Here is a 72,089-nt window from a genome sequence, read left to right as displayed (position 1 = left end):
AAAAAAGCCATGAAATCTTGTCGTTGCAGCTCGCCTCTTGTCTTGTGTCATTCGCTTCATCATCACCCAGTCTTCTCGCTAGCTAGAGGCAATGGGACCTTGTTTGCTTCTATGAGGTCTTGAATGAGATTTTGAAACCAGTAGCATTCATCAGTGGTATGACCGTTTCCTCGATGGTACTTGCAATAGGAATTTGGATTCCATCTCGAAGATCGATTTTCTGGTGTAGGATTCTCGGTAGGGCCAATATGTTTGATTAATCCTCGATCATAGAGAAGATCGAAAGCAGCATCGTAGGTCATTCCAACGGGTGTGAACTCTCGCCTGGGTTTCTTTTTAGATCCTTGATTGTGAAGACAGTCGAAAGCTTCATTGTAAGTCATTCTTATTGGTGTGTATTCTTCAATGGTCCGTTTTGCTTGTGGCTTAGGAGCATTGAGTTCTTCATTAAACTCTTGGCGAGAATTTTGTTCGATGGCCATCACCCGATTTGCTAATCCTTCTACCACATTCAAGACCATGGCAATGACATCTTGCAGTTTTCGAATTTCCTCTTTTAGGCTTGACGAGTCTTCCTTGGTATTATCTAAGAAAAGACTTTCATCCTCCTCGATTATGGCCACTTCATCGAGAGAGTTCATATAAGTTGTCTCGATCATAGGCTCTCCTACAGGTATGATAAGAAGTGATGGATCAAAGGATGCTTGGTCATCTTCGATGGCTAGAATCTCGGAAGTTTCATTGTTATCGATCAGATCTTGAATAGCTTCTTTGAGTTTCCAACACTCCTCGGTGTCGTGACCCTTTCCTTGATGATATTTGCAATGCTTATTAGGGTCCCACTTAGATGGCCTAACTTCTGGAACCGGATCTTTGATGGGCCTTATGGGCATGACTAGTCCTTTGTGATGTAGCTTCTCGAAAGCCGTTTCATAACTTATACCAAGTGGAGTGAACACCCTTTTTGATCTTTGGATTCGTGGTTTAGAGGTGTTTGTAGCATGTACTTCATTAATGGGAGAGGAAGAAGAAGGATGGTCATTCTTCTTTCCTCTCGCACTATTATCTTTCAGAAGGTCATCTTCAATGTCAATGCCTATATTATAGACAACTTTGAAAGTATTCAAGTTGTGTTGGTACTTTAAGTGCTTTGAATACTTCCCTTGGAGATTCTTGATAAACATCGTCACAGATTCTTTTTTGGTAGGAGCCTTGACCATATTAGCAGAAGTTTCCCTCCATTTAGTGAAGAAAGAAGTGAACCCTTCGTTTTCCTTTTGTTTTAACATCTCAAGTTGTCTGTAGTCTGTTTCGTCTTGGATGTTGCACTTATATCTATCTATGAAAGCGTTTGTTATCGACTCCCAAGAAGAATTTTTTTCTTTCTCGAGAGAAAAGAACCATTGTTGACAAACGGTTTCGAGAGATAGTGGGAATAGAGAGGGGAAAACCTTCTTATCGATACCCTTAATGTTCATTATAGTTTCGAAAGCTCTTAGATGGAAGTAAGGGTTATCTGTTGCCTTGAATTTAGGGATGTCAGTGGCGTTGAACTTATGCGGAAGAAGTTCTTTGTCCAGCGAGACCCCTTGTGAACTCATGCCCTGAAATTTATAGTCACTAGATAGCTTGCTTAGAATCTCTTGCATGAGGTCCATCTGTTGTTGCTTCACGGGGTCATCGACCCTAAGTGCGAGAAGTTTCAGTGTCTCAGTCACAGTAGCCAGTTGGTTCTTAAGATCATTGACTTCTTCTTGAGTTGCCATTATCTTATTAGCCTTCCTCTTTTGACGAATCGGTTTATCAAAAAGTAAGACTTGAACAAAGGTGTTGTCCTTGATTAATCGCCCTTCTCTCCTCGACCAAGTATTGTGGAAAAGGAATTTGGGGATACTTATTGTTAATTATTTGACTCAAACTTTATTCAACATGCAATGGATGGAGGAAGTGAAGAAAGGTGGTATAGGATGTGAAAGAAGAATGATGGAGGTGGAGGGATATAAAGAATTAGGAATAGAATGTACCCCCAACTTAAACGACGGAAAGACCTACTCATGCATGAACCTAAGACATGGTCATGGTGATGTGTACTCAAAGTGTGTGCTAAGACTAGTGAGTGTAGGTGACATGTTGAGACTCGTGTCATGACCATGTGGCTAGACTATGTGACCAAGACTCGATTAATGACTTGAGAAGGTGTTATTGACAGCGAAAATTAACCGAATTAATTCGTAAACTAGTTAATTAGACTTTAGGTGATGATTCGACAAATAATCCGAACTTTCGGCCAAGCGACAGGACTGGCGTCACACTATGGTGGTTGGCGCCAGACAATTTAGTAAATGTCTGGCGCTACACACTATAATGTGGCGCTACAGCTCAGACTTTGGCGCCAATATTGGAGCGTCGGTCAGGGACTGTATTCGGTATTATTAGTCAACTGGGGTATACCTAAAGTCGTACTAAGTCAATTCCGATTAAAAAAAAACTTTGTTGACTTAAATTAATTAATTAATTAGGCAAAGTTCTTTAAGTCATTAATTTTAGTCTCAACATAAATCAACAAACGGTTAAGAGAAACATAGAATATATATGCACAACAAATAATGCACAATTAGTCAAGTAGGCACAATATGATGCAATGAGTTCGCAACCTAACCATGGCTCTAGTTCTCTAAAGTTCGGGATATGGTTTAGTCAATAGAGGGTCCATGGTTAATTGTCCGGATGCACCGCGCAGAAGCCTAACCGTGAAGGGTTAGCGCGTGTGGATGGGACACCGCGAGTTTTAGAAAAAACTCACTTCCATGGTTTGGTGAATTCAACATCTCAGATGTACCCTTTGTTGCCAGGAGCGTTCAATCGGGTAGATAGAGCATGAATTCCCAGAGGGTTATGTCCATATGTAGAACACATATGGGTTTCAGAAAATGGAGAAAAATTCAATCAGGAAGTAGGATCAAGCAAACAATACGAAAAACCGGTCGAAATTAGAACGCATATTTCTGGCTCGGTATTGGGGGAAATTGGCGCCAGCAATCAGAGACTGGCACCAACTTTTACCTGTAGCGCCTGGCGCCAATACTGGCGTCTGGCGCTACGGTTAAAAGTGTGGCGCCAAGCTCTGGCCCCTGACGCTACTTCCCACATGCCTCGGCAGCTTTCTGTGCTCGATAAAATCTTCCAGTTTCGCGCGGTGTTATTTCAGTCCTAGTTGTGAAAGACATTTCTCAAATTTCCTACGTGTAAAATCCTATATTTTTTACTCATTACGGATGGTCTTTCCAATGAGAACCTTTTTATGCATATGACAATAATGTTAATCAAAATTACGCACATGAAATATTTAGAACTTTTCGAGTCTCATACACTCATTCTAGATCATTGCCGAAACAAATTCAGGAATTAAAATAGAAATCCTCCCCAGTGGAGTCGCCAAAAACTGTAGGGAATAGTTTCAAGCCTTTAAAATCCCACTAGTTTGAACCCCACTGTGATCATACACTAAAGTACGATGGCATCCAAAAGGGAAGAAGATAGAGCAAAAGAGTCGCCAACTAGTTTTTAAGGAACTTGTAAACCGTTCACGAGGTGAAGGTTACACCCCTTAACGATCCAAGAGATTGTCAACTCCATAAGGTCATGAACCAAAATAGGGTTTAGGGATGATGGTACAAATTTAACCTAAAAGAGATTGAACCTGCCCTAATAATAGGCCTCTACTTTATTCTGCTCGTATTCATGTGCGCTTTCTGATTAACATGCAATCAATAGGATTAACCCTAAACCTGTTTAATCTATGTTGGTTGAATTTAATGCACAAATAAACTATTATTGGCGATCACTTGAATCATAATCACAATTAACCCTAAACAAGATTATTAAATATCTTATTAAGCGTGATTGCAAATACCAATTCCCTTTAACATGCAATAAAAGTGATCAAGCAATAAATAATATAAAATAATACATATCAAGAAACATAATAAATAATCAATATCATGAATAATAATTATAATCATCATAATAATCATGTTAAAGCATAGCAAGATCCTAGGCATGATACTAACAAGATTAATAACAAACCCTAGCATGTCACTAAGCAATAAAAATCAAATCTTTAACCCTAACATGATACTAACATGAATAAATATTAGGAAGAACATAGGAAGCATCATAACAAATATTTAATATTAAAGTTACCCTAGACATGGTACTAGGAATCAAAATAACAATCTAAGCATGATTTCTACATTATAATATCAATTAAACCATTAAAGTACTTACTTGGATGCCTCGTACCTCTTTCTAATTACAAAATACACGCGTCAGTAACTTCAAGGAAAATAATAATCAAACAAAGCAATTAAATTAAATAATTGAAAGAGAGATTTGGGACCAAACCCTCAGAAATTAAAACCTTTCACGTCTAGGGCGAAGGCAACCTCGAATATGGCTAGGTTTATCTAGATCTTGTGAATGCGGAATTTTGTGTTAAAAAGCAAAGTTTAGAAAAGAATACTAAAGAATTAATATTATTGAGAATTGATGAAAGAAAGATGATGAATGAATGAATTGCGAAGAATTAGATGAATGGTAATTGGTGAATAAAGAGAGTTGATGATTGAAAACAGAGTTTTTGATACGATATTTATAGAGAAAATCATCCAAAAAAAGATAATTTAACAAAACAGAGTCTGAAGATCGGAAAACAACCTTGGCGCCAGCCCTGGCTAGTTGGCGCCAGCACCAGTGGCTCAATGCCAATCCTAGTTCCAGGCGCCAAGGCCTGGGGTTGGACGCCAAACTGATTTTCTACGTGTTTTTGAAAATCTGATAAATTTCCTGTACTGGAAGATAAAATAATATAATTCCATCGAAAATGCTATTTGTTCTTGATTAAAACTCTGAAGAGTCCTAATTGAATTAGAAATGATGAGAACCTTCTAGAATGTTCTAGAAGACTAAAACCATTCATAATTGCATTAGGAATGATAAATCATATTAGGCCCTCCCTAGATCATTGGGCCGTACATAAAGCTCAAACCGGACCCAGTTTAGTAAATTGGCCATAATTTCCTCAATATTCATCGGATTTGGGCTTATAATATATCGTTGGAAAGGTCTTTGCAAGCCCCAACCAACTACACCACTATTGGACCCATATCATGGACCAACCAAACTGGATTGGCTGTTTTCTTAAAATAAAGTTTTCAAAAATAGGGAGAAGAGAAAAGAAATAAAACTTTCCGCAACACTAGACCTTTCCACACTTTCGTTTCATTCGATTATGATTTGACGTGAAAGGCACTCATCACCGGATTTGGTTTTGGGGAGACACAAATGGGTGTCTACAAGTAGTAATTTACAAAGTGGTATTAACTTACGGTAGTAATTGGTAAATTATCCTTAATTCTATCACATTTTGTACATCAATTGGTGCGTACACTATCAATGACTCATATTGTCCCGTTATGACTTCTTGAAAGATCATTAGATTGCTCTCATTAGGATTCAGGGGCTGCATGACACATCAAGATAACTTGTTGCAATTAATCACTAGAATGATAAAATAAATAACAATAATAAAACATTAGGATTCAGGGGCTGCATGACACATCAAGATAACTTGTTGCAATTAATCACTAGAATGATAAAATAAATAACAATAATAAAAAAAAAATAGTCATACAGGTAAAAATTGTAACTTTGTAAGTAAATTATTATTTTCAAAGGTCATTATAGTCTAGTTAAAATATGATTATAGTTATTTTGTTCATAATTTCATCACATCAACATAATTAAGCATATAATTTTTATAAATATAAACTAATATATGTTTTTTGTAACCGAGAAAACATACGTACATCAGTAACGTATGTATCGATTCCTCACATTGCTAGTTATAATTAAGGGTATGTTCATATTTACTGAACTGAGCTGAACTGAACTTAACTGAACTGAACTGAACTGATTGGAGCTGAACTGAACTGAACTGAACTGAAAAATTAAAATGCATAAAACTGTACTGAACTGATTAGAGCTGAACTGAACTGAATTGAACTGAACTGATTGGAGCTGAACTGAACTGAACTGAAAATAAGTAAATATGAACAGGCCCTAAGAAATTATTATAAGATGTGAAATTCTAATTACTAAATGATGTGTCGGTTAAGAAAATGCAAATTTGTGGTAAAAAAAAAAAAGTATACCCAAATTGGATACCGTAGACACCTGATTGTATCTCCCCACCCAGTGATGACTATCTTTCACGTCACTAATTATCGAATAAGGTGAAGTGTAAAAGAGTATCGTGAATTTCCCCTTTTCTAAAATATTTTTGATTCAAAAATAATTTATTTCGTATTTTCAAAATCACTTATTTTGTGTCCTATATATAAAAAAAGTGAAATTCAAATTGTTTTGGTCCATAATCTGGATTCAATAATTATGTAGTTGAATGAAATTTGAAAAGATCTTTCCAACGATATATTATAAGCCCAATTCCGAATTATAACGAGGAAGTTATGGCCAAAATACTAAACTGAACCCAAAATGAGCTTTATGTGTGGATCCAATGATCATGTGGAGGGTTCATTAATATTAATTACGTACTCCCTCCGTTTTTAAATACTTGCTCCATTTCTCCATGCGCGGAGTTTTAGGAGAAATTGGAGAAAGTAATTAAATATGGAGGTAGTGGGGTAGTTGAGAAAATAAAAAATTGTAAAAAAACAAAAAGTAGTGGAAGAATAGGAGGAGAGCGAGTATTATGTTGGGTCCAATAAGTGTGAGAAATGAATTAAATATTGTAAAAGTTTTCCATAAAAGGAAATGGAGCAAGTATTTTAAAACGGCCGGAAAAGGAAAGTGGAGCAAGTATTTAAAAACGGAGGGAGTATTATATTTCTAAAACCATTAGAATTTATCTTAAACTTCTAGAATTATCTAGAAGGTTGTTTTAAGTTCTAAAGGCATTATGACTGATTATTATATTCTAGAAGCTTCTAAATTATCCTATTTTTGAAAAGATAATGATTAAGAATTTTATGTCGGATAAAACAAGTGTTTTTAATAGATTTAATTCTATTGTTTTAACAAGAATTTTATGTATGGATATTCGACTAACCCAATTTGTTTGGAATCGGATTCCGTACGAATCATATCTTTTGAAAATCATCGCACATCGATGGATCTACCGCACAACAAAGGAAATATCGTGACGCGATGAATCATCCCCCCACGACGAAACTTGATTTACTCCGAATAGGATTCAGATCGTTTTCTGATTATTTTCGATCATTTCTCCTATAAATAGAGGACGATTTCCTCCGTTTTCGGGAACGAACAACCAACAATCATCATATCTTTCTCTCTTTAAGCTAAAACTTATTCTTTTTCTCTCTATCCCCCCTGATTTTCTAAACCTTTTAACAAACACACACCATTCCTCGTTCAAGAGTGTCGAATACACCTAGCCAAGCTCGAAATTGTCTTAGATCTCGACGTGAAAGGTAGATTGTTCTCAGGTTTTAGTCCCAAATATATATTTCAATTATTATTTTATTATTGTCTCATTAAATAGTTTATTTAAGTTTATCAACGTGTGTATTCTTTTTATAGAAACATGTACGGGACTTCACAATGAGTAATTTTATTGTTCTATTCCTTTAGAAATCATGCTTATAATATTTTATTGTTTTCTAGTATCAGGTTCGGATGCTTTTAATGTTTTCTAGTGTCATGTTCAGGATAAAGCTTTGATTTTTATTATTTAGTGACATGCTAGTAGGATCTTGCTAATATTATTATATTTTGAGGATATTATGCTGATGATTTGATGTGTCAATAATAATTGTTGTTTGATTTATTATTATTGTTACTACTTGATCAAGCCCTCTTTTTGTAGGTTTAAAGGGAATTTGTACTTGAAATCACGCTTAATAAGATAATTAATAATTTGATATAGGTAAATTTGATTATAATTCAAGTGATCGAAAATAATAGATTTATTTGTGCATAAAAAGTCAACCAACATAGATTAAAAATGTTTAGGATTAATTTATTGATTGTATGTTGATCGAAAAGCGCACATGAATATGAGAAATAAAGTATAGGCCTATTTAGGGCGGGTTCAATCTCTTTTAGGTTGGATTCGTGCCATCATCCCTGAATATACAGTCATGGTTTAGGACCACTATGGAGTTAGCGATCTCTGTGATCATAAATGAGGTAGGTGTAACCTTCACACCCGTGGGCGGTTTACAAGTATTTAAAACTTGTTAACGAATTTTTTGCTCTATCGTCCTTCCCTTTAAACGCCACCATGCTTAAATACATGATCATAGTGGGGGTCAAAGTTTATCTTTAAAATATTCCCTAGAGATACTAATCTTGGTGGTTGCCTATTATTCCCTTCATCTCAATAATGTAATTTTCACACTTTTCTTTTAGATTCATTTTAATTATCTAATTTCCACACTTTCTTCTATGATATGAACCTAATAATATGTAATCACTTTTTTTTTTCCTACTACCAAAAAGTTATGATGTCACACCCTTACTCATTCAATTGAATTTCTTTATACAATGTCCTATCACATGTAAGGGTGTTCGCGGTGCGGTTTATAGATTTTTCAAACCGCACCTCTAACCAAACCGCACCAAATCGCTCCGTAAAATGCGGTTTGGGTGGTATGGTTTGCGGTTTAGCCATATTTTTCGAAATTATAAGTATTTTATATAAAAACAAGACTTTTATTTAATTTTGTGATTATTAAATTATAATTAACATTTAAACTATTTTTTTAACCTTTAATTAGCTAATATCTATTCAAAGATTAGCTCATATTTTTTTTAGTTCTTTTATATGATTTTTATTTAAAATAGAGTATAAAAACCACAAACCACATTAAAGTGCGATTTGCGGTGCAATTTGGTCTAAATTTTTTTGAAAACCACATCAAACTGCGATTTGGTCATTTTCAAACCACAAAATTGCGGTCTTGTTTGGTCTAGACCGCACTCTGAATAACCTTAATCACATGCACTTTTCTATTAAAATAACATGTACCTACAAAAATTGCATTATCATTATAATTTGGAGAACAGTTGTGTGACCGTCAAATTGGGATAGAAGAATTGACAGTTGATGACATATGAATACTATTAAATACGTATTACTCCCTCTGTTTTTCTTGATGTTGCATGCACTTGAGATTTTGCACTATTCATATGTTACCTTTAACTTTATTGTTTTAGAAAAAATTGTCATGAATATTACGACCTTTCATTACCAGTCTTTCAAAAATTCATAACCTTTTGATTAGTCCGAAATTAAACGATATTTGATATGCATCTTCTGTAAATAACATTTTCGGTTGGTAACCTGTTTTATAAGTTAATACCCCCCGCAACAATTCTTCACCCCCTTGAACAATCCCCACCCCATATACAACTAAGACCATCTCATCTCCCATGTCACCCTCAACCCCATCAGTCACTAAACCCCCACCTAATCCCCCCCCCCCCCCACGCCCTACCATTGTCGAAAACCCCGACCATAGCCTCACCATAACCAAAAATCCCTACACTAGCCCCCACCATTGCCGAAGCCTCCACCCCATCCTATCTATGAGCCCGAAATCCCCACTATAATAGCCCCACTGTCACTAAAAACCCCCATCCTCTGGCCGCCTAGCCACGGTTGGTTTTTTATTGGAGAATTCGAGGGGGGGGGGGAGCAATAGCAGAATTGAATGGTGGTTGGATCGCGCTGTGGGAATGAAGGGGAGTGGGCTGGGTAGTGTAGAGGGAAAGGAAAGGTTGGAGGGGTCTAGAATTCTGGATGTTGCTGCGGGAAGGAGGGGAGAAAGCTGGTGGCAATGCTAGGGGCTGAAAAATTTTGAGTTCTTATAAATTGTAAATTGCAATCTTATTTAACTTTTTCATTGGTTTGCGTGTTGAAAAATACTGGGTAAATTGAATTCCTAGTATTGTGTGTTGAATTGAGCTCAAAATTAGCAAAAAAAAAAAAAATTAACGTAAGTGCCTTGTTTTGAGTAACTAAAATGTATCGCTTTGTGGGCAACTACTTTTTTCATGTAAAAACTAGGCACTTACGTTAATTTTTTGCCAATTCGAGCTCAATTTGGTTCCTTGAGAATTAGAATGACCACTAAAACCTTAACCGACCAACACACAAACCAGTGAAACAATTGAATTAGGTTGCAATTTACAATTTATAACAACTTGAAATGGCTGCAATTTGCAAAATACTAACTTTAAATGGTTGCTATTTGCAAATTTTCCTATTTTTTATCATTCAACTATTCATGTTAGAGAATTCAAAGCCCTTTACCTTTATTTTTCTTTCTTCTACAGTGGGATGTCCTTTGCAATGTAAACCCAGTGCATGAGATAATTCGTATACCAACTCAAAATCATTCAGCAAATGCCATCTCCATTTTACAGGTAGCACATAAAGGACTCAAAATTCTTTCGCTCATATACTTTCTCAATCCTAAATTCAATAAAAATAAGTGTGCAAACTTTTAATTCAAGTAAAATGAATAGCATGCCATTGTCCAAAAAGTAGCCTTTTTATTTAACATCATACGTGCAAGATAACATGTACACACCGCAAATATTTTCTTATTAGATAAACTATCTATAACAATCTGAGCTACAAATCCATTTTATTTGATGAAGCATACAACAATAATCAATTAATAAGCTTGTAAAAGAAATACAAAGTTGTTAAATTAATTTCCACAAAGGAAGAATATAATCAATAATGAAAAAGCTAAGGAAAAAAGTATAAAATTGCACCTGAGGTCGAGTAGTGTTATTACACAAGTAGTCGAAGACCTTGTTAGCAGAATCAGGAACCCAAAATGAGCTAGCAGCACAGATAATTATTCCAATTGGAAGATCACCGAATGTATTCCTTATGATAGTGAATTTAACAGCGTTTCTTTCAAGTTCATGTAGTTGATGAATATTTGCATTTTTAAACAAGGAGAATGTAGAACAATAATTCTTCATCATCCTACAAGAGAGAATCACCATACTTCTCCTTCCTGTAGACAATAAATTTACTCGAATAAGAAAATAGGGAGATAAAAAAAATAAAATTAATAAAGATATTGAAATGAAAAGGTGAATGAAGGGAATTAAAATAACCTTTTGTAATTGCATTTGGTAGGTTTGAGAGATTCAGTCAAATAAGAAAAATGTTCGCATGTTCTCTGAAGTGCCATCTTTTTGCACCAAATCCTAATGTGCTTTTCACAGAATTTTTATAAATAGGATGAACTTGGAAATCATCATCAACTTCTACATGTTCTATACATGTTACCTGTAAAATTGAGATGTCTTGATGATTGGTTAAGATACAATGAAAAATCATCCAACAAACAGAAAGCACCAATAATCATGTGCCTCTTAGATTATATGTATGCACACTTGAAATATCTTTTAACATTGCCAAGTAATAAATGAATTCATTTAGGTTATCAACTTCATTATAATTCAGAGTACACTATCATGAAAGCTAGGTTAGATCTTATTAATTTGTGATTGGGAAAGAAAGATAATAGTTTCTGTAGGGAATATTTCAAGCGTTAATCCCCTAACTTGAACCCCACTGTGGTCATACACTAAAGTACGGTGGCGTCCAAAGGGAAATAAGATAGAGCAAAAGAGTCGCCAACAAGTTTTTTAGGAACTTGTAAACCGTTCACGAGGTGAAGGTTACACCCCTTAACGATCCAAGAGATCGTCAACTCCAATAGGTCTTGAACCATGATTGGTGCTCGGGGATGAAGGTACAAATCCAACCTAAAAGAGATTGAACCTGCCCTAATAATAGGCCTCTACTTTATTCTGATCGTACTCATGTGCGCTTTCTGACTAACATGCAATCAATAGGATTAACCCTAAACCTGTTTATCTATATTGGTTGAATATTAATGCACAAATAAAACTATTATTGGCGATCACTTGAATTATAATCAAATTAACCCTAAACAAGTTTATTAATTATCTTATTAAGCGTGATTACAAGTACAAATTCCCTTTAAACATGCATAAAAGGTGTGATCAAGCAATAGAAATAAATATATCAAGCAACATAATAAATTAAAATAATATTTAAATAATCATGATATTCATGTTAAAGCATAATAATAGCAAGATCCTAGGCATGATACTAACAAGATTAATAACAAACCCTAGTATGTCACTAAACATCAAAGATAAAATATTTAGCCCTAACATGATACTAACAATCATAAATATTAGGAAGAACATAAAAGGCATAATACTTTTAATCATACTTGGTATTAAAGTTACCCTAGACATGATACTAGGAATTTAATATTGTCACCCTAAACATCAAATTAAGGAAAACATCCTAACATGATACTAGAGATTAAAATAACAATCTAAGCATGATTTCTATATCATAATATCAGTTAAACCATTAAAGTACTTACTTGGATGCCTCGTACCTCTTTCTAATAACAAAATATACACGTTAGTAACTTCAAGGAAAATATAATAATTAAAACAAATAAATCAAATAATTGAAATAGAGATTTGGGACCAAACCCTCAGAAATTAAACCATTCACGTCTAAGGAAAAGGCAACTTCGAACTTGGCTAGATGTTTCTAAATCTAATGAATGCGAAATTTTTATATTTGAGAGAAGGCTAGTTTAGAAAAAAGAGAGAGAGTAATCAAGAAAATCTTGATGAGAGTTGGTGAATCAAAACGGAGTTTTTAGGAGACTATTTATAGAAAAAATCACCCAAAAAGATAAAACATAAAAAACAGAGTTCTGACGCGTAAAACCAGATTAGCTCCAAACGCTGACCTTAGCGCCAGGCGCTAAGGCTAGCGCCAGGCGCTAAGGCTAGCGCCAGGCGCCAAGCGTAGCGTCAGGCGCTACAGCTGGCGTTTGGCGTTGACTAAGAAATTGACGCATTTTCTTAAAATCGGATAGAAATTGCCGTACAGGAGGATAAAATCGTATTTTCTTCAAAAACGTTCTTTTATTCTAATTAAAACTCTAAAAAGTCAATTTATCAATGCTAATTGAATTAGGAATGAAAAGAACCTTCTAGAAGAATCTAGAAGACTAAAACCATTTCTAATTGCATTAGGAATGATAAATCCATATTAGGCCCTCCTCTTGATCATTGGGCCGCATATAGGGCTCAAACCGGGCCCGGTTCAGTAATTTGGCCATAACTTCCTCAATATTCATCGGAATTGGGTTTATAATATATCGTTGGATAGCTCTTTTCAAGCCCCATCCAACTACACTACTATTGGACCCATATCATGGACCAACTAAACTGTATTGGCTGTTTTCTTAAAATAGGTTTTCAAAAACAGAGAGAAGAGAAAAGAAATTAAAACTATCCGCAACACTAAACTTTCCACACTTTCACTTCATTCGATTATGATTCGACGTGAAAGGTACTCATCACCGGGTTTGGTTTTGGGGAGACACAAATGGGTGTCTACAGAAGCCCCCACTTTGACTGAGTTTGGAGAAACGCAAGTTTCGAAAACAAAATTCAAAGTAGCGATAATGTCGATACTTGCAAACTAGCGTTAGTTAAAACAGATAAACGAGTTAAGAAACGCGTATCTTGCACCGTCGAGCACACGTCTCTGAAAATAACCGATTTGCTGCCGCTTTGCTGTTTTGATGACCTCCTGCCAAGAGAATGCCATCCCCCCTGAAAACCTCTACGCTTGTAACTGCTTCCAATATAGAAGATTTCTTCGCTTGAAACGACCTTCTTTCGCTTTGATAATATTTCACAAACCAGGGAACACTATCGAAGATTGCTTCTCTTGAAACAATCCTCTTCCGCTTTGTGACCATCTTCCACGTCTAAGGGAACATGATCGAAGACAACTTCGCTTGAAATCACCTTCAGTTGTTCTTGACAACTCTCCACAATCTAGGGAACGCTGTCGAAGATATCCTCACTTGAAGCTATCCTCATTTGTTACGATAATTTTCCAAAGGAAATTACTGAAGATCTCCGCTTGTCGATCCTTAAAAGTTCGCTTGAACTTTGCTTCCGCTATGCCTGTACTTCGGCGCTTTTGCTACTTTTGAACCTGTATGTCGGTTCCTTTTTCTGAATGAATGAACCAATATGTCGGTGTCTTTTGCGAATGAGCCAATGTTTAGGCGCTTTAAGCTAAGTGAGATGATCTTTCATCAGGTCGATCACTTTGTGTGATCAAGCCGATTACTAAAAATCGTGTCAAATTGCTTATAGGGGCTAATTGGCGTACCAAGGAACCCAAAATATATTGCAAAAGGTTAGAACAACCATACTAAGTGGCTGACTGTTCTGGCGCCGCTGAAATAACATCAGCGCCAATAATCTGGCTGTAGCGCCAGACGCTGCGCCTATCAACTGACGCCAAAGTCTGGCGCTTGGCGCCAGAGTCGGGTATTCCTTAAATACCCTTCTCTTCCTCATTTTCGCTGTTGCTCGTCGCGTTTTTTGCTCGAAAATTCTCAGAAATTCATTTGCTTCGTTCTTGCTCGTTTCTCAACCAAATTCGCTTAAATTTGTTGCAAATCAAAGCTTATTCCATCCATTTTCACGATCTATGTAAGTTTTCTTCAAACTCACACCGATTTTAATGAATTTTGCATGTGTTTATTCTCGAATTTCATGAAAATTCGAAATTTAGAATGCTTAATTCTCTTTGTTTGTCAAATTTTATGGCATGAAATTGCTTGATTATGTTTATATATTTCCCTGGGAGTAATTTGACTTGTTTGACTCAATTTGGTGAAGAAATGAACAAATTGCCATTGTTGACCCTCTTAAGGTCGGGAATACAATGTGGCTCGTTCTTGATGTTTTTGCTAGAAATTCTTGTCCAATTTGTCACAATAATTATTATAGTATTGCAAGAAATTATTTGATTGCTTGAAAAATGCCGTTATGTTCAATTTGAATTTGTGCTCTATTTTTAAGTACTACGTACTCTGTTTTTTGCGAACATAGTATCATGCGGCTAGGCGAACCTTAGATACTATAGAACCTTAATTTATGAAAATTCTGCACAATGTAGCATGGCTAGACAGCGAGGTTTTGGTTCACGGTCCCGATACGTTCGACGGGAGCACGAGCCCGTAGAGGACGATGCCGAGCCGTCCACTTCGCTTGGTCGACTCCCTGAGTGGGATGAGCGGACCCTATACTTTTCTCCCATCCACCACATTTCTGAGAGGGTGATACGGGGCATCACTGTTGGGAGGACGCGTTGTCATGGTTCCGGCTGTGACGGCTTGGGCGATCTGTACAAGATGTACATCGCCAGAGATGATCAGACAAGAATTCTATGGGAGTCTTGCGGTCTTACTACGCTGTACAAGACCTCCGAGGCCATGGTCGCCTCTAGCTGGGGTCATCATGTAGTTTGTGCTCTGGGTGAGTTCTTTTGGGATACCACCAACACTTTCCACTTTCCTTGGGGTGAGATGATGGTCACTCTTACCGACTTCAGTCTCATCACAGGACTGGAGTTTAGTTCCGTGCCACTGTCGTTCGACAGTGGGGTCGACGTCTTTCCCCTGAGGTCGAGGAGCTGTTGGGTCCGATTGCTATTCGGGCTCGAGCTGAGGTTGAGTCGACTCAGTTCAGTGCGAGGGGGATTCACCGCTCGACTTTTAGCATCGGCTTTGGACGATGGTGCGACTACCCGAGAGCAGCGGGTACGCATCTTTGCACTCATTTTGCTTTCAGGGATGTTCTCCCCTGACAAGGGTAGTAGGGCGCTGCTTTACTACCTTCCTGCCATCCGCGATCTACACCGGATCGGGACTTATGACTGGGCCAGCTTGCCTATGCTGATTTCATTCTAGCGTTGAGGGACTCGTGTCGACATCGGTCCTTTGGGACGATTGTTTCTTTGTCCAGCTTTTGGAGGGTCGTAGAGGTAAACCTTATTCCCTATAAAGTTTAGCTCTACGTTTTAGTTAGCATTTACTGATAACTTTAGCTTCTTATAGATCTAGTTCTACGAGTACTTCCCCTCAGCTGCGCCGACAAGACCGTCGCCGCGCAGGTTTCCAGTTAGTGCTTCCTGGGGCAGCCGCCGTGTGGGGATGTCCACTGCATATGTCCGAGATTGGATCATCTCGGTATGATTCTTTTCTTATTTGACATTTTACGATGCCTTATATAGATTCTTGCCTGATTGACGCTCTTTGCAGGAGCCTGAGGTGTTGTACCGACCATGGGTTGACCTGGCAGTCCCTGGGTTAGCCGCACAATATTTTGTTGAGCGTCGCTATTTCTTAGGGACCTATGGAGCGACTGCATATCTTGGAGAGAGGTTTGGTGTTCAGCATTCCTCCGATACCTTTGTCGTTCCTGCTCCTCCACCACTTCACATGTTAAACGCCACGAGGTTGTTGAGCATGTCAGAGGGAGCTAGTACTCCTTGGTGATCTTACACGATCCCTGGGCGATGCTATGCGGAGGAGCTTCTGCCGTTGTTAGCTCCAGTTCCTGTACCTGCTGAGGATGTGGCGGTACGATTCTTCAAATTTTACCTTAAGTGAAGTATCCCCCCAATAATGCTTTACTGATTTTGTTTTGTTTTGTCAGGACGATACTGCTGAGTTCGAGCCACCCCGTATGTCTATCCATTATCAAGGGACATATGGGCCGATTAAGGAGATGATTCCTCCGGCTCTCAAGGATGAGCGCTTCGTGGAGCGGTCGATTCCTCGCCACCAGACTCGGGTAAGCTTGTTTATTTGCAACTTTTGTCCATATATGTTATGCATGTTTACTGACTTATTTCTTTGACAGTTCTCACACGAGGTGGTTTCGGCGATGGCACGATGCATAGATGCCTTCCGGAGCCAGCTTGTCCGGATGAGGAATGTGGCTACCTGCCGTCGAGACGACACTGTTCAAGAGGTGGTGTTCCCTTCATATGTTTTTGTATTACCGCTTCTATATTGTTTGTTTCTGATTTTAATTTCCTTTGCAGGGTCAGCCCATTCCTTCTCGTACCCGCACGAGACTTGAGATACGGAGGGATACGGCGAGGTCTAGCTCGAGACATCGCCGTACTACTTCGGGAGGTAGGGGCGGTCGTTCTGAGGCTGCTCGGGTAGAGGGCTCAGGTTCTTCCTCTGAGGGTGCACATGTTGCGCCGGTAGGCCAGGGAGATGCTACCTCGGCTCTTAGAGGTGGTGGGATGTACGAGGTTGGCTCGTCATCGCAGCAGCCTTCGCAGCCTCAGCCTCAGGTTGATCTCGGGTGGACTGGTCCTACGTTGAGCTTTCCTCCTCCTGCGGAGACTGGAGCTGATGCTGAAGCTGGAGCCGGAGCTGGTTGAGAGGTTACTCCCCGTACAGCGGAGTTTTATGCGATGATGGGTTTACATCCCCCGGCGCCGTAGCTTATACCTGTGCTTTTTTATTATTTATTTGACTTTTTATAGAACTTTGCCTTCTAGTTAGACTCATTTTTTTAGACATATTTGTATATATATACTATTATGAGTTTATTTTATTTATCATGGTTTTTTATTTTTTATTATTGTTATGTGCATGTTTGTGTGTGCAAGGAAATGTGAAAAATAAATTTTGCGCAAAAAAATTCCGTCATTTTTATTATTGATGGAGGGTATCCGACTTTCTCCCCCAAAAAGAAAAAAATGAAAAGAAGGAAAAAATCAAATAAAATATTGGATTTATAAAAACTTGGAAATTAGTCTAAATAAAATCCAAAAAAATAATATAATTAATATAATAGTAATATTAATTAAAAGAGAGGAATCAAAGAATATTTAGAAAAAGATAAGGAACCCGTAAAGTCGTTAGCAGACTCGAATTAAGTTAAAAACGCGGTGTTTAGAAAGCGCGTACGATGAGGCAAATTGGCGCCAGCTGGCGCCACGCGTTTTGGTGTAGCGCCAGGCGCTACGCTTAGCGTTTGGCGCCAGGATCTGGCGTCAGGCCCCAAGAGTTGGCGTCTGGCGCTAAAAAGCGATGATCTCGAATCCTTCCCAGATTAAAACTGCTCCGATTTTGTGCATAAATAGCCCCCTGCCCAGCCAATTCTCTTCATAATTTCAGCAGATAAAATATTTCTTAGCTTTTAGAAAAATAATATTATGTCTCTAGTCACCAAAACTTTTACCAATTACACCCATGAATGGTGTCGGTCTCTTAATGCCAAAGAAAGAAAAGAATTAGATGTGTTTCACTTGGGGGGGTATTTATGGTATCAAAGGGGTAGATCTTGACTCATATTTTATTCATACCGCTCTAGAATATTGGGATGTAGATACCCATTGCTTTAGAATAGGGTATGATGAAATTAGCCCTTTGTCGGAAGAATTTGGTGCTATTTTAGGTTTCCCTGCAATAAATCTTGTAGAAATCCCTAGAATAGATGCATATTATTATAAAGATTTTGAATGCTTCTTCAATTTAAAAAGACAGGGAGTTATCAAAAATAGTAGATGGTAACATACTTAATTTAAAAGAACTTGCTCGCCATTATTTTGATAAACCTTACTCCGAATCTTTTCATGTTTATAGAAGAAGGGCTTTCTTGTTTTGTATGCTTAATCAATTTTTTCTTACTAGTGGAAAAAATAATGAGGGTCAATCAATTATAACCACTGTATTAGAACAAATTGAATCAGGGAGAAATCCAATGCCTTTAATAGTTGGAGAGACTATGATTAGTCTTGATGAATTAAAGAGGAATCCAAAAGCACCTTTTCGAGGCTCTCCAATTTTATTACAGGTAAAAAAAATAATATTTTTAATTACAGAAATCAAAAATATATTTTTGTATAGTAATAATAATTTATTTGCATTGCTATTTTTTACAGATGTGGCTAATGGAAAGGCTGGAATTAATTAGCCCTCCAGACAATATTGAGAAGTACACTCCAAATTGCTTCGTGAGGAGGAAGAAACGCTTCTCTAAGATGAGGCGCCATGAATGGAAGAAGGTCTTCGACTCCTGCAATTTTGCCATCAAGTGGGTCATCCCTTTGTGGAAAATAGAAAAGATGGTTGGTGTCAACAAGCAACCTTTTTTCCGTCTTCCAAGCTTGTCCCGTATGACTTTTTATTATCCCTGCAGGGTAAAAAGACAATACGGTCTACTTCAGACTATTCCTTCCGGAGATCTCCGTCCTCCCTACGAGTTCCCTGTCTCCCAGGAAGTAGACAAATTTGATGATTATTGGAGTGTTAGAACTTTATGGGAAGTAATTACCCAAAAGGTTCCTCCTTCCTTGCCCAATGATGTGAAAAAGTGGCTTCTAAAGAAACCCTCAAAGGACGTGAAGAAAAATCAGGGTAAAACTGATGTGAAGAGTCGTCTAGGTGACAAGGTGATTCCTGCTAAGGAACGCTTAGGTGGAAGAGTTGAGTTCAAAACACCTACAATGCCTAGGAAGAAGAGTACTGCAAAAGATAAAGGAAAAAGGAAAGCTGACACCACAGAAAAGAAAGCTTGGGTAAAAAAGAAGCATGGAGTCCTAGCTGAAGGGGAAACTATCTACTCCAAAATTGAGTGTAGGTCCTCTAAAGGGTGCCTACTAGCTAAGGTTATGGATGAGGAGGAGGAAGCAGACAAAAATTGGAAAAGAGCTAAGAAAGAAAAAGAAGATTAAGAGCATTGCTTAATTTCCAATTATTAGACTTAGATTTTTTTTTTAAGTTAATTTATTTAAGCTTTATTTAAATTCCATCAATAATGTAATTTATTTTATTAATGAAATTCCAGCTTTTAAATTATATTATTTACTTTAAATTTATTTTTATTAAAGCAATGAAAACCGAAAAATTAATTTTCCAGAAATTTTTTCGAGTACGGAAGTCGAAAATTTTTCAAAAACACCGAAATATTCCCAGACTTTTAACTGTAAATTGGCGCCACACTTTTGCGACCGGCGCCGGCTGCGGCAGTCTGGCGTCAGGCGACGGTGCCGTCGGCTGGCGCTAACGTTCAACGGCTGGCGCTGGAACGTTTTCCGTGACGCCGATATTTCATCGATATTCTGTCGAATTTTTTATTAATTCTGGGATGCGAGATTTTTGAAAAAATAAAGTGGCTGCACCCGTAAAGGATTGCCTACGTATCCTTTCTTAAGAAATCAGGCCAAACGTAGCTCTCTTGAGTATCCTACTCAAGAAATTATGGGTAGTATTTCTTAAGTTGGTCAAGATTTGTCATGTTCGAGAACTCATTGCCATCCATATCAGTTAATTTTGCTGCACCTCCTGACAGGATTGTTTTGACAATGTAGGGTCCAGACCAGTTAGGTCTAAATTTTCCCCTTGGATCTAAAACATTTTTCCTCAATGCTTTTAACACCAAGTCTCCTACTTTGATGTTTCTTGTCTTGACCTTCTTATTAAAATGTCTAGCCATACGAGTTTAATAACACTGAGTGTGATGTAGAGCTTCTAGTCGTTTTTCATCAAGTAGAATTAGCTCTTCATATCTTGCCCTAGTCCATTTAACTTCATTGAGTTTGCTCTCTAACGCGATGCGTAGAGATGGAATCTCTAGTTCTACAGGTTGTACAACATTCATTCCATAAAACAAGGAAAATGGCGTATTTCCTGTTGATGTGCGAATTGACGAGCGGTAACCCCACAGTGCGAAGTGAAGTTTGTTAGGCCAATCCTTATAATTTTCCGTTATTTTCTCAATGATAGTTTTTAGATTCTTATTAGCTGCCTCGACCGCTCCATTTACTTGAGGCCTATAAGGGGAAGAATGAATATGTTGAATGCCATATTTTTGTAGCAATTCTTCACATTCGGCTTGAAAGTGAGTTCCATTGTCACTTATCATTTCATGTGGGACTCTGTATCGACAAATAATATTTCTCTCGATAAAGAGTGCTACATATTTTGCAGTGAGTTTAGTGTATGATTGCGCTTCGACCCACTTTGTGAAGTAATCAATTGCTACTAGGATATATTCGTGGCCTCCTTTTCCTGGGGGGTGATTTTACCGATGATGTCAATTCCCCATGTAGAGAATGGCCATGGCGACGTGTAGGTATAGAGCAAGGACGGAGGAACATGTTGTAAATTGGCATAGATTTGGCACTTAGGGCATCTTTTTACGTATTGATGGCAATCCCTATTCATTGTAGTCCAATAATATCCTTCTCGCATTATCTTTTGGACTAACATTTTGCCATTTATGTGAGTGCCACAAATTCCTTCGTGGACTATCCTCATTGCTCTTTGGGCATCCTTTTTTCCTACACATAAGAGAGCTCGACCCTTAGGTACCCGTTTATGTAGCTCGTTGTCTATGAGTATTTATTGGGAAGCCAAGAGTCTTAAGGCTCGTTTTGCTTTTTTGTCAACATGGGGAGGGTATTCTCCTTTGGTGACATAATTGAGTATATCCGTGTACCATGGTTCTTCTTCTTCTTCTTCTTCTTCTTCTTCTTCTTCTTCTTCTTCTTCTTCTTCTTCTTCGTCTTGGACTACTTCATCATCTTCTATAGCCAGGATGTATGCCGGTTTATGCCTTTTTTCTATAGTTAGAGGCATTTGCTCGATTTTCGTGGGAATCCTAACCATCGAGACTAGTCTTGCTAGGGCATCAAAACTTATGACATAACCCAAAAGCTTGCCTGAGGTGACTCCAAAAGCACACTTAGATGGGTTCAACCTCATGTTGTATTTTCTTAGCCTTTCGAAAAATTTCCTTAAGGCTACTTGATGGCCTGGGCGGTCTTTTGATTTTACAATCATGTCGTCGACATATACTTCGACTTCTTTGTGCATCATGTCATGGAGTAAGGTAGTCGCTGCACGTTGGTAAGTAGCACCCGCGTTTTTCAACCCGAATGGCATTACAGTGTAGTAGTAAGTGCCCCATGGCGTTATGAATGTTGTTTTCTCCATATCTTCTTCTGCCATGAGAATCTGATTATAACCTGCATATCCGTCCATGAACGAGAGAAGTGCGTGATTTGCCGTGTTATCCACTAGAATATCGATGTGTGGTAAAGGGAAGTCGTCCTTTGGACTTGCCTTATTTAGATCTCGATAGTCGACACACATTCTTACCCTTCCATCTTTTTTCGGAACTGGGACGACGTTGGCGACCCATTCAGAGTATTTAGATACCTTGATGAAACCTGCAATTATTTGTTTTTAGACCTCTTCTTTTATTTTAAGAGCTACGTCGGGTTTCATTCGACGTAACTTTTGTTTTACAGGTTTCATTCCTGGAATTAGTGGTGTAGTGTGTTGAGTTATTTCTCTATTAATGCCTGGCATATCTTCGTATGACCAAGCAAATACATCGATAAATTCTATAAGTAAGTTAATTAAATTGGTTCTTTCTTGTTTATTAAGTGTTAGTCCGATTTTAACTTCTCTTTTATTGGTTGAATCATTTGAGATATCAACCGTTTCAGTTTCTTCAATTACCAGTGTTTTCTTTTCGAGTGTTTCCATTGCTTTAATAAGTTCTTTGTCTTTTTCATTGTTAGTTAAGCAATGCTCATCATCTTGGGTTAGAGAAGAACACGAGAAATAAGGAGAAGAAGATATATTATTGTACTCTGAGATCATTACATCAAAGAGTGATATGTCCTCAAGGACTTGATCGCTAACTATTCTAGGAGAAGAGATAGAGGGGGAAGGTGCTACTACTAATGACCTAAATGAATCTATAGGGAGAGACTCCGACTTAGACTCTGACTCAGACGACTCTTCAAACATCGGTCCTTGCCCTGTCGTGATGGATATCTTTCTTCCACTTGGAGTAGTCACCTTGACGGTCTTGCGCCACCCTTGTAGTGATCCTTCCGCTGGAGTAATTAGCTTCGAGGGATCGAAGCTTTCTCTTTGTAGGACTGTTTGAATGAGCGAGGAGTTATCCTCTTTGTAAGTTGGCTCATTCTTTTCTCGCCCAAATAATAATCCCATGACGTTAAAGTCAAAGCATGGGGGTGCTTTCTCCTTGTGGACGGAAGTTGGGATTTCATCTGTGAAATTACAATCCAAGAAAATTTCAAATCCCGGTTGCCTTATGCCGTTTACGATAAATGGTTCGGGAAATTCATGGCATGGATAGTCCTCTCCTTCTTTTATGAATTAACCGTTAAGTGTGAGAGGGTACTGATCCATCGGGATTGCTTTCTTTTGAATGCGAGCGTCTCTACGTGCCTTTGATTTTTCCTGGGCTTGCTTGAGATATTTCCGAGTCGGTTCAAAACCAAGCCCGAAAGTGTCTAACTTAGGGAGGCCAGGTGACTCTAGCGGTTTTTCTATTCCCTTCTTCTTTCCTACGGTCATCCCAGGAAAATGTCCTTGTTTCTTCAGAATAGCATTTACAATCATGTTGGAATGGGGGTCATGGCAAAGAGGGGTCCTTTCACCCTCATGGATTAAGGAGACCTCTTCATTAAAGCCCCATAAGTCTTCATCATCCTCATCGTGCTCCACATTAATTATGGGATTTTCTATAGACTTGATTCTCATGGGTGAAGCATCGATGGTGATAGGAATTCCCCAAACTATGGCTTTTACTTGTTGGTGGAGAGATGAGGGGACGACCTTTAGTTCATGAAGCCAAGGGCTTCCCAACAGTAGATTGAATGAAGCTTTAATGTCTACTACTTGGAAAGTAGTAGCATGTTCTGTTGCTCCTGTCGTTACATTCATGGTAATTTTACCAAGAGCTTGATGACGAGTGTTGTCGTAGGCCCTTATTCCTTGTGTAGACGGAGTTAAATCTTCATCCCTTATGCCTAGCATCCTCGCAGTTCTAAGTAGACAGACGTTGATGGCTGATCCATTGTCTACAAGAGTCATAGGGATGTTCATTCTCTTGCAAACTACCGTGAGGTTTAATGCCTTGTAATGCTTGTCACCTTCTGGAGGTAAATCCTTGTCAGAAAAGGTGATCAAATTAATTGGACTAGGAAGATCACTCGTGAGGAAGTTAGCCAACCCCTCAGGAGTGGTGTCAGAATCTATCCCTATTTTGTCCAAGGCATTCATTACAGCCAACCTATGCTCTCGGGATGTCGCCAGAAGTTTCCACACTTTCATTTCAACTTTTGTCTTCTTGAACTGCTTGACGATATCATTATCTTCAATGATAGGTATGGGAATTTTCTGTGTGGTTGGCATGGGTTGTGTTGAGACGGGAGGTTGCATTCTCCCGGATCTTGTGAGGACGTCTATCGATGAGTCTTCTTCAGCCCAAAAGTCATCCATTGCGTATGACACCGAAGGTCGAGGTCCTACCATGTCTTTTAAGTAGATGTCTTCTTCATCACTATCCCAAACTCCATTAATATTTGCATCCTCTTCTTGTGGAACTTGGATAGTTTCCTTTCATCAATCATTTTCTAAATTAAATCCTAAAATTTAAAACAGTTTTTGATAGTGTGACCCCCTGATTGATGATACTGACAGTAATATCTATCTGTCCTTTTCAATGATTCGAATGGTCTTGGTTCGAGAAGTTTGATCTCGCCACTCTCGAAGAGCATTTCGAACATTTCTATATATGGGATCCCAATTGGAGTATAAAGTCTATTACTCTTCTTGGGTTTTTCGGTGACTTGTAAAGGAAAACGCTTTGCCTCACAAGTCGTTCCCATGGGTGTGAATTCTCTCTTGGGTTCATCTTTCGGGAGTGGAACCTCGTCATATTTCTTCTGAAGTTCCTTTATAGCCTTGAGAGTTTCACGTAGCAAATGCGATCCTTCCATCATAAACAGTGTGAGCGATTGTATGTCCTCTTTACTTGCTGGTTCAGGAAGGTTATCCATGGCGTCGAAAAAGATCTCCTCCTCTTCTTTGATGGCATGGATTTCTTTGACAGGTTTAATGAGAGACGAGAAGTCAACCTCGTTTTCCTCATCAGAGATAGCCAAGGCATGAGCGAGAGGTGCATTATCAATACTTGGCTTCTTACTGGCAGGGGGCAATGGCAGCTTGTTATTGTCGATTAAGTCTTGGATAGCTTCCTTAAGCTTCCAACAGTTGGAGTTATTGTTGGCAGCTTTCAACTTAGCCAGGTCGTCTTTAATATTGATTCCAATGTCGTAGACGGCCTTGAAGGTATGGAGATTATTTTGATACTTGAGATGCTTGGAGTATTTTTCTTGAAGGGTGTTAATGAATAACCTTACAGACTCTTTTTCACTTGGCACCTCAATCATCTTAGCTGAGGTTTCTCTCCATTTGTTAAATAAGGAGGTGAAGCCTTTGTTCTCCTTCTGCTTGAGGATTTCAAGCTCCCTATGGTCAGACTCAACTTGAATGTTGCATTTGTATCTATCAACGAAAGTGTTTTCTATGGACTCCCAGGTGGAGGTCTTTTCTTTCTCGAGAGAAAAGAACCATTGTTGGAAAACGGTTTCGAGATATAGTGAGAACAGAGAGGGGAACACCTTTTTGTCGATACCCTTAATACTCATTATTGTCTCGAAGGCTCTTAAATGAAAATAAGGGTTATCGGTTGCTTTGAATTTCGGGATGTCATTGGCATTGAACTTCTGCGGAAGAAGATCTTTGTCCACCGAGACCCCTTGTGAACTAATCCCTTGAAACTTGTAGTCGCTAGATAGCTTGCTTAGACTCTCTTGCATGAGATCCATCTGTTGTTGTTTCACGGGATCATCGATCTTGAGTGTTAGGAGCTTCAGTGCCTCAGTCACGGTAACCAGTTGGTTCCTATGCTCATTAACTTCTTCTTGTGTTGCCATTACTTTCCTAGCTTTCCTCTTACGAGCTATGGGTTTGTCGAAAAGTTGGACTTGTATGAAAAGGTTGTCTTTGATTAACCGTCCTTCCTTTCTTGACCACGCACTGTAATTTAAACCATTTTGCATTTTAATTACTTAACTCAAATCGACCTTGACTTTACGGTTTTAAAGAGGGAAAATGAAAAAATAGGTGCATATTTTTGGCAAAAATAATGTATATATTTTTAAGGAACCAAGTAGGGTGTTTAAATTGGAGGATTAATATCCGACTTACCCCCCTAAAAAAATGACGGAAAAAACGCGCATACAAGACTCTTTAGACATGGTCAAAGTGTGTATTGGTGTGTGCGTTGAGTGTAAGAGACATGCTTGGACTCTTGTGTAAGACCATGGGACTTAGTGCCTAGACTCAATTAATGACTTAACAAGGTATTATTGACACCGAAATTTAACCGAATTAATTAGAAAACTGGTTAATTAGACACTAGGTGATGACTCGATCAATAATCCGAACTGTCGTCAAAACGACAGGACTGGCGCCTCTCTTTGTAGTGTAGCGCCAGACGACAGAGTTGTCGCCAAGTGCCACACTCCACAGAGTGGCGCTACAGTTCAGACTTTGGCGCAATTGCTGGAGCTTCGATCTGAAACTGTTTTCGGTGTTATTAATCAACAGGGGTACGCCTAAAGTCGTACTAAGTCAACTTTGGTTAAGAGATTAGACTTTATTTACTCAAATTAATTAATTAATTAATTAGGCAAAGTTCTTTTAGTCATTAATTTATTTAATCTCAACACAAGTCAACAAACGGTTAAGGAAACATAGTATATGCACAACAAATAATGCATAATTAGTCAAGTAGGCACGATATGATGCAATGAGTTTGCAACCTAACCATGACTCTAGTTCTCTAAAGTTCGAGATATAGGTTAGTCAATAGAGGGTCCATGGTTAATTGTTCGGATGCACCGCGCAGAAGCCTAACCGTGAAGGGTTGGCGCGAGTGGATGGGACACCACGAATTTAGAAAAACTCACTTCCATGGTTTGGTGAATTCAACATTCTCGGATGTACCCTTTGTTGCTCAGAGCGTTCAATCAGGTAGATGGAGCATGAATTCCCAGAGGGTTATGTCCATATGTAGAACACATACGGGTTTCAGAAAAGTGAGAAAAACTCAATGAGGAAGTAGGATCGAGCAAACAATGCGAAAAATTGGTCGAAATTAGAACGCATATTTCTGGCTCGGTATTGGAAGAATTTGGCGCCAGCAAAAGAGATTAGCGCCAGGTTTTAGCTGTAGCGCCTAGCGACAGAACTGTCGTATGGCGCTACAGTTAAAATTCTGGCGCTAATATTCTGTTCGCTGACGCTAATTCCTACATGCCTCAGCAGCTTTCTGTGCTCGATAAAATTTTCCAGTTTCGCGCAGTGTTATTTTGGTCCTATGTGAAAGATATTTCTCAAATTTCCTACGTGTAAAATCCTATGTTTTAACTCATTACGGATGGTCTTTCCAATGAGATATTTTTTCTGCATATGACAATAATGTTAATCAAAATTACGCACATGAAATACTTAGAACGTTTCGAGTCTCATCCACTCAATCTAAATCATTGTCGAAACAAATTCAGGAATTAAAATAGAAATCCTCCCCAGTAGAGTCGCCAAAAACTGTAGGGAATATTTCAAGCGTTAATCCCCAAGCTTGAACCCCACTGTGGTCATACACTAAAGTACGGTGGCGTCCAAAGGGAAAGAAGATAGAGCAAAAGAGTCGCCAATAAGTTTTTTAGAAACTTGTAAACCGTTCACGAGGTGAAGGTTACACCCCTTAACGATCCAAGAGATCGTCAACTCCAATAGGTCTTGAACCATGACTGGTGCTCGGGGATGAAGGTACAAATCCAACCTAAAAGAGATTGAACCTGCCTAATAATAGGCCTCTACTTTATTCTGATCGTACTCATGCGCGCTTTCTGACTAACATGCAATCAATAGGATTAACCCTAAACCTGTTTATCTATATTGGTTGAATATTAATGCACAAATAAAACTATTATTGGCGATCACTTGAATTATAATCAAATTAACCCTAAACAAGTTTATTAATTATCTTATTAAGCGTGATTACAAGTACAAATTCCCTTTAAACATGCATAAAAGGTGTGATCAAGCAATAGAAATAAATATATCAAGCAACATAATAAATTAAAATAATAATTAAAATAATCATGATATTCATGTTAAAGCATAATAATAGCAAGATCCTAGGCATGATACTAACAAGATTAATAACAAACCCTAGCATGTCACTAAACATCAAAGATCAAATATTTAGCCCTAACATGATATTAACAATCATAAATATTAGGAAGAACATAAAAGGCATCATACTTTTAATCATACTTGGTATTAAAGTTACCCTAGACATGATATTAGGAATTTATTGTTGTCACCCTAAACATCAAATTAAGGAAAACATCCTAACATGATACTAGGAATTAAAATAACAATCTAAGCATGATTTCTATATCATAATATCAATTAAACCATTAAAGTACTTACTTGGATGCCTCGTACCTCTTTCTAACAACAAAATACATACGTTAGTAACTTCAAGGATAATATAATAATTAAAACAAATAAATCAAATAATTGAAATAAAGATTTGGGACCAAACCCTCAGAAATTAAACCTTTCACGTCTAGGGAAAAGGCAACTTCGAACTTGGCTAGGTGTTTCTAAATCTAATGAATGCGGAATTTTTATATTTGAGAGAAGGCTAGTTTAGAAAAAGAGAGAGAGTAATCAAGAAAATCTTGATGAGAGTTGGTGAATCAAAACGGAGTTTTTAGGAGACTATTTATAGAAAAAATCAGCCAAAAATATAAAACATCAAAAACAGAGTTCTGACGCGTAAAACCAGGTTAATTAGCGCCAAACGCTGACCTTAGCGCTAGGTGCTAAGGCTAGCGCCAAGCGTAGCGTCAGGCGCTACAGCTGGCGTTTGGCGCTGACTAAGAAATTGACGCGTTTTCTTAAAATCAGATAGAAATTGTCGTAAAGGAGGATAAAATCATATTTTCCTCAAAAACTTTCTTTTATTCTGATTAAAACTCTAAAAAGTCAACAGAAGTCAATTTATCAATGCTAATTGAATTAGGAATGAAAAGAATTCTAGAAGAATCTAGAAGACTAAAACCATTCCTAATTGCATTAGGAATGATAAATCCATATTAGGCCCTCCTCTAGATCATTGGGCCGCATATAGGGCTCAAACCGGGCCCAGTTTAATAATTTGGCCATAACTTCCTCAATATTTATCGGAATTGGGCTTATAATATATCGTTGGAAAGCTCTTTTCAAACCCCATCCAACTACACTACTATTGGACCTATATCATGGACCAACCAAACTGGATTGACTGTTTTATTAAAATAGGTTTTCAAAAACAGAGAGAAGAGAAAAGGAATTAAAACTATCCGCAACACTAAACTTTCCACACTTTCACTTCATTTGATTATGATTCGACGTAAAAGGTACTCATCACCGGGTTTGGTTTTTGGGAGACACAAATGGGTGTCTACAGTTTCACATTTGCAAATCATATAAAATATCCACAAACTTGGATATGAAGATACTTTAGGCTTACATAAATGGGTAATCAACAATAGCTCTACCTTGCAAGTTTAATTTTAGGATATTACGAATTAATATATATATATATATATATATATATATATAACGAAAAATTGTCAAAAATCATACATGCTTTGAGCGATCCGCTAAAAACAAGTTAATCTTTTGATTATTATTTCTAAATAATACAAATTTTGAGTAATATCCGCTTTAAACGAGATATTTTACCTACAACCTAAATAACCGGTAAACATTTTAAATACTTTTGAAAAACTCATTTAAGAATTTAATTAAATCCTAATCAAAGCTTTAATCATAGTTAGTTGATGATTAAAATAAATAACAATAATAATAATAATAATAATAAATCCCCTCCTTCACCACAAGCCACTCCCTCTTCCCCCACCCCTCGGCAGCGCCAGCACAACTGCCCCGCCGGTCTGTCACCTACCTACCATCAGCGTCGCCCTCCCCCGAACCACCAATACACCATCACAGAAACTCCATTCCCCTCACCCTCAACCACCAATAACGAATCTCTCTCCTTCCCCACGAAACCCCTTCCTCCACCGGTGATAGCTTCAATTGCGAGATGGTGTTGCGATGAAATGCTTTTTAAGGAGCTGATGGAAGCGTTGTGGGAGAGTGATGGCTAATTGGCCAGTGGAGTTAGACAGGGAAATGGTTGATGCGCGTAATAGTTGTGAGATCGAGAGTGAATTAATGTTGCACTGGTTGATTGGTGATGGTAGGTGCATATGCTGCTCAATAGGCGCAGGGAACATGTCTGATTTTGTGGGGTTTTGCGGCAGTTTGGGCATGGGTGTCGGGGCCATTTCGCAGTAAGGGGAAGGGATAGGGCTAGGTCGGGAGCGGGTTAGGGTATTGGGTTGGTGGTCACCGGATTTCAGGGGTGGTGATCGGCGATCGCCGGCAGTCAAAGGTGGCTGTCGGTGATCGATCTTGGCAGGGTTGGGGTTGGTTAAGTTGGTGGCTGAGATTTTTTTTAATCTAAAATAATATTATAATAATAAATGTTATTTTATGGTTTCAAAATATAAATAATGTTATTTTGTATTTTTGTAAAAATTAAAAACATTAAAAAAAAAAACCAAATTAAATTGTTAAACCAATAGAATGATGACACGTGTCCCATATACCTTCTAATCAAGTCACCAACCGATTATAACCTGTTTAAAACAGATACTCATCAAAGTTTGTATTATTTAGAAATAGTCAAAAGATTGACTTGTTTTTGGCGGATCAATTGATTTTTGTATTATTTTTGACAATTTTTCCTATATAAAAATTAAACATAAGTTTAATACAATGAATTTTATGATGATAACAAAATAGTCTTGTTTATAAAATTATCATCTATACTAAAATACGTTCGCTATAACATGTTCATATTTCATAAGACAAGACTCACTTAAATCAAGGAACAATATAAACCTAGATTTTTAAATTCTTTAAGTATATATGTAATGGGAGTAGTTAGGATTTCAATTTTTTATTTTTTTTTAGTTTTTTTGGAGAAAAACGAATTAGTGCCTTTTATAAATCAATGTTAATTTGTCCATGAGAGCATACGGAGAAACTTGTACAGGGCAATGATTTTCCCAAACTTATTCTAACCCGAAAGGCACTAATCTAGTAAGATAATGAGCAACAGAATTCTCATCCCTTCTAACATGAGACCACGAGACATATTCGAGGTCTTTACCCAAAAAGAAAACATAATCTAAAATAATGCCTAAGTCATTGAAATAAGTAGCACACTTCGAGAGGCGATCAATAACAAATTAACAATCATACTATCTGATCCCACTATATGATCCTTTTGAAGCCATAACGCTTAGCACTATGCAATTTCAGGTGGCCATCTCCCCCAAGTCCGCATGGACCAGCCTACAACACCTCACCAGCAGCGTTCCTAATCACATCCCCTAGCCCCACCCAACCCTCATCTTTCAAACATGCATCACAATTCACTTTTATAAAGTCTGTGGGAGGGAGAATAGAGGATGTCAATTTCAGCCCAATAATATATTGACATTGTTAGTTGCACAATCACTAAATATTTAAAAATTAAAAACTAAAGTATTACCTTAGAGAATCCATTAGGTAGTTCCTCAATCATCCAACCAGATGGATGATTCCAATAATAAGTCGAAGAATAACTACGATCAGAACCTTCAAACTTATTATAGGAAACGTTTACAATCACCCACATACCTATCTTAATCTGTTGGCAATGTTGAAGCAAAATATACTCTCTTGGCGAGATTATTGGTGATAGAATATGCATCTTCTGGTATATCTACATTAATTCCTCATATATAGTTATAAAGAAATTTAATCATACATTAATTTTCTTAGAATTAATGTTACTATAAGGGGACATTATGTTACCAGCTGCAATGAGCCACTTCGACTTTCCAATAAACCAGCTTCTAGTACACGTAAAATTTCTGCTTTTGAAATAATCGTTGGAAAGTTATCAGCCCACTTATTCTACAAAATTACAATGATAACTAAAATTAGTTCTACAATAATACGATTAATTTGATTTTCATGTACTCCTTCCCTTCGTGAAAGTTCGACTCACTTTGTATTTGTGCGGTCTCTAATGAACATCTTTAACCATGAATATATTCGGCTATGTATAAGTGAAATTATAAAAAATTGATATTTGAAAAATTTATAATAAGGGAAATCTAATAAGATCCCTCGTGCTAATTTAAAGCTATTATATAAATCATAACATGAGATCAAAGTTATTTTATTTTGACCAAATGAACAGTAAGTGAGTCGAACTATCGGGAACATGTAGTATATACAGCACAAGGCAGGAAAGGTTTTCGAATTTACTGCATCTAAGATGAGATCCACTAACGATTTCGAATTCAAAGCAATTATGTCTGTATACTTTGAGGATTCCATTCTCGAGTTTTGAAATCTATGTTTCTTAAGCCCATCATAAAACTTTTCAAAACTGTCAAAATCAAGATTATAATGCCCATTTATTGGACACTTTATCCAAAAGGAATTATCATCTCTTAAATGATAATTTAACACATCCATAGCACTTGCAACAATTTGAACCATAAGCATATTTTCCAACTCTGGATGGGGATTCATCATGTTATTTGAATTAAGATTTTCATCATTGACATCATACACTACAACAAAAACGAGCAAAAGCGACAGTCAAATGCAACAGTTAAATTTAGTGCAATGGTTTGATGCAACGGTCATAGCTAGTGCAACGGTCTAATGCAACAGGTGAAGCTAATGCAACGGAATTTTTGCCTAATGTAATGGCTTTAAAATAACTGTTGCAGTAGCTCTTCAAATGCAACGAATTTCCAGCCTATTGCCACGGTTTTATAATGACTGTTGCACTAGTTACTCGGTATTATTATCACGCATGTGCGCGGTGAACTACTGATGATATGTTAACTTTTCCAACTTTCTCGAAAATAGACAACCCTCGTCTCTTTTTTTTGGGGCTCTCCTCCATTGAAGCTCGCATCTTTCCTCATTGAAGCCCGCAACTCTCTCTCGGTCTCTCCTCTAGTGAAAATCTCACGCTCTCTATCCTTCTATGAACCTTTCACTCGTTGCATTCTCTCTCCTCCATTGAAGTGTGAATTCTCCATGGTACTGTTCGTAGTCTAAATCCTCCATTGAAGTGACTTTTGAGCTTTTTCGTCCATTGAAGTAGCTTTACGAGCTTTCTTTTCATTTGAAGCAACATTTGAGGTAATATTTTCAAACAATGAATATCAATTTCGTCATCTAGGATTTATCGCTAATTACTTGCATCATTATATTCAATCTAGGGTTTAAAGTTTGATTTGAAGCACGATTAATTTACTGCTCTTGTTTAGCTTGTTTCAATTCTAAATTTGTTTCTTTGTTTTGATTTGTTCATTTTTGCTCAAGAAATTGAGAAAAATGGTGATAATTTTGGAAATTTGAAATATTGACCTTAATTAGTTTAATTCTAATTTTGTGGGGTTTATTGGATTTTTTCTGGGTTTACGATATTTGTTCAATTGTTGATTACAAAACATTTGATGGGTAGGGATTTGGTAATTGATACTCTCATCAATTGGGCAATTCATCGTCATCATTTCTACAAGATGTAATCTCATTTTTTCTCCTATCTCAAATCAATTTTGATCTGAATTCTTGTAAACTATGTAGGCACTGATTTTTTTGAAATAAAGTACTCATTTCATAAAGTACAGTAGGAAGGGGAAGCCTAAGTTTTGCCCATTAAGACTTTCCACGGTGCCTATTCTTCTTTTCCCCCCAGTTTTTCTCTATTTTGATTAGTGACTCATGTTTGGTTTTTAATATTTGGTTATATTTCTTGAATCATATTTATCTAAATTTTACTTATTGAAGTATAATTTTTACTAGAAATACTTATATCACTAATGGTATGACCACAACGTCATCTTACAGTGGGATTAATTTCTCAAATCATCAAGGTATTCATCTACCATACTATCTTCTAGTGTGGGAGATCGGATATTTATTATTTACAATCATGTTATAAATGCTTGTTGTCTGTTATGTACTCTGTCTTTCCACTTCAATTGATAATTATTACCAGATAGTCATTAGTTTATGCATAATGTACAGACATTACATCTATAAAAAAAAAAAAAAAAAAAAAAGACAAATTTTAATTATCTTTGCATTGTTTACCTGATGAAGCAAACTTTTTGCAGACCTTAACTTAAAGAAAACACCTCAATTGGTTGAGCCAATGAACATCAGTGAGGTGAGTATCTTCCACAAACATTAGACAGATTTACATCCTATTGAATTCCAATCCAATCTCAATGCTTTATTCATTAGTTTCTCAAACTTTTACGATGCTAAGTTTGTTTATTACCTTACACTCCTTACCACCTAAAAAAGTTCATAAAAGAAATTTCTTTCTATTTGCTTAGCTAGATAGATGAATGGGCAGAGCTTGAACATAACACATCAATTCCTAGATGAGCAAAGATTTAATAGTATTAAAAGAAAAACCCCAAGCAAAACAATACTCTGTTAAATATTGCATGCTTATGGAATTTTGTTTGTATTTTGCGTAGTATAAAGAGTTCTATTTATATTTGCGTATACTTTGTTATTCCTGATTTATATGCAAATTGTTTTCAGGTACGTACTCCCATATCCATTCTTGATTCCAAAGGATACTTTAATTTGATTTACTGATCAAGGTCCGTCAACTTTTATTGTAGACTTATTTCCACATTTTATATTTTAGTTGTTAGCTAGCCACTATGTTTGGTTAAAATCAGATATATCCAGAAAGTAGGATGAGCTAGCATTTTGCAAAAATCAAACCTGGTGATGTTGTAGAAGTGAAAGGGTAAGCTCCTCCGCCATATTTTTTTAGTGACAGTTAGGATTTTAGTGCAGTTATTGATCAAGTTGCTTATTTGAATTCTTGTACAGACCCATTGAGAAGCTTAGTTTACTCCCATTATGAAGAAACACATCGGCATGGTAAGAAACAAGACCTCTTACCTTTTAATTAGTTTCTATTTTTATATGAATTATTCTTATGAGATGAAAAGAACAAGGCCTCTGTCATACCTTTTAATTTGCATACTGAACTTATTAATAGGGTGAGCAAGCCAGGCCAAATCTGAAAGGGTAGTGAATGAGATCTTTATACTTATATTCGGTGTCTTAAATGAATTGGCCATTATAGGAAGAGATAGGGGGGTATATATTTATGCAAGATCATGTGTTTGTTCCTTGGAAAGTTCTATCTAATTACTTATACCGCTTGGCGGCTTGGGTGTTTAGGTGGGACTAGTGTCACTCCAATGCTTCAAGTAGCTAGTTAGTTGAGGCTATACTGAATCCCTTAAGATTAGTTCTCTAGCCTAATATATATGTTCTTGGTGCATAGGAGGATTGAATAAATTGTGTTTAGGTGATAACGTATTTACAATCTATGTTTAAAGAGAAGCTTCATGCTATTTGTCTATCAGAGTTAGTTTGATTGTTGTGTTGGGATAAAGAATTTGTTTTAGCCATATAGTATGGTTATTATTTCCTCTCTATTTTAATTTAATGTTGCTATAAATATTATTTAGTATTTGTTTTATTTATTATGTAGTCTATGATGATAATATTCCTATTTTTTTTTTTAAGAAATGAAAATATTCCTAATGTCATATTTTTTTTTGTATAGGTACACGATGAACCACAATGAGTAGAACATGAAAATTGACATGATTGTTGTGACACTCTTGATCGAGGATTGTCAGACTCGTACTTCTTAGTTTTGAGTTACTTTTTTTTACGGTAGTTTTAAATTACTTAATGACCTTGTTTAGGTAGATATATTAGGAGAATATATGATGCATTGTAAAGAAATGTATTTTGGCTTAGGAATTATTTCAATGTAGCATTAATTGCATAATTATACAATATAATTAAATTAAATACTATACTTTTTTAATCAAAATGAAATGATTGTTATTCAATTTTGTTTACCTCATTTGTATATTGAACGTTCTGCCTACCAAACTATCTTCTGGTATGTTGCATGCTAACCTCGACGAAGGTCTACTCATCATGTTTTCCAGAAGATCAATTACACTTCCAAACTGCATAGGATAGCGACAATGTTAAAAGTTTACTTCCAAAGTCAAACATCAAAAAATTTCTTAAGCTAGAGCTAAAGGTGATTATTGGGCGGGCCGTGTCGAAGCAAAAAAAATAAGCTCACTTCTCGGGCCGGTTTTGGGTCGGGCCAAGCTTCGGGCCAGATTTTGTTTGTGCCCAAACACGCCCAAAATGGTGGGGATGTGTGGACTTTTTGGATCATTTTTTAGTTGGTCTAAAAAATCAACTAAATATGCATAAAAATGCATTCCCAAACCCGCCCAAAAATATAAATTTTCCGGCTGGGCCCGACTCGATTTCGACCGAAAAATCTTCCCAAAACCCGGCCAAAATCAGGACGGGTTAGGCCGGACTGACTTTGATCACCTCTAGGCGTAGAGCTTACAAGGCCTTGTTATATAACCAAAACTAGGTAAGACAAGAAGCAAGACATTTTTTTTAAAACAAAATATGGTGTTATCAAACTAATTTCGTTCTCTTAGAAAATCCACATACTTATTATAAGTATTATAACAATTGTTTTTTTCCATTTTTAATATTTTTTAAGGATTAGTAGCATACATGAAACACGACAATATGATATTTTTTTTTTCGATATAGCTAGTGTTCCTTGTGTTTTGAAAGCGTATATATATATAAATGGGAAGAAAAGAGTTGGACTTTGTTTAATAAGAAGTTGACAAATTCATGAACAATGAAGCAACAAAAAGATAAAAAAAGGCAAAAAGGTGAAAAAGAGCTGAGGAAATATACATAAGGTATCATCAAGAAAACGTCTTGATCCAATATAAGGTTTAGGGGAATTGTACATGATTAGATTTAGAGGTAGGCAACGTGCCATGTTGGGCCGCCGCGAGCCGTGTCTTGCTGTGCATGTTGGTGGCTTGTGCCGTGTCGTGCCTGCATCTTGGCGTGTCGTGTCAGGCCGGACCACTATTTAGCACACCCAAGCCCACGGCTCGGCGCGGCCCACGTGCTTGGCGTGCCGGGTACTAGGCCAACCATATTTGTTTTTTTAATTTTTTTTTAACAACTTTTAAAACGGATATACTATTTAAATAATTTTATTAATTTATGTTTATGTTTTTTTATTATTATATTGTTATTGTTCTTTTTATTATCTTATTTTTATTATTATAGTTCTTTATTACGTAGTATTATTTATGTTATTTTATGACCATGCCTAGCGTGTCGTGCTGGCAGGCCAAACTATCGTGCCGCCCGCAGGTTGTGTCGTGCTCGTGTCGGATTCTTGAAATCGTGTTCACGGCACGAACCACAGCCCACTCCTTAGTCACCGTGTCGTGCCATGCCACTAGCAGGCGCATGTCGTGTCGGGCCAATCTCGTGTTGGGCCCGTGCCGCCCATGGGACGACACGACCCATGCCCACCTCTAATTAGATTAGTTAAACTCGAGTGATTGATTTGTGCACCCGGTAAAAATAAAAAAGGCGGAAAGAACATACGAGTGTTTGAAAAAGAACATACCTGTATTTGACAAAAGAACACGTTTGTGTTTGACAAAGAACATGGCATTACAAAGAACATATAGTCTTTACAAAAGAACAAATTAATATTTTCATCAAATTAGCCATAGAAAAAGAAACTCTTCTGTTCATTCATTCTCGTCATAGTTACTTAGGTGGTTGAAGTCAATTCTTCAATCCCACTTCCTTATTATTCTACTTCTTCTTCTTCTTCTTCTTCTTCTTCTTCTTCTTCTTCTTCTTCTTCTCCTCTTGATCACGTTCTAAAAACTCATACTTTAATTTGTGCTTTTAATCTTCTTTCTCATGATATTTCGATCTTCCTTCCAACCTTCACCTCGGCGACGATGGTGATGTTGATGAGGTTGTTTTCCTTCCCGGTGATGCTCAATTGGATGATTCTTCCCCTAAATCGAATTAAGTGAGGATTATTTTATTTATTGTTTAAGAATTTTAATGGGTTTTGTTTGAATTTTAATTTTGTGGTGAATTTGGGGTGTTTTCGTTGGGATTTTTTTTTTCTTTTTGATTTGATTGTTTAAGTGATTGTTCTATTCATTTTTCCGGGTTTTCTTTGATGTTTTTGTTCAATTTGTAATTTTGAGTTGAATTTAATATTTTTTTAATGTACATACATTAAAGAACATACTTTATAATTGTAAACACCTAAAAATGTCTCCCCAAAACCAAACCCGATGATAAACACTTTTCACCGCCATTATTGGTCAGGTTGAGTATTTAATCTTTGGAGTGCTTAAATCCATGTTCTATCCAATACATTTCATAAATCAATCCATTTCCTAGGTCATTTCCCTAAACCATAACTTGTTATCCACTTTTCGTGTCCACATCGCAAAACTGAGAGAAACTGATTTTTTTGGTCTTATAATTTGATACAATTGTTATTTACTTGGATAGGCCTTGAAATAAGCTTTCCAACCATATATCATAAGCCTAATTCCAAGCTATAACGAAAAAGATATGAGCAAAACACTAAACTCGGCCCAAAACCAACACCCTTCCACTAAAACGGCCATATCGTAAAATCTACAAATTATTTTGACCTTATTCTAATTATGTTAGAAATTAGACTTGATAAGCTTTCCAATGATATATTAAATGCATTATTCCGAGCTACGGATCAAAAGTTATCGCAATTTTAAAAACGCATAAAAAAATTAGAATCGTCACGCAGGCAACAAAACCACGCACCGCGCCGCGGGGGAAAGTGACGTGCCACAATACCTGGTACCGTGACACGGGAATTCTCAACGTGTCACGGTGCCTGGTGCCGTGACATGGGAATTCTCGTGCTGGTTTCCGTGTTCTTTTAATGTGTAAATTCCTCGCGTCACGGGAGATGATGACGTGGCACGGGGTAGGTACAGTGACACGGGATTTTTCACCGGGTCACGGTGCTTTCCCGTGTCTTTTCCGCGTTTCATTCCCACGCACTTAAGAATCTGGACGCAAAAACTCCACCGTGTCACCGCCACCTAATAATTCCGACCACCGCCACTGCCTAAACCCCCTAAACCCCACCACCAGCCAAACCGCGAAAACCACCAGCCGACCCCCCAAAAATCGCCTTACAACCTAATTCCGACCACCGTCTAACCCCCATCCCATTGCGTAGGTTTCCTCTTCCCCACGTTGGTGTTGTGAACCCCCACCATCCCTCTTTATTTCCGGCAACAATTCTCAATCGAAAACCACCATCCCCCTTTGAAACCTCTCCCTCCTCTCGAAAATCCCTTAAAACTATCTCCCCCACTATCGAAAACCGCCGAAAACCCTCCCCCACCATCAAAAACCCTAGCCGCTAGGGTTTCGGAGTGGTGGGAGGAAAGATTCGGTATTTTTGGCAGTGGGCAGGGGTTTCGTTGGTGGTTTCGTGGTGGAGTGGGAAGGTGGTTCGGGGAGAGAGGAAAACGGCGACGCCAGGGAGTGGGGGAAGCGTGGTGAGCCGGCGAGGGAGGGGCGGTAGGTTGGAAGGGCGGTGGAGGTTAGGGTGGGTCGGTTGGTGAAGCGGAGGTTGAGTGGTAGTTTGCTGATTTTTGGGTTTTTTTTCATTTTTAAATAAAAAAAATTCTTTTTTTTTATTATATTTGGACCAATTAGGACTTGACACGTGTCAAGTGACCTGATATAATAGGTGTACACACCCATTTGTGTCTCCCTAAAACCAAACCCAGTGATGAGTACCTTTCATGTCGAATCATAATCGAATGAAGTGAAAGTGTGGAAAGTCTAGTGATGCGGTTAGTTTTTATTTCTTTTCTTTCTCTCTGTTTTTGAAAACCTATTTTAAGAAATCAGTCAATCCAGTTTGGTTTGGTCCATGGCAAGGGTCCAATAATAGTGTATTTGGGTCGGGTTCAAAAAGAATTTTCCAACAATATATTATAAGCCCAATTCCGATGAATAATGAGGAAGTTATGGCCAAATTACTAAATTGGGCCCGGTTTGATCTTTATATGCGGCCCAAGGATCTAGAGGAGGGCCAATTATAGATTTATCATTCCTAATGCGATTAGGATTGATTATGGTCTTCTAGAATCTTCTAAAAGGTTCTTTTGAATCCTAATTAAATTAGTATTGATAAATTGACTTTTAAGAGTTTTAATTAGAATAAAAAGAAGTGTTTTTAAGGAAATTACAGGTTTACCCTCTCGAACGCCTAAACTTTATCAAAATAAGAAAACGCATGGAAAACTGATTGCAGCGCCGTACGACATGTTTGTCGCTTTGCGACAAACCTGGCGTCTGGCGACAGGCGCGTGTTTGGCGACAGCGTCATGTTTTATTCTTTTCGAAACTCTGATTCGTTTTTTATCATATCCGGCTGATTTTCTTTATAAATAGCCTCCTAAAACCTCCGTTTTCAATCACCAACTCTTGTTAAGAAAATCTTGATACTCTCTCTCTCTCTTTCTAAACCAACCCTTTTTAAACACAAAATTCCGCATTCACAAGATCTAGACACACCTAGCCAAGTTCGAAGTTGCCTTCACCCTAGACGTGAAAGGTTTGATTTCTAAGGGTTTGGTTCCAAATCTAGTTTAAACTTTCTTAATTCTTTCTTTCAATTATTTAATTTAATTCTTTAATTTTATATTTTCCTTGAAGTTACTAACGTGTGTATTTTGTTATTAGAAAGAGGTACGAGGCATCCAAGTAAGTGCTTTAATTGTTTAATTGATATTATGATATAGAAATCATGTTTAGGTTGTTATTTGATTCCTAGTACCATGTTAGGATGTTTTATTTCTTCCTAGCATCATATTTAGTGTGATTTGCTTATATCAATTATGATTTCTATGATGTTTCCTATTTTATTTCCTAATATCATGTTAGTATCATGTTAGGGCTAAAGCTTTTATTTTTATTGTTTAGTGACATGCTAGGATTTGTTATTAATCTTGTTAATATCATGCCTAGGATCTTACTATTATTATGCTTTAACATGATTATTTTATCATTGTTATTATTATAATCATGATTGTTATGATGATTATTATTATGTTGCTTGATTATATTTATTGTTATTGCTTGATCACGCCTTTTATGCATGTTTAAAGGGAATTTGTACTTGTAATCACGCTTAATAAGATAATTAATAATCTTGTTTAGGGTTAATTTGAGTATAATTCAAGTGATCGCCAATAATAGTTTATAGTTTTGTTTGTGCATTAATATTCAACCAACATAGATAAACAAGTTTAGGGTAAACCTAATGATTGTATGTTAGTCAGAAAGCGCACAAGAATACGTGAAGAATAAAGTAGAGGCCTATTATTAGGGCAGATTCTTTCTCTTTTAGATTGGATTTGTACCTTCATCCCCGAACACAAGTCATGGTTCCAGACCTATTGGAGTTAACGATCTCCTGCGTTGTTAAGGGGTGTAACCTTCACCATGTAAACGGTTTACAAGTTCCTAAAACTTGTTGGCGACTCTTTTGCTCTAGCTTCCTTCCCTTTGGACGCCACCGTGCTTAAGTGAGACATTTAATTATATGGTTTTTTCAATTCAAATTATAAGTTAATTGATAAAGCATAGCATATATGTGCCTACCGTGTTGGGTAGTTTATTATATTTTGAGAACAAACATAACTAAAATCAAAATTAAAACATCTTATTTCATAAAGATAAATAAAATTAATAAAGCGAACAGGAGAATGAGTTAGATTGATATTGTATTTTCCATTAAGTAGCATTTAAAAGGCTCATTCATTGAATGGAAGTATTAACACTATATAATTATTGATCGTCCCAAAACATTCAAAATAAAAAAAATGCTTGCTTGTATCCTCAAGAAGAGGATCAAACATACGGATTTCACTTTAAGGGATTCAAATGTGACAAGAAATCTCCAACTAAATCAATTTCAATCAAATTTTAAGGTGGATATCTCAAGCTTAAAACATATTGGACTTACATCATTTAGAATCAATCCCTCTTGGCCTACTTGTTGTATACTAGCTCCATTTCTTTTTAGTTGACACATATTTCTTTTTAGGAATTTTGTTTTAGTGGACACGTTTCCCTTTAGGGTAATTTTTTTACCTTGCATTTACAGTTACCCCATTTGTTTTTTCATTTTCTCTCCCTCTCTCTCTCCTCTCCTTAATATATGTACCTAAATCAAACGTGTCAACTAAATAGAAACGGAGGAAATATTAAATAGGTTATTCATATTTTCTTTTTATTGAAATAATATAATCTCAATTAACCAACAATATAAAAGAAATGAGAAGAGTTGGGGAATTCATAACTACACTTTCACTATCGATATTTGCTATTGAAAGATGTACAAATTCTATTATAAAGAAGAATTGATAGTAGATTTGGAATTAAAGAATTCATAGATGGACCTAATTCTAGTAAATAAATATAAATTCAACCAATATAATCCAAGGAGGAGCAAACTAAAATTCACTCTCCAACCTATACAATAGTTAAAGAAGAAATGAGATGCCAATCACCATTCTAAGATAACAAAAGCAAACTTTAAACCAATGTAATGGAAAACAAAGAAGATGAAAAGTTTAAAATTGAAAACTATTGCTTTGACGGAGTAAAGATTTCTTACTCTTCTAGCCTCTTAGTTTGCTCAGGCGTATGTCTATGTATGATTTTCTTCCCATGGTGAGAATCGGAACCTTCACAGTCCTCAGTGCATCCACTTACACCGTCGTGATTATCGCAATTCCTCACCTGGTTTACCATTATTATTCTTTTATTACGATAACCTAAAAAAAAATTATTATAAGATCATTACTTTGATCGTATAACTTATTGTTGAGGTGAATTTCTCACAAAGAAAATTGAAAATCACTAAGACTTAACTCAATTTTGATTTTGCATTCTATTTGATTTACTTTTATATTGATTTGGACAAATAATTATAAACTGAATCCGAAAAAATATTTTTAATGTGCCACAAAATTTTCTTCTTTATGAACAGTCTAATAGGTAACAAATCAAAAGAAAAATCTTTTCAAATCAATAATATCTGCCATCACAAGGAAATAAAATCATTTTTAAAAATGGGCTAATGGCCATGGTAATTTAATTAATCTCTCTCTAACCCAGACAACCATATCCGTTTTGAGTTCTTTTTTTTTTTTTTTTTTTTTTGACACAAACCGAGCAAAGCAATTTATTAATCAAACAAAAGTTTCATATCATCCATTACAAAATTAGAGATGCCCAAAGGGACCTCTTCCATCCAAACTCTAAGATCATCAAAAGAAAAACTTAATTTTGCTAGCTCGTGAGCAACCCGGTTGCCTGCCCTCTTCACGAAAGAAAATGAACAAACTTGACATCTAAGAGTAAGGTGTAGAATATCATTGACCACAAGGCCAAATTCAGTAGGAGGAGCTCTACCCTTGACTAGATGATTGTGAAGCTTCAGACAATCTGTTTCAAGGCATACCCTATTGAACCCCGAGTCAAGAGTAATTGCCAAGGCGTGCCGCATTGCTAAGGCTTCAGCAACATCAGCCTCAACCTTTCCACTCCACCTTAAGCACGTTGAGACCACCACATCACCCTCCGTATCGCGCATCACACCCCCCGGACCCACTCCAAGAGTGCTGGAAACCGCTGCATCAGTATTGATTTGATCGTGCCATGAGGAGGAGGCAGCCACCTGGATTCCAAATGTTGCGGGTTGGAGTTAGTGTTTGTATCATCCTTCGCATTTTCATAGTCCCCAACGATGCCCACCGCCTTGTAAATGATATCATTCACATCTCTTTTCCTACCTTCAAACACCCACGCATTCCTTCTCAACCAAACTCCCCATAAAATACTCCAAAACAAATTCCACCATGAGGGATCTTTGTGGCTTTTGCGTACAGAACAACACCACTCCCTGAAAGAATTCCCTTCATAATAATCCACCAACAACCTCAAGGGAGATAGATACCATATTCTCTTAGCATCCTCACACGAAATCAACATATGGAAAATACTCTCAACTGAGTTACCACAAAGAGGACAGATTGTATCCAATTGCATACCTCGTTGAGCAAGACTACCTCGAGCAGCCACAACATTCATTAAAGCGCGCCACCCAAAAATTTTTATTTTGGGAAGGATCTCAGCATCCCAAACAATTGACCATTCAAAACTATTTGACACATTCGAAGTCGAGGCCGAATTATTTTTTTGCTCCATGGTGAGTAAATTGTAAGCACTTCTAACAGTGAAAGTTCCATCTTTTGTAAAGTGCCACACCCACGTGTCCTTCCTCTCAAACATAGGAATAGGAATATTTCAAATATCATTAATCTCCACAGAGGAGAATCTGTCAGTAAGCACATCAACATTCCAGGCATTATTAAGCCACAAATCACGCACAAACACAGGCTCACCATCATCGTTTCTTTGTTCCGAACCTACCTTAAAGTGGGGCAGGTTGGGAACCCATGGGTCTTTCCATATGTGGATAGTAGACCCATTGCCTATAGACTTCCTTGCACCTCTTGCAGTGACGTCTCGTACTCCCATAAGTGACCTCCAAGTGTAACTCGAGTTCGAATATACCTTGGCATCCATTAGAGTCGTATGGGGAAAATACTTCCCCTTAAGAACTCTAGCAACAAGAGAATCTTCATTCACCATTATATGCCAAACCTGCTTAGCAAGGAGAGCATTATTGAAATTCTTCATGTTTCTAAACCCGAGACCCCCCTCCTTCTTTGGCACATATAGCTTGTCCCACGCAATCCAACACAACTTCCTTTCCTCACCCTTTTGTCCCCAAAAGAATTGACGACATAATTTTTCAACTTCATTGAGAATACTAGTAGGAATCGAAAAACATTGCATTGCATATGTCGGAATTGTTTGGGCTATCGACTTTAGGAGCACTTCCCTTCCGGCTTGTGACAGAAAATTTCCTTTCCACCCCTTCAATTTTTTCCAAATCCGATCTTGAATATTATGGAACACTTGCTTTTTTGAACTACCAATGTAAGTTGGTAATCCAAGATATTTATCATGTTCTTCGACGGCCTTAAAAGTTAACTTCATCTGAAGCGTGTTTTTCCGTTCTTGCTCAATGTTTCGGCTGAAAGACACCTCGGACTTGTCCATATTCAATTTCTGACCCGAAGCTATTTCGTAGGTAGCGAGGATTCCCATCACATTGTCAACCTCCTCCTCAATCGCTCTCACAAACAGGAGACTATCATCCGCAAAAAATAAGTGAGAAATAGGATTTACATTTCTCCAAATTTTAATCCCATGAACAATTTTTCTCCTTTCTGCATCCCGGAGCAAAGATGACAGACCTTCCGAACACATTATAAAAAGAAAGGGAGAGATAGGATCGCCCTGTCTGAGCCCTCTTCTAGGCTTAAAGCTTCTCGATGGTTGCCCATTTACCAACACCTCAAACTCTGCAGAACTAACACATTTCATGACCAGACTCACAAAAGATTCCGACAAGCCCAATTTTATCATTATTTTCTGCAAAAAATTCCCATTCGACGCTATCATAAGCCTTACTCATATCAAGTTTTAGGCCTAAATAACCTTTTTTCCCTTTCTTCTTTTTTCTGAGATAGTGGAAACATTCATAAGCAACTAGCACATTATCAGTAATCAATCGGCCAGGAACAAACCCACTCTGCGACTCATGAATAATAAAGGGGAGTACTAACTTTAATCTGTTAGCTAGTACTTTAGTCACAATTTTATACAACACATTGCACAAGCTAATAGGTCTATAATCAACAGGAGACTCACACTCTTTTTTTTCGGAATTAGCACAATATGAGTCTGATTAATAGTACCTATGTCCCCATTATTATTCAAAATATCTAAAACTTTATCCACCACATCTGGACCAACAACATCCCAAAATTTCTGAAAAAAGATTGCAGACATACCATCGGGACCGGGGCTTTTGTCGGATGCATTTGAAACAAAGTTGTACGAACCTCTTCCGCATCAAAAGGGGCTGCCAAATTGTTGTATTGCCGTTCAGTTACGATATTTTCCACTTTCTCAATGACTGGTTCAGGTTCAACATGACTGTTTTTTGCAAAAAGCTCCTGAAAAAAATTCACAAAGACTTCTGTAATCTGCTCTTCATCATCAAATTCGGCCCCTGCTCCATCCTTGATCTTCTTAATCTGATTCCGAGCTGCTCTCTGCTTCGTCTTCGTGTGAAAAAACGTGGTGTTTTTGTCCCCATGCTTTATCCAGTCTTGCCTACTCCTTTGTTTCCAGTACATCTCCTCCCTTCTCTCCAATTCATCCATTCTATCATCAATTGCCCGCATTTGAGCAATCACTTCCTCAGTCTGAGTTTCTCCCATAAGTTGCTCCATCTTCCCCTTACAGGCTTGTAACTCCTTCACAAAGTCTCCAAATTTTTCCCTACTCCACGCACTCAAGTTTGAGGAGGTAAAGGCAATTTTCGAGCAAAGATCCCCTCCTCTTTCCCAAGCATCGGACACAATCTCCGCACAATTTTCATCACGTAGCCACATAGCTTCGAACCTGTACATCTTTTTTTTTCTTTTTTTTCTTTGAAGTATGCAGAGCTTCTTTGATAAAAAGGAGAATCGGCAAGTGATCAGATTTTCTCTTGGTGAGGTGTGATACAAAAGAGCTCGGGAACAAATCTCTCCATTCACGATTTGCTAGATATCGATCCAACCTTTTTTGGATGTTCTCATCTCCCCCACGATTATTTGACCAAGTAAAATCATGGCCGACATACCCAAGGTCTTCAAGGTGACAATAATCAACAGCCTCCCTGAGAATGTCAGCTTCTTCACTATTGAAGACACGACCCCCCATCTTCTCTCTTGACTGCAGCAACAGATTGAAGTCGCCCCCACAGAGCCACGGCCCCCCTTGAGAGTTCCACAGCCCCTTAAGCAGCAAGCCCGTTTTGTACTTATTTTCATCCTCGGGGTGCCCGTAGATACCTGTGAAGCGCCACTTTTTCTGACCACTTGAGTTTATAACCGCATCAATGTGATTTTTGGAGTAATTGTTCACCACAACATCAACCGAACTCTTCCACATTAGAGCCAAACCCCCTTTTCTTTTCCTTCCCTCCCCTTCACACTCCACCACCATAGCACACTCATACTTTGTTTTTTGTTTTATTTTTTCAAATTCAAAAGCTTTCAAACGTGTCTCGGAGAGAAACACAATTTGGGGGCACTCAAGGAATAAAATCCTTTTCAAAGCGTTAACTGCAGGGATGCCACCCAAACCCCTACAGTTCCACGAGATGATGTAGCTCATTGATCACCGAGAGCCCACCTTGACAGAATTAGCTTCTAAGGCTCTCTTTTTATTACTATTCGAATTGTCAATACTCATACTACTACTATCTGTGAGCTTTTCTGCTTAGCTTTTCCTTTTCCCTCCAGAGATACTCCCACAATCCTCCATGCTGTGATCAGAATCTCTAAAATTGCGCTTCCAGGTTTTGTTTTTCCCACTCCCCTGCTTGCTCATATTTCCCTCCACCACAGATTGCCCAGCTGCTTCTCCCACCTTCTCACCACTTTTAAAAACAAACTGCTCATTACCCCCATTATCATGAAGCTCTTCTATTCTCTCCTTATTGCTCAAGTTAACAGACTCTAGTTTATCCGTCATCTCCTTCACCGGTTTAACTATCTCCTTCTGTTCACTATGCTTCGGTTTGGTGACAAACAAAGTTCGAGCGCAAACACCACCTTTTCTGTCTGTAATTTCTCTGGTGCTGACATTAACCTTCCACGGAGAAGCTTTCATACAATTACCATAAGGAAGGTCCAGATCATCAATGTCCTTATGGTCTTCACAGTCTTTAAGACCATGACCCATCATTCCACAAGAAAAGCAAAAAAGAGGGGGCTTTTCATATTTCACCTCAAAGTTTTCTTCAATTCCCCCTCTTAATTTCAGTTTTACATGTTTGAACAGGGGCTTTCAAACATCTACTAACACACGGATTCTTATGGATTTGTCAATGCCCACCTGTGCTGCAGCATCCAATTTAACAAAGATGCCTAATTTGTTACCAATTTTTTCTACATTTGCAAGATTCAATCTACCTTTCAATGGGAGGTTATAGATTCTAAGCCACATAGGAAGATGAAAAAGTTCTATATCAGAAGGTTTAATGGAGTCAATAGTATCACCAAGAATCAGAGCATGCTTGTCAAAGTGCCATGGTTGTTCGTCCTGTACTCTCTGCTTATCCCTCCAGTGATAAAATTGAAAGAGGAAACGATTATCCCCAATGTTTGAGATATCAATCCCATGTTTAGGTTGCCATACTCCCTTCATAGTAGTAATGAAAGCATTAAAATTAATTTTTCGACTAGTCCAGAGTTTACCTACCAGAGCAAGTTCAATTCGAGCGTCCTCATCATCCTCTTCAGTTTCCTCCCAATCAATCGCTTCATCGTCAGTTACAGGTTCATTTAGCAAGTCAATGGATCCTTCTTCACCATTTTCCTTCTCCACAATCGTTAGGCTTTGGTTTAAATTGGCCATCAGAACAAACGCAGGAATCAAGAGCGCCAAAATTGATAAGAAACAGAGCAAAAGGCTTGATCTTTTGATCGAGATAAGCCTCGAAAACGAGGAAACCCTAGCGAGAAAGCTAGAACAAAACCCTCCCAAGGCTCAACCTAGAGGGAACAGGGAAAATATAAGGCTATGAAAACACTATCTTATCATGATCGACGGAAATTAAAATATGATCCGTTTTGAGTTCCTACATACACTATTTTGGTAAATGAAAGTCAATACATTACTATGGGCTATGGCATAAGGGGGAGAATGGGGTAGGGGGGATTGGGTGGGTCGGCCGGCGGTGGGCGAGCAAGCCGGCGTCGGCCGACCGATTCCTAGGTTGGGAAGGGTGGCTCGGCGCAGGAGACTCGGGGAGGGGGAGAGTCGGAGAGGTGGTGGCGGCAAGGTGGTATCAGGTTGAAATTTTTTAATTAAAATTTTTATTTTTTAAAAGTTTAAAACCAATTACACGACGACATGTGTCATAATAACCTATTCAACATGATTCAAAGTTTTTTGCAGGTCTAAATTCAACACCTCCATAGGTTGTACGGAGTAATATCCAAAGGTTTTATGATTAAAAAAGAACATGCCAAAGCTTTAGCATTTTTTCAAATTTTCCTATTAGAATTAACTTTTTTTTTTAATTGAAAGATCCAATTAGAATCAACTATTTTAAGTAACACTAGCTAAAATAAAAAATGAGATTTGAAACTTTGAATCATCAAAAATTAAACAATACTTATTAGGAAAAATTGCTCGAAATAATCCCACCTTTTGAGCGTCCGCGATTAATAATCCCACATTTGAGATTTTTTTTAATAATCCCACCCATTCCGCTCAAAATAGTCTCGGGTGACCAGTAACCGGTTGAAGAGGTATTTTTTTATTAAGTTTAATTTACACGTGTCACAATTTGATTTGTCCAAAACTAAAAAAAAACCAAAAAGAATTAAAATCAAATAAAAAAAAACCACCACCACCTAAGTTTCAGCCACCACCAACCCCACACACTACCCAAACCCAAACCCCGGAACCACCACCACACCCAGCGCCGCACCGACTTTGATTCCACCCAGCCGGCACAACCCCAAAACCCCAAAGATGGCATTATACTTTATACCCCCTTCAAAAAATTGAAACCCACCAAACGAAACTCTAGGAAACGATGTGAATCGAGGTCGGGGGACGGCGGCGCGTTCGGAGTAGGGGGGAAAGGGAAGGTCGGCGCAGCCGGGAAAGGGAGGTGGGTTTCGTGGGTTAATTGCTGCCTGGGTTCGTGGGTGGGTGGTTTAATTACCCTGGGTTTCGTGGGAGAGGGAAGTGGGTTGGTGGTTTGCAGTGGCGGAGCTAGGAATATATAGCCGAGGGGACAACAACTAAACATCCATCATTTGACAAAAATATATATAAAAAAAAAATATTAAACGCAACGATAGGTTTATAGTTAAAATTTTACAAATAAAAAATCGACAATTTATAATTAGTCCTACAATTCAAAAAAAAAAGGTTGAAAAAAGTACATAAAGTTTATTATTAAACTATAATTACATCCTTCGAGTCTTCATATTTTGAAAACGATCAATGATTTTTTCATCAGGAACTTGTAAGAACACTTGCTTCTCAATAAAAGTGACCAAACAATCATTCATAAATTGGTCACCCATGCTATTTCGCAACTTACTTTTGACATATGTCATTGCGGAGAATACTCTTTCAATACTTGCCGTAGCAACGGGGAGAATCAACATCAACTTGATAAGCAAATATACAAGAGGATATGTCTTATCCTTCTTGGTATTAACAAGCATCATGGAAAGAGAGTTAAGATCACACATATTTTGAAATCTCTCATCATTGTGCATATTTTCCATGATCACCTACTTCCTTAACCTTTTCTCCTAACCATTTCAATAGCTCAATGAAATTACCCCTATTATGAGACTCGTCACTTTCATCATGGCCACGAAATGCCAAACCTTGCCCCAAAAGAAACCTTAAACAAGTTAAAGATGCATTCAAACGAATATAATATTCATTTTTAATCACCTCACTTGCCTTTTCAAACATATTCACAATTGATTTATTTTTCCCATCTTTTAAATTCACATATTTCTCATGAGCAAGGTTATGAGCACTCTTAATTCCACCAACATGCTTTTCAAATCGTTCCGGTTTATTCCATTTTCTAAACCCTCCATCAACAAATGCATCACCCCCCCCCCCATATTATTTGCAACTTCACCTTTGAACAAATAACATACAAAACAAAATGCGACATCTTTTTCAATGTTATACTCAAGCCAATCCCATTTGTTGAACCAATTCACACTAAAACGACGCAAACCTCCTACTTGTCTTTGAGGGAAGTTATGAGTTTTTGGTTGATAAGGTTTTTTTAGAATATAAGCCCTCCTTACCGCATTTCTTTGATTTGGGGGATAATCCATTATATTCATTCTTTTTCCCGGATCATGAGGAAGTAGTTCAACATCATATATCAATTCTTCCTCCTCTAGTGGTACATTATTAGTACTTGTACCACCACCATTTTCTACAACATTTTCTTGAGTTTCGGGGGAGGTAAAAGAAGTGGGTTCATTTCCTTGAGATTTCATTCTTTTAAACATGAATTGTCGAAGAACGGGTTGATTTGACATGTCCTAATTTAATCAATAAGAATGCAAACAATGAATCAATAATAATTCAATTACCATCGTATATTCATATCATACAATCCAAATAACAAAACAATTTAACCATTAGAAAATTAGGATTTAAACATTGGAATTCAACAATTAACCATTAGAAAATTAGGATTTAAACAATTAGCACTTTTAAAAAATTGGCACTTAAACAATTAAAAAATAATAAGATTTAGGGTTTAGAGGGTTAATTTATAATTAAAAGTTACTTACTATGAATTTGGGGAAAAATCAAAGAAAAATTGATTGATGGTGGACTGCCGGTGGGGTGTCAGCGGTCGGCGTCAGTCGTCAGGTTTCGCTGGCGTCGATCAAATCGTCAGTTATGACTCGTAAAGTCGCAATCCCGTGGAGCGTGGTTAGTGGAATTGTAAAAGAATTGTTACTTTTTTAACTTTTCATGTTAGTATATTTTTTGTTTTATATATGATGTGACTTTACTTCAACTTTTTCTTTTTTTGTTTGTGGGTCAGTTACAAGTCTTACAACTTGTACAAACCTTTGTAGTCGTGTTTTGCAAGTTTGATTTTTTTTTTTAATAATAAAAATCTGATTTTTTTTTAAGTGGGGGGACAGCTGTCCCCCCTTGTACCCCTCTCCCTCCGCCACTGATGGTTTGGGCGGCTAGAATGGGGGTTGACACTTCATGGGTTTCGTGGAAGACGGAGGCGAGGTGATGGTTTAGGGAAAGGGAGTTAGGCGCCGGAGCCGGTGGGGTTAGGGGCCTGGGTGGGTGTGGTGGCTAGGGCTGGCGGGTGGTGGGTGGTTTTTTCAATTTTATTTTTTAATTTTTTATTTATTCTTAATCAAATTTTATTTTATTTTATTTTTTTTACCAACCATAGGCCGCCACGTGTCATGTAACTTGTTATAACAGGTTATATGACCGGTTGGGACTATTTTAAGCGGATTGAGTATAAAGGTGGGATTATTAAAAAAAATCCCAAATGTGGGATTATCAATCGCTGACACCTCAAAGGTAGGATTATTCCCAACAATTTTTCCTACTTATTATCTATAAAGAAAATTGATGTATTATTGTAGGCGACGTTTGAAGTGCGCCTACATAAAAGCATGTTGTGAATATGTTTGGCACTCATAGGAAGTGGGAATTGACGTATACGATTAGGGACTAATAAAGTAGGGAGTCGCTAACAATTTTTTAAGAAACTTGTAAACCGTTCACGGATCATAAAAGGCAACCACGATTAAGGGACAACAATAGGCAACAACGATTGACCCGTGAAGGTTACACCCCATTCATAATCCATGAGATTACTAACTCCATATGGTTTGGAACCACGAAAGGAGGATCGGGGATGATGGTACGAAGTGAGTCATAGAGTCACATTCGCCCGTATTGGCCTCTACTCGATTCTTATAGTGAAAAATGATTCCTGCGATCTCAAAGGCATACAAACAAAAATTCAATTTGCTCCAAACTATTATTAAGCTAAATTGGTTGAATATTAATGCAACACATAATTCTAAAATATTTGTGATCACTTTAATTAATAACAAGATTAAAATGGAACCTAAACCGGTGGTCCAAATTATCTTATAATGCATGATTTTCTATTACATATTCCCTTTAAACATGCTCAATAATGCTCAATAAATATAATAAAATTAACATTAATATTGGAAGCAATTTAACAATAAATCCAACAATATAAAATCGTTAGAAAAATAATAGAAATAAAAGGAACATAATTCTTACTTTGATTATGTTTTTTTGCAACTATAAAATAATAAACGAGTTAGTAACTTCAAGGAAAATTAATAAAACAATAATTAAATTAAATTAAATAGAGTTGATTTGGGGCCAAACCCTCAAACAGTTCTACCTTTCACGCCTTGGTTTAAGGACAAAACCTCGAGTAAAGTATAGACTCCTTGGAGTGCTTGAAGAGGGAATTTTGAAAGAAGAAGGGTAGGCTAGTGTTTAGACTAGAGCATAGAAGAGAGAAAAGGAGAATTAATTGATGTCCCGTACATCAGAAATGAGGAGGTATTTATAGGGAAAATGAGTAGAGGGAACACACGGAACCCTAAAAAGATAAAAAAAAAAAAAAAAAAGCCTAAAAAATAACACCACGACACGACAGAGAACGCCACGACACAGTGCCAAATACCGTCAGACGGGGGTAAATCTCGTGACACGGGGAATATAGTGTGACGCAGGAAATAATTAGGTTACGGGAGATAAAACGCGTAAAGGGTTTACGCGAAAAGGACACGGAGCTACCCCGTGGCACAGCATTGGCACCGTGTCACGGAAATGCACACCGTGGCGCGGCATTGGGCCCTGTGACGCGGTGCTTTTTGCCGTGACGCGGGAAACTCTGCGTCCATTTTTTCGTCTAAATACATTTTTGCCCTAATTTCGTTCAGCCTTTTTAAGTGTCGATTAATAATTATGGGCCATTTTTTATTTATTATTTATTAATTGGGCCAAAATAATAAATAAAATAAATATAATAAAAAGGATTGGGCCAAAATAATAAATAAACTAAATAAAATAAAAAAGGTTTGGGCCAAAATTAAAAATAAATTATGCTTTGACTAAACATCAAGACTGATCCATGGACTATTAAAAACTGAATTTAATTAAATACGATTTTTTAAGCACTCTCGGGATTAAATATTAAACCCGACCTATAATGGCGGTGAAATATTAAACATTTTTAGGTGTCTACACTTATTTGTTTTTTCAAATACCATTAATATCAATTTTTTTACCAAAATTCCCTCTAATATGCAAACAATATTGTGCAGATTTAACTTTCCCATATAAATTTTGCTTTTCCATGTATATTTATTATTATTTTCTCTCTACTTTTTTGCATGCTCAATGTAAATTTACTTTGTCAATGTACTTTTGCTACAATATTGTGCAGAGGGTCTATTACCAAGCTTGCCAACGCATGTTTTTAACGATTAATATCTCTAATTATCAAAATTGTAAAATTATAAAAAGTGGATATTAATAAAATATACATTGAAACAATTCAAACAAGATTCCACATGTATATGTTTTATCGTATTTATAAACCACAAAAGCGAGTCAAAGCGTGTTGTGTGAATAGTGTAAGAGTCAAAATGTGTCAATTAAAAAAAAAAAAAAAAAAGACGACACATATTCTTATAAGTGGTTGGCTATACCGTATAGCCTATTATGGGGATCACTTCGTTAGTATTACTCGGTCAGTGTTATAGGTGTTACTTTGTTTTTTATAAACGGCCACATGGTGTGGCCAACCGCACACAAAATTCGCAATAAAAAAAAAATTGATTTAGATAATCCAACCTTTGCTCGATTAATTTTTAATAATCCGACCTTTTAATTATTCATGAATAATCCAAGCTTTATACCCCCATTCTATTTTATTAGGCCAAACTAGTTACCTTGCCACGTGTCTTGTTTTGGTTCGCCTATATATATATATATATATATATATATATATATATATATATATTTACTTTTTTAAAAAAATGATATTTTTTTTTCAATTTTCTCCCTTCCTCCATTAAATCCGGCCACCATGGCCCTCATCACCTCCCTTTTCGGCTACCCTGCCCTCAACCTCCCTTTCTGGCCACCTTATCTTTCCGGCCACAACCCTTTCGAGACCAGCCAAAATCCACCCGAAAACCCCCATTCGGAATCCGGCATCCTCCAAAACCCCCACCTTTGAAAATTCCACCAGCCACCACTAACATCGACTTCGCCCAAAACCATCTCTCCTATCACTAGCAAACCCCGAAACCCCCTCCCCTATCAACATGCTTTAATCCACCTCCGGCAGCAACCGCAAGCAGCCGCCACCAATCGCCCCCGCTACTCCCTTACGCACCAAACCCGTAACGCCACTCACCTGCGAGCCTTCTGCTGCTCAGTACCAACGCCACCTGCTCGCAACCCCTCGCGTAACAGAACCACGCCCATTGGCAGCCTCCAATTCGAACAAGCAAAACCGTATCCCACGGCACTGCGGAGTTGGGAGTTGAGTAGGAAGGCAGAAAGGAAGGGGAAGGGCAGGAAGAGTGCATCAGTGGCAAAGGGGAAGGGGAGGGAGGCTGGGAGGAGGAGGAAACAGAAAAGGTTGTTTTTTACATTTGTTTTTCCTTTGTTTATTTTTTAAAATTGAAAAGAAAAGAAAAAGAGTTTTTCTAAGCTATGCCCTAAGGTAGTCGAGATTCTAAGGTATACCCATGCTTTTTCAAATTTCTAAGTTGTGCCCCTCAACTCACTACCATTAATGAATGATACCCTACTTGGGACTTCCACGTCACCTATAGTTAGCTATATATTTAATAAAAAGATGATAAGAGGTAAGGAAATGATACGAGAAAGAAATCTTAATCACAACAACCCGAATAACGAAAACTAAAGTCACGAAATCACACTCTCAATTAACTTTTAAATAACTAATAAGGGTACATTTTAGTATTGATAAGAAGTTGAAGGGTACGACTTAGAAACTTGAAAAAGCATGGGTACACTTTAGAAACTTAACTACCTTAGGGGTATAGCTTAGAAAAACCCAATAAAAAAAAACGAAATTACTTAAAGAACAGGTAACTGGTAATCTTGGCCTAATAAAAAAGAATAGGGTGCAAAGCTTGGATTATTCATGAATAATTAAAAGGTCGGATTATTAAAAATAAATCTGGCAAAGGTTGGATTATTTAAATAAAATTTTCCTAAAAAAAATTGAATAAAATTATAAATTTTATCATATAAGTATGTAAAATGTTACACGGGCATAAACCTAGTTCATTTCAACATTTGAATGAAAAATGCACAAATCAATAATGATACGGTAATTGAACTTCAAACTAGTTAGCAATGGCTGCCTATACATGGGTATAGCTAAAACTTTACATTTGCATTTGCATTGCACTTGCATGAATAGCTTAGCTTTGGACTTTGGTGGACAGCCAAATAATTTAGATGGAAGACGAAGAGCCTTAGACAGTGAGACTAACCAAAACAAACTCCTGCACGTCTAAAGTCCAATTCTATAAATGGCAGGTAGAGGCCCCTAATCTGTCTTAGAATACTGTTAGTTTGAACTTCTTCGAATATTTGTAGTTGGAGTTGTTGCTGTCACGGAATCTTAAGGATGACTCTTCAAATAACCATAGCTAGAGCTGTTGCTGACACACAATCTTAAGGGCGACTCCTTCAATAATCTCAGTAAATTGTTAAGACTTTCCAAGTCTGACAGACAGAACAAATGCATCACCCAGAAACTCCAGGAGACGAAGCTGGTTTGCCTGTTTGTATGGGTGTAACTTGGAGTACTGAGTGTTGGCTGCTGATGATAATAGCATTTCAAAAATAATTGAGCCCGCTGGTCATCAGACTAATAAAGACCCTGACAGCTTCGTAGCACCAATAACACCACAGAGAGCCAATAACGAGATGAGATTAGGCATCATAAAAGATGAGTTTTCGAAGTGTATCTTGTGACGATTGCTATCACCTCGAAAACCTCGAACAATCATGGCCTGCGAAATTGGAAAATCAATTACTACCAGGAAGTTCAGGACAACAGCAGAAGCGGTAACTATCTCCCACAGCCTAGGGTCATCAAATTGTCTTCAGATTTACAAATGACCCATACATCTTGGAAAACCACTAGGAGATGACCTTTCACTTTCCTATAACTCTACCAAATCTGATGAAGATGGAGTCTTCCATACCTTACGTACTTACCATACAAACCGAGACGAGCAATTTTTTTACTACATTTAAACTGTCATACTATCTCTTAAGAATGTGAGTGATTTAAAGATAGATGTGTATGTTCCTTTCTTTTTAAAGGTACATAAACTAATCAGCTAACTGAACTAGTCACAAAGGGAAAGACAATACCAGAAAGTAGTGAAGGCCTCATTTGGCCTCATTCAAGAAATGGATATCACTTGTTTAGCCAGATAAATTTAGACAGCACAATGTAAACAGACTAAACAGTGCAGCCGTGCAGGAACACAGCAGCAAATAATAATTATAATAACCCATCCTTTTTTTTTTACAACCAAATTCCCGAGGGAGTAAGATTTGCCTCAACTAAAGCACTTGTGTTCATTTCTTTAATATATTTCTTTGTTATAAAGGAATCTTCTTCAGATAATTCAGCACATTTAAAATCCAAGCAATTTCTAGCACCTGACCACGTTTAAAATCTTTCTACTATCAACACCCCTTCCAGCCCCTAAACCAAATGGACAACCTTATTTCCTAAACATAAAACCAGGGACCTAAGCACTTCAGCAGATTCGGTTCCGTGTTCTAGCTACCTTGTACAAGTTGCTTTTTCAGTTTTACATGTCTATGACTACTTGACTCCACTTGTCAACAACCACAAACAGAGCATTCTCAGAAATATTCATGAAGGGAAAATAAAACTAAACAGGTTGTCTAAATAAACAATTAAACATTAACACAATAAAGACAACAAAATAAACTGTTCATCGGCCTCCCAAAGAGAAAAAATGTGGCAATTAAGAGGTGGGCTTGCAAATGGATCACATTCCAAAAATTAGCTATTGTCAACTAATGGTCCAGTTAAGAACTACATACACAACTGTACAAAACATAATCACCACAACAACCTGACAAGGAAAATAAAATCTTGGGCAAGTCAAAAATCAAAAGTTGTGTACTTGCATTCGGTTTCAAACACACTGGAACACTATCCTCATTGAAAACTTCTAGTATAGTTTGTGTGAAGTGGGTAGCACAGTTTTGTGTTAGATAATCCACACTTTAAGTTAGTCCATATTACAGGTTATGGCACTTTAAGCCTATAGCTGATGTACAGTAACACTATTCCTGTAGGATACTTCCAGCTAAGTTTATGTAACACAAGTTTATACATCAAATAAATTAATTAAATAAAATTCTCACATTCTGTGCAGCATCAAATTTCTCACAAAGGACTAAAAAAATAATTAAAAAAATATTAAAAAAAAAAAAAAGACAAAAAGAAAAGAAAGGTCCAAAAGAGAAAGAGGTCTTAGGAAAATGTGTAGAACCTGTGATATTTGCTCAGCATGGCAAAAAATATTCTTAAAGATTCGCCTGATATACATCACGAAGACTGCATGTCAAAAAAATAAAAACATTTCATCAGGAGCTGAGCTCTTACAACAATGAACAAAGTGAAAGAAAATGAGAAGGGGAACAGCACTTCCTCAGAACACCACATGTATACATGTACAATCCAACAAAAATAAAGAAAAGCAATGGAATAGTTTGGTGATAAAAGAGAGGTAAAAATGGTCCTACAAAGTGTGAACCAGGAAGGCAATGGAAGTAAAGGATGAAATAGCTACAGCCGAAATAGGGACACCACAAGAGCTCTACAGGAATATAATAAACAGATTACCCAATTTTTTGCATTAAAAAAAAAATAATAATAATAATAATAAAAAAAAAATTAATAGTTGTCTCACATGAGGGAGAAAAGGGTATTGGAGAGGGAAGAAATTTTAATATAAGAAAGAAAGAAAGAAAGAGAAGCCAACAACACATGCTTCACAAGATACAGGAAAAGGAAGGAGTCTAACTTTGGCCATAGAATGTGCTAAATTTCCAGTAAACCAGAAAGTGAGATAAAGAGAGAAGTTGGGAAGAAAAACAGATATTAAAATAGAGAGGAATCAGAATGAGAGGCGAATGAAACCAATTTTATGGGATTTATAGAGGATAAGGGAGGATTTTATCAATTTCCATGACCACAAATTGTGGCAGCATTTTCACAGTTAAACAGAAAATGTAAGACCTGATACAGTTGCTTGGCTGAAAACTGAGAGCTATACTTTGCATATACATTTGACTTGTGTTATAAAAGATCCAGTAATCAAGCACAAAATATTCATAATCAAATATTATGCTGAAGTCCTGCACATACCATCAACTTTCTCCAGGAGTGTCAGATCCTGCCAATCAATTCTACGAGAGAGAATTCCAAGAGCAACATTCCGGACCTACCAGACACAAGTTACATGAGAAGAATACGCGGACTTAACATTATGATTACCGGTTAGAAGCAGCTATAATAAAATGCCTTCAGAGGAAGTGAAAGTAGTTAGCAAACCGACAACACAACCCTGTATTCAACTGTCCTATATGGAAAAAGAAGCACAGAAAAATAAATAAGAATTACCTCATCAAAAATAAGATTTATGAACCTTAACGAAAGCATCAAAGTTAGAACAATTTCATCCACTGGAACACCAATATGTGCTAAAGGGAGCAGGAACCACCGTAACGCTGATGCAAGTTGCTCTGGGGGAGTTGTCGACAAACAGAGGCTAGCACTTTGAAATATCTGTCAAGATAGTAGACACTCACTTCTGCGAGCAGTTTAACTTGCAATAACTTAAATTTGAGCATACAAGAGCACTGAGGTTAAAGATAGATTATTCTATCTACAACGGAAATAAGAATGCAAACAGAAAAGAGGTACTAAGGACATATTTGGCTATAAACTTTACAAAATAGGTGATGTTAATTCATAAACACATGCACTGAGGATGGATATACAGTTCAGCAGAGAACCTATAGGACCTTGGAGATCATAATATAGAACAACCAACTTCAAAAGCACACCAGTAAATAGAACTTACAGTGAACGTAAGGCATGCAGATGTACTTGCAACCGAGAGTCCTTTCCTTGTCATCTGTAAAGGTCCTAACTTAAAAAGCACATATGTATAATTTTTAAATGATGAAGGAATACTTGGAATTCCAGTTAAAGATGGTGTTGGAGTCCTCTGAGAGACACTGGGAAGAACAGTATCAGCAGTCAGTCCCAGCACTATAAATAAAATAATGGACAGCAATGTCACTCTGCCCAATTGATCCTGCCAAAAGGACATAACAAGCTCAAGTGAATTTCAAAAGAAGCTTACATAATTGAACCAGAATATCTTTGCAGTAAAAAAATATGTTACTCATTCCTGGAGGTCCACGAATAATGAGTTGCAAATATAAAGAAAGATTACACCCAATATGTATTATTTGACAGCAAAATGTGAGTGATGTGCACAGTATGTGTTGACTTAAAAGAGAGCCCTTATTTTATTGGGGTCTTCAGAGTTTAAGATATGTGTGTAATGGACTGAGATCAGTCACACAGCAAAATCAATGTAATAGCAAGAACTTCTGATTTTAACTAGTAAATTAATAAAGATTGAAGCTTTGATATTGTTAGATAATGGTGGAAAGGTTACAAAAGGATAGGTTAATAGCTTTAGGCTATCACTCTCAAACAATGGCTTGAGGTCATAACTCTCTAGGTTTCCCAATACTAATTTCTGCCTATCTTTTCTTTCTTCCTCTCTCTCTATTTATACTAAGGCGAAAGGCTCAAACCTAATAATACTAGACTACCAATATTGCCCTTCCTTAGGTTAGTCTATTACAATGTGCAAACTCACTTCAAACCAGTTTTAAGACAAATATGAGGGTAGGCATTAAAATTCCATAATAATATGTTTTTTATTACTGCTATAAGCCTATAATAAATCGTTATAGATAACCAACACATATACCAATATATGAGGTTGTTTCTTAATTCCAAGCTAAACTTCAGTGTTCTCACTAAGAAAAATTCCAATGATAACTGATGAATCCTTTTGGCTTTATACATGGTTTTATCAATTCGCTGGGATAGGGTCAATCAGGGGCTCTATGTTGACAAGTGATGTGTTCATTTCATACTACTAGTATATATTTTCCCTGATTGACACCACATTCAGAATGAGATAACTCAAATACTTCTCAATATTAAAATAGAAAAGAACTCCTTCATACCAACTCCACGCATCAAGGACACCACATTCACTACAAAAATCAAAATTTCACATTGAATACCCCTCCAAAAAATTTACTTCACTGCAATTATACAATAAATAAATAAAGCTAAGTAGTAACGAAATAAAGATGTAAATCATCAAAAAGTAAACAGCTAAGGTTGATAGATAATAATTTGCTGCAGATATATGCAATCTCTGACAAAACCATTACCCAAAAAACCTACTTATTACAGATAGCTCCACAAAATGCAAAATAAATTAATTTACCTTCCACACATCAGTTGGGAGTATCCAAGTGGACAAAAGAGCAAGAGAAAGAACAATCCCAAAGCGCATGTAAATATGGGAGCGAGCGGGCAAAAAAACTAACACTATAAGCCACACCTGCAAAGTGAACGTACGTCTTAACTGATAGAGATAAAGTTCCCAGATGAGAAAAACAAAAGAGAAGCAAATAATCAGGTTTGTTTAGATCAATATAATAAAGACCATGTCACCTCAATGTGTTTACAAACTTTGCATATCTAAGTCACAAACTAGAAATCTACATCATATGCCAAATAATAAGGGGACTAAAAATTTATAACTGTCACACTAGCAGAATGTCAAAATTCTTTCAAGCAACATACTCCATAACATTCCTGTCAAATTTTTTTAAAAAAATAAAAAAACCATATACTCCATAATATTGCTAGGACAATGATATACATGCATAATTATACACATGTTCCACCCACCAAAGCATACATAATTCTTGTTTCAGCCCATATAAAATAGTCATAATGTCCCCAAAAACTATGTTACTCGGACTCTTCATTCACCTCACGTACCCGTGTCGGACCCTCGACACTCGGACATGGGTATGACATCCGGACACTTCACTTTTAGTTCAAAATCATGGAATTTTTTCACAAAATAGCCGAGTCGGACGCTTAGACACATACCCGTGTCAGATATGGGTACCCGAGTCCAAGTAACATAGCCCAAAAACAATTCAAATAGCTGCATAACAATGAAGAAAATTGGGGCTAGAAGTTCACTATTTACTTTGCATATTTTATACAATTTTTTTTTACTTTACAGAACCTGTTAAATTTCGAAACAATATAAAATGGGCTTAGGCAACCCGAACAAGGAGGACGAGAATTTGGTCCACAAACTAGGCTTTGGAGCTTCCACACTAAAACCAATTGGCAATAGTAGGAGTAACTCCTCTACCTTATAAAGTGGAACCACTTCTCCTCTTTCTCCAATGTGGGACACTCACAAGTGGGCTACAATGGGTTTCAACAGAACCAGAAGTGTACTCAACAAATAGGAGTACATTGCTTGATGAATTGAATAAAAAGAGTACAAAAGACTAAACAAGATTCATAATTTCAAAAAAAATCATACAACCTAATCTCTAGGTGAAGTACTTCAAAACTACAGCATATGCTAATTAAAATAAACAAACAGGGACCTTATCATCTAATTAGTATTCAACTTCACAAAAAAGAGCTATTGACTGCTAAAAGGTATAGTACAAGTCAATTGTAAAAGTTAAGTGAATGAAAAGAGGCCATACAAGCACTCATGTTTTCATCTAATGTTGAAGGTATTGAAGAAGAAATGACAAGAAGCATACGCGGCACATGAGAAAGAAGAGGTGCACTACATTAAAATGAGTCAGCAAGGCAGAGGGATACAGCAGCTTGGAATTGGTTGCAGTACAACTAACTATCCTCATTTTCAGAAAATCTGTAAGAACCCCAAAACTTTACAATAAATAGGACATTTTAGATTTACTGTATTTTCATTACAAGAAAATTGTAGATAGATTCTTCCTCCCAAACTTTCAGTTCTTCACCTTCAATAATATCTTAGTTCTAGTTTTGCCAAAGCTCGGAATCTAGGGATAGAGCAATGAGGGCTTAAAATCTTAAATCAATGTGTTCATAGCTTTGTTCAATTTTTTTTTACTATTATTTGCTGCTGATTAGTTCATTTGATTTCTGCTGCAAAACTTTGATATGGTATCAGAGTTACTGATTATGATCTTGAAGAGTTTTTGATGATCAACTTCGTCAGTTTAGTTCACAAGAGCATCAACCAAAGGTACACTAAATTGATCAAGTTATGTAGTTTCTTAAGCATATTTGGTTAGTTCGGATAGTTCTGATTGATTCGTGATTCAAGTAGATCTGTAATTGAGTTTTTCTATTTGTCATGGAAGTAATAAATGAATCACAATATCCTACTCCAACTCTTTTTTTTGTTTAGAAACCTTCTTCCCCTTACTATCTGCATCCTAGTGATAATCCTGGTCAGAAACTTGTCAATTTCAAGTTTGATGGAAATTGCTATTGAGATTGGAAACAATCTACATTAATCAGCTTATCCGCTAAGAACAATTTAGGTTTTGTAGATGGAAGTCTATTAGTCTAGTTAAACCAGCACCAACCAGTATTGTGGGAAATATGTAGTAGTACGATAGTCTCTTGGCTGGTAGGTATTTTGGAGCAACATATAGCTAGGAGTGTACTGTATTTCAACACTGCAAGATTTGAGCTATGTTTTATCCTCTACAACAAGCTTTACATTATATTAGGCAGGTACAAAACAGTGTATGAGGATATTACACTAAGATTAAGATGATTTGGGATCAATTAGATAAAGTTGATCCACTTCCTATGTGTGCTTAGGTTGTACAAATTGCAACTGTAATGTTGCTCAGAGATTGCTTAAATCACAACAAAATAGAAGGCTGGTTGAATATTTGATGAAGCTGAATGAAGGATTTGGGGTAGTCAGAGGAAGCATTTTGATGGAAAGTCTTTTGCCGAACATTTCACATACTTATAGACTTTTGATGCAAGAAGAGAAACACAAACAACTGAGACAGCAGCTACTACTGAGACTATGGCTTTTGCTGCAAAATATAGGAAGCCTTATGAGCAAGATAAGTACAGACAGAACAAGGATCGAATAAAGGTGACCTAATATTGTGATCATTAACATTTTCCAGGGCATAATATACAGAGATGCTACAAATTCAATGGTTATCCTCAGAACAATTATGCTGATAAGGGGAAGAAAATGGCATCAAATGTTCAGTTTGAAGAGTTTACTGAGTCAGCAGAATAATGAGGCCACATTGAGCAATGAGCAATACCAGAGAGATTCTTTCTTGAAGTATGAGATGAGTCAGCAGAAAATAGTGAAGGTCAATCATCCAGTTCTCATGATACATCTACCAGCTCATGTTGCAGGTAAATTCTGTTTTGCTTCTTATGCAAACATAAAAATGGATAGTTGATAGTGGACTAATCATATGTATTTTGATGCATCTTTATTTGACATTTAGTCAATTCATTGGTCCAAAAGATCATATCAATATTCCTAATGGAAAAAGAGTCATAGTTACTCATCTAGTCACAGCAAGGTTAAATGATCATATCACTTCGCAGAATATGTTATAAACTTATAAATGCTTGATTCAGATACAATCTAATTTCTATACCAAAATTGTGCAAAGATTTGGGATGTCAACCTACATTTATCAACTGTGGTACTCTGACTCGTATTTGAGTGTCGTGTCCGACAAGGTGTCAGAGGGCCACCTTGTCGGACACGACACTCAAATAGTCAAATACGAGTCGGAATAACATAGGAAAAAACACCTAGAAATTCAGTCTAATGCAAATAATACTTATTATTATTATTATTGCACCCTGAGCACTGGAAGAGATTAGCCAAACAAATGCAATGCAATATGGGCAAAACCCATAGCCTGATTATCAGAGGGAGAGTCAATTGAAACTCTTACATTCTTATAACTTGAGCCCGAGAAATAAGTCCCAGCTTATCCCGTGTTCCTCTTTATATGCCTAAGTTAAAAAATTCTCATGGTACATCAAAAGTTGTTGCTTTTCATCCACAAAAATTTCTGATCATCTTGGACTATTACATAATGCAAGTAATCTAAAAAGGTATTTGTGGGCACCTATGATAACACACATAGTATCCTTATTTAGTCATATAGTTACTTATTGCGGATACTTAGGGCGTGTTCAGCGCTAGCGTTTGAGCAGTTTTTAGGTAGCTTTTAGTGGTTTGACCAAGTCAAACCACTACTTAACAAAAAATGTGAGTGTTTGGCAAAGTAGTGGTTAAGGTAGCTTTTAGTAGTGGAGGTGGCTTTTATGAAAAGTTACAAATATTAGCTTTTGAAAGTAGAGGTAGCTGTTCAAAATATAATCTATAGTTTTAAATGTAAAATATTGATTTTTATATGTAACAGTTAGTCGACCGCTACTTTACCGAACTCTTATATCTAAATTATCTATCTTCACAACTATAGCTAGTTGAAAGCTAAAAGCTACCTATACAGCTTACATCTACCTTCACAGCTTACAGCTACCTTCACAGCTATATTTTGCCGAACACGCCCTTAAAGAAGGGGGAAAATAAAATGTCAATTGAGACCATCAGGACTCATTGGTCATCACTCATGTTAGCCAAAACAACTACATTAAATAACATGAATACGTTCACAAGCAGGGGTGGAACTTAAGGGGAAGTAGGCACCCAAGGGAGCTCCAGAGCACCCCCCACTTTTTCAATTATTTTTAAATACTTAAGTTAAAAATGTTAAAATCTTTTTTGGAAATAGATGAAACTTTACTTGGTCCCCTCAAATAGCCACATGAAAATTTTGGTCCCTCGAAAGTAATTTTCTGGTTTTGTTCACAATTGTCCATTGGGGTTCTCTCGTTGTTGCAACATTATGTTAGAGCATACACTTCCACAAGCACCAAAATAGATTGTCTATTCTCAATATTTAGATATAATGAAAGCATTGCCAAATGAATTTACTCTTAGCTACAATAAGCAAGCTATAAAGTTAGTTATCACAAAGGACCATTGCATACAACAACAAAATGATTACCCCATTGCTTCTAAAGAAAATACTGCTCTTACTACGGTAAGAGCGGTCTCGGATGTATGCAGCCTTATCCCTTCGCATCGTGACAGCAAAAGAGCAATCACATAATTACATATCAATGAATATCAAAATCACAGCTTCAATTAAAACATAAAATTCTCTCCAACAACCCACTAACATTGTCACAATTCACAATCATCTTCTCATATAGCTAGGCATACATAACATACACCAATTTCAAATAATCAAAAGGGAGTCATTCATACAGTTTACATGAAAGCAATTGTTTCAAACATATATAAAAATACCCTAAAACAAAATCAATAACTCAAATCAAATCAAATTAAATGAGGGAAATTACCAATTTGATTCTAGAGTCAACACAATGCAAGAAAGTTGTAGGAGAAGTAATGAACTGACAAATTGGACTTGAGGTAGCACTAGCAATTGATTGAAGAACCTTATCAGGCCCAAAATCAAGTCTTTTGGGCACCCATTTCTTCCAATTAAAAGCTCCTCCATCATTGTTAACTGCTATTGAACGCTGAATTTTGTGGGGCCTCAAATTCCATGGTTTTAAAGTTGAAGGTAGGAAAACAGTTGGTTTAAACTGGGTTTTAAGATTTTGAAGTGGGGTTTTGAAGTGAGGGGGAGAAAGTAGGATTAGGGTGTGAGAAATGATCATGATTTTATTGGTTTTGAAAATGGAATTGGGTTGAAATTCAGGGGTTAGTGGGTGCGCAAATGCACACCAGTCACCAGTGACACCCTTTTGGTCTGACTAATGCATTCAACTTCAGCAGAAGAACAGATGGAGTGTAGCATATGGTCAATTGCTCAAGGACTGAAAAGATGTTAGCGCGGATAGGCCTATTGATTTAAGTATGGGGTGAGCAAAAACTTTGGATACCTGGAAATTGGATGGAGTGTAGCATATGGTCATTTGATAAACATATCAAGAAGATCAACTTTTACTTTCTCGTTTTGAATCAGGAATTTCAATGAAACCTAGTGGTTTTAAAGCCGGATAATAAAATCAAATAACGTAAACCAAAAGAGTTGATTGTAAATAGTCCAGGTTCCTAATTTTCTAGAGTCATAACCGATTATATATTAGGAGTGATATAATAGGTAAGGGTGAGCATGGGACGGGTACCCGTACCGTTAACACTATCGGTTCGGGTACCTCATAACCAATAACACTAAAAATGATATACATTACCCGAACCAATAAGTTCGGGTACCCGAACTTCGGGTACCCGGATTTTCGGTTCAGTTATCGGGTACCCAATATGATTTCCAATAATAAAAATTTAGACTTTATAATATAGTTATTATGATATCATTCAACACTAATTAGCAATAACACCACATGATCATGACCAAATTACTAATAATTACTAATCATTTAAATTATGAAGTGATTACGAAGTAAAATAATCGTTTAGATTTTGAATAAATAGATTTAAGTAAAAAAAAAAAAGAAAAAATTGTTTATCGGAACGGATCGGGTAACCGTTAATTTTAAAATGATACCCGATAACCGTACCCGATAACAAATTATCGGATCGGGTACCCGAACCGTTATGGTTATCGGAACGGGTACCCTAATTTTCGGTTCGGTTACGGTTCGAATTTTCGGGTTTTCGGTTTTTCGGATAATTTTGCTCAGCCCTAATAATAGGTAAAAGATAAAAAAAGAAAGTATTTTTAAAAAAAAGGAAAATTTGCAAATTAGTACCTTAAAAAGAGGGTCTTTGTGAACTATTATCCCTAAAAAAATTGTTAATTACTATCACTAAAACCAAGTAATTCTAATAACTACTACATTTTTCCCTAATCATCCTACTTAATCATTTAATGACATCATTATCCGTTTAAATTGTAATTAATAGCTTTAAAACCTTATAATTAGATAAATCCTGCACCACCATTGCACCACCTCCAGGCTCCAACAATCCCCTTACCACCTCCGACAGCTCCCCCACCATGAATCTCGTTCCCTTTTCGATCTCCCACCGCAAAAACCACCCCTCCCGTTCCCCCACCACGAAATCCAATCTAATCTAATCTCCACTCTGCTTCCCACCACAATTCCCACCCGGCCCCCACCTCTCCCCTACCATGAATCCCATTCCCCTTCTGTTCCCCACAATGAATTGCAGCCTCATCACGTGGTTGGGCTATTTTCGAGGCTTGGGGGAAGGGGAGAGGTGGTAATCGAGGTTTGGGAAAAGGGAGGGGATGGGTTTTAATTTAAGGGTTGGGACAAAGGAAGGGGAGATAATTGCGGTGGGAGAATGCGAAATGGTAGGTTTCGTGGTGGATGATCAAGAGGGTGATAAATCAGGGTGGGGGAGCTGTCGGAGGTGGTGTGGAGGTGATAGATGCTAGGGTTTACATAATTAATTAAGGTTTTAAAGCTACTAATTATAATTTCATTAAACAATTATTTCATTAAAATCTTAAGTAGGCTGATTAGGGTAAAAGGTAGTAGTTACTAGAATTAATCGGTTTTAGGAGTAGTAATTAACAAATTTTTTTAGGGGTAATAATTCACAAAGGCCCTCTTTTTGAGGTAATAATTCACAAAATTTCCTTAAAAAAAAGGCTAAAATCATAAATAAATAATAAAAACAAACAGTTACAATTATCGAAACCATAAAATTAAATTGAACAAAGTGAAAATTATTATTGGGATTGTGTAATATTATTTGTAAATCATTTACAGGTATATATACGAATGGGTACCCGAAATCGAAACTGATACCAATAGTTCTCAGTCCAATTCCCAAATTTTAGGAACCAATTTTGTTTTCAAATTTTAGAAATGGGTCCCAAGTGGTACAAATTTTGAAAAGGTATTCCATTGTGCTCACCCCTTAAAGTATTATTCCTTGTCCCTTAAATTAAAGTTTGTCCTATTATTTTTTTTAGTCTTTTTTTTTTTTACTGAATTAAGTTGAATTGAAATGATATGAATTAAGGTGAGATTCAAATAATAATTATGCTCAAGTGAAGATAACACACCATAAGTAAGTTTTGTAATCATATCTTAAAACACTCCCTAAAATAGTTTGAACTTGTTTGTTTTTTTAGGCTTTGTTTGGTTCAATATTAGTAAAGGAAAAGAAGAGAAAGGATGGGAAGGGATGGAAATGAAGGGAAAGGAAGGTGATTTTATTTTCCAATATTTGGTTGATGAAAGGAAATGAAGGGAAGAGAAAGGAAATTACTTTTATTTTTCTCGTTCCAGTCAAATTCCTCCAATTTTCCAAAATTTTGTTAAGAGACTTTCCTCCCACTTCCTTTCCTTTCCTTTAGATTTTTATGTCATTTATTCAACCAAACATGGGAATATAATTAAAACAATTTCCTTTCTTTTCTTTTCCATCCAAATCCCTTCAACCAAAAAGGGCCTTAATGTTTCTACATATTTTAAGGAAGTTTTATAAATATTTTTATCGTTTTTATTTAAGAAAAACGCAAATTCTTTTTATTAATATTTTTCAAGGTAAAACACAATGTCGGTGGAAGATCCCGCACTTGTTTGGTGATATTATGTTCTTTCTCAATAATTTCTTAATTGCGAAGCCCAATTATATTTACTAAGAAACAAACCAAGTAGCAAATTATGTTGACTTGCTAGGTCACTTAAGACAAGCTCATCAAAATAGGTTCTCTTGAAGATAGTAAATTCATAATTTTTGTTCTAATAAGTTAAGTTATAGTCTTGAGACACAATTTAGGGTCTGTTCTCATACATTGAAATTCAGTTCAGTTCAATTCAGCTCAGTTTAGTTCAACTCCTAATTTCCTTCTATTATAAAATATTCATTTCACTTCATTTCAGTTTATTTCAGTTTAATTCAGTTGAGTTCAGTCAATGAAAACAGGACCTTACTAACTTTGTGTATCTTTTTATTTTAAAATAAAAATATTCAAAAACGGACAAATATTAAAAGTTACAAACTAATATGATCTCAATATAGTGTGATCGTATTGGTCCTTTATTTCTGATCAAGGAAAAGAAAATGTTGGATCAAAATTAAAATAGATAAGATGTGATCAGAATTTGGCCACACCCGAAGCTTGTTGCAGCCCTACTAGGTGCTTTGGTCAGTAGTTCAGTGATCTTCAAGTTGTGTAGTATGGTATATAGATTATACTGATGTTACCAATATTTTGAGGAAGATGTAAACCAAAATTAAAAATATAATTAATTCAATCCTAAATCAGTTTATCTAGAATTTGGATTAATTCAACTTGAACCAGATATCAAAGATTAATACGGCAGGTGGTGGGTGATGAGTAGGGGTGTTCATAACCGGGTACCCGGAATTTCGGGTATCCGGAAGCACGGGTACCCAGAAGTGTGAGTAGTAATTTGGACGGCCCATTACCCGACCCGGTAAAAGCGGGTACCCGGTACTCCTTGGGTACCCGAATTTAAATATGTATGCTATTTTTAAAAAAAAAAAACACACATGTTGTTATATGGACTTATAAACCTGCTGTTAAAGTTCAAAGTTCAAGGTGTCTAGCTAGAGAGAGTTCAGAGAGTTTAAGGAGTTTACATCAAATTAAAACAAAACAACCAAATATATTACAAAGTCCAAATAATATTTCAAAGCCACAAATCAAACTAAATGGGAGAGAGGATCATTTCAGTCGCTTGTGACATCCGAAGCTTCAATTGCCTCATTGATGATAATTGTTGGTTGCTCCAAAACCAAGTCTTAACCCCTGCACAAAATAATCATTCCAAAAAAAAAAACATATATCAATTGTAGAATATCACAAAGAATTAACAAGCAAACATGAAAATAACTTATCAAACATAAGCAACGAAATGGTACAAAATGCAAGCAAACATGAAAATAACTTATCAAACATAATCACACTTAATCAGCAAATTAACCCCAAAAAATTCAATTAAAAACCCTAAAAAATGTGATTGAAAATAACTTGAGTATAATCACACATAATCAGCAAATTAATCCAAAAAAATTCGAAAAAAAAAACCTTAAAAATGTAATTGAAAATAACTTGAGTATAATCAAACATAAGAAAAGAAATTTACCCAAGAAAATTCGACAAAAAACCCTAAAAAATGTAATTGAAAACAACTTGAGTATAATCAAACATAAGCAAAAAATTAACCAAGAAATTCGACAAAAAAACCCTAAAATATGTAATTGAAAACAGCTTGACTATAATTCAACATAAGCAAAGAAAAACTAACCAAAACAATTCGAGAAAAACACCAACCTTACGCGGCTGACGGTGGTCGGTGAGGGAGTGACGATCGACCGAGGTTCGCCTGAGAGGGAGGACGTCGGTCGTCTGAGAGGAATGAAGGAGGGTCGCCTGAGAGTGTGTGTTTGAAAATTGAGAGTGAGCGAGGAAAGAGGAGAGAGGAGAGAGAAGAGGGGTAAGCTTGAGAATTGAGATGCGGCTACTGATTGTATGAGGAGAGAGATGAGTAAGTAACCCTAATTTGAGTTCCAGCCAAGAAATTTTTTTTTTTTTTAAAAAAACCCGGGTATTTAACGGGTACCTGCGACACTCAAAGGTCGGCCCATTACCCGACCCGCAAATATGATATTTTAGCGGGTCGGGTACTCGACCCGCAAAAATGGGAAAAAAATCAAAATTACTTGGCAGGTACTTTGCGGGTCAACGGGTCGGATCAAACGGGTCGGGTATTTTTGAACACCCCTAGTGATGAAAATCGATCCCAAGAAATCCTTAAATCGGGAGGAAATCTCTAATCAACTAAGCTATCATTAAGTTTAATTTTAGATATTATATTGTTCCCTTTTTTAGCCGATTCTTATATACCTAAATTTTTTAATTTGTTTACCTGTGTCAAAAAACAAATGTCATGTTTAGCTCTTAACTTTTGTATTAATTAGTGTAACTTCATACAAGCCTGTTCCGTTCAGCTTAATTTCAATTCCGTTCAGTTCCTAATTT

At 36.8% G+C, this 72,089-nt stretch overlaps 3 protein-coding genes and 2 long non-coding RNA genes across 7 annotated transcripts; 1 reads left to right on the top strand and 4 right to left on the bottom strand.

Annotated features, from left to right (window-relative positions):
• Positions 1-11,221: 11,221 nt before the first annotated feature.
• LOC110708811 (homeobox-leucine zipper protein HDG8-like) lies at positions 11,222-32,582 on the bottom strand. Its single transcript, XM_021887038.1, has 4 exons — positions 32,310-32,582; positions 31,851-31,952; positions 31,546-31,758; positions 11,222-11,359 (listed from the first exon to the last, which is right to left on the bottom strand). The coding sequence occupies exons 1-4, from the start codon at positions 32,580-32,582 to the stop codon at positions 11,222-11,224; spliced, it is 726 nt and encodes a 241-aa protein (XP_021742730.1).
• A 280-nt stretch (positions 32,583-32,862) lies between these two features.
• Positions 32,863-35,937, top strand: LOC110708276. 3 transcript variants are annotated; one of them, XR_002508682.1, is made up of 5 exons: positions 32,863-33,203; positions 34,184-34,236; positions 34,623-34,836; positions 34,923-34,973; positions 35,671-35,937. It is a non-coding gene; the product is annotated as an uncharacterized LOC110708276 (long non-coding RNA). The 3 variants fall into 3 exon arrangements; XR_002508684.1 differs by having other exon boundaries at positions 32,868-33,203; positions 34,706-34,836; positions 35,671-35,936; XR_002508683.1 differs by having other exon boundaries at positions 32,876-33,203; positions 34,732-34,836; positions 35,671-35,934.
• Positions 35,938-43,263: 7,326 nt separating this feature from the next.
• LOC110708810 lies at positions 43,264-44,168 on the bottom strand. The gene is made up of 2 exons (XM_021887037.1): positions 43,857-44,168; positions 43,264-43,755 (listed from the first exon to the last, which is right to left on the bottom strand). Exons 1-2 carry the CDS (start codon positions 44,166-44,168, stop codon positions 43,264-43,266), a joined length of 804 nt encoding a protein of 267 aa, XP_021742729.1.
• An 11,985-nt stretch (positions 44,169-56,153) lies between these two features.
• Positions 56,154-67,303, bottom strand: LOC110708275 (protein ABCI12, chloroplastic-like). The gene is made up of 7 exons (XM_021886365.1): positions 66,472-67,303; positions 61,451-61,567; positions 59,993-60,229; positions 59,530-59,694; positions 59,275-59,350; positions 58,397-58,461; positions 56,154-56,866 (listed from the first exon to the last, which is right to left on the bottom strand). The coding sequence occupies exons 1-7, from the start codon at positions 66,793-66,795 to the stop codon at positions 56,717-56,719; spliced, it is 1,134 nt and encodes a 377-aa protein (XP_021742057.1). The 5' UTR covers positions 66,796-67,303; the 3' UTR covers positions 56,154-56,716.
• A 3,305-nt stretch (positions 67,304-70,608) lies between these two features.
• LOC110708274 lies at positions 70,609-71,686 on the bottom strand. The gene is made up of 2 exons (XR_002508681.1): positions 71,382-71,686; positions 70,609-70,856 (listed from the first exon to the last, which is right to left on the bottom strand). It is a non-coding gene; the product is annotated as an uncharacterized LOC110708274 (long non-coding RNA).
• Positions 71,687-72,089: the final 403 nt, after the last annotated feature.

This window comes from Chenopodium quinoa, unplaced genomic scaffold (assembly GCF_001683475.1).
Source record: "Chenopodium quinoa cultivar QQ74 unplaced genomic scaffold, ASM168347v1, whole genome shotgun sequence".
Lineage (NCBI taxonomy): Eukaryota > Viridiplantae > Streptophyta > Magnoliopsida > Caryophyllales > Amaranthaceae > Chenopodium > Chenopodium quinoa.
This window is presented reverse-complemented; position numbering and strand designations above follow the sequence as displayed.

Bases quoted from the DNA above. Each gene is read 5' to 3' on its own strand.
- LOC110708810 (XM_021887037.1), bottom strand. From the start codon at position 44,168: ATGAATGTTGTGGCTGCTCGAGGTAGTCTTGCTCAACGAGGTATGCAA. The intron at 43,756-43,856 runs GTGAATGATATC...TTTGGAATCCAG, and splicing joins TTGAAGGTAGGAAAAGAGAT to GTGGCTGCCTCCTCCTCATG.
- LOC110708275 (XM_021886365.1), bottom strand. From the start codon at position 66,795: ATGATCATTTCTCACACCCTAATCCTACTTTCTCCCCCTCACTTCAAA. The intron at 59,351-59,529 runs GTAATTCTTATT...TGTGTCTGGTAG, and splicing joins TAAATCTTATTTTTGATGAG to GTCCGGAATGTTGCTCTTGG. The intron at 58,462-59,274 runs GTATGTGCAGGA...TTTGACATGCAG, and splicing joins ACTCCTGGAGAAAGTTGATG to TCTTCGTGATGTATATCAGG.
- LOC110708811 (XM_021887038.1), bottom strand. From the start codon at position 32,582: ATGATGAATCCCCATCCAGAGTTGGAAAATATGCTTATGGTTCAAATT. The intron at 31,953-32,309 runs GTAAATTCGAAA...GTAATTTTGTAG, and splicing joins TGGATCTCATCTTAGATGCA to AATAAGTGGGCTGATAACTT. The intron at 11,360-31,545 runs GTAATACTTTAG...TCAATTTTACAG, and splicing joins TACCTAATGGATTCTCTAAG to GTAACATGTATAGAACATGT.